Raw genomic sequence first — 72,089 nt, 5'->3', positions numbered from 1 at the left:
ATGTAATAAGCTTCGTCATCTTCACCATCCTTCTTCTCAGCCATCTTCCTTAGCATGCAATCCTTTGCAAAGTGGCTCTTGCCATGACAGTAGTTGCAATCGTACCCAAAGTCTCCCACAAGCTTACTCTCCTTCTTTTCGTCGTCCTTTTGAGTGGTGTTCTTCAGTTCTTCTTTCACCTTTTCAGAACTATAGCTTCCCTTCCAGTTTCGGTTCTTGTTGACCTGGAACTTTCTGCAAGCAAACTTCTTTGGGTTTGTGACCATCTTAGCATATTCTTCGTTGGATAGATCACACTCTGACATATCAAATTCCTCCTCTTTGTCTGCGATATTCTTGCTTTTAGAAACAAGGGCCGGTGAACCTACACCTGAAACTACATTCGCTTCCTTTGTCACTTCGCTTTCATGAGATTTGAGCATACCCATCAGTTTCGCCAGTGAATATGATTTAAATTGCTCATGAGCCTTCACAGTCGAAACCACCGCCATCCATTCGGGACTTAATCCATTCTTGAAGGTAACCTTCTGTTCAATCACCTTCCTTTCAATGCCATGCTTCATCATCTTACTGAGCAGATGGTTGAAGCGATCAAATGTCTGAACAAGCTTCTCTTCAGGTTTTTGTTCGAAAGCACCGAACTCAGAGAGCAAAAGGGTTTGGACCGAGTGCTCTAAATCTTCATCGGTTGAATATAATTCTTTCAACCTATCCCATATTTCTTTAGCTATTGTGCATGAACTCACCAGACGAAAAGTATCGGATTGCAATGCGAATCGGATCATCCTCGTGGCTTTAACGTTGCATAACACCTTGTCTTTTTCGTCTTGAGGGATTTTATCTACGTCCGCAAAGAGTTGGTTATACTCTTTTTGAGTCTTGACCGTTCGGTTTGTTCCAGAGTGAACAAACGGACCCAATGTTATTGCTTCCCAGATTAGATAGCCCTTATCTTTAGATCCTACGACATAGTCTTCAAAGTGATGTGCCCACACTTCATAATCTTGAGTATAAAGAATGGGAATCCTTATAGTTGATCCTTAGAATCTGTAGACCAGACATCCACTCCACCAAACTCATCATCAATAACGTTTTCCTGCACAATCAAAGCATTCATAGAGACGTTAGCAGCTTTCTTCTTCTTTATCTCCTCCAGCTTTCTCATGTAATAAGCTTCGTCATCTTCACCATCCTTCTTCTCAGCCATCTTCCTTAGCATGCAATCCTTTGCAAAGTGGCTCTTGCCATGACAGTAGTTGCAATCGTACCCAAAGTCTCCCACAAGCTTACTCTCCTTCTTTTCGTCGTCCTTTTGAGTGGTGTTCTTCGGTTCTTCTTTCACCTTTTCAGAACTATAGCTTCCCTTCCAGTTTCGGTTCTTGTTGACGTGGAACTTTCTGCAAGCAAACTTCTTTGGGTTTGTGACCATCTTAGCATATTCTTCATTGGATAGATCACACTCTGACATATCAAATTCCTCCTCTTTGTCTGCGATATTCTTGCTTTTAGAAACAAGGGCCGGTGAACCTACACCTGAAACTACATTCGCTTCCTTTGTCACTTCGCTTTCATGAGATTTGAGTATACCCATCAGTTTCGCCAGTGAATATGATTTAAATTGCTCATGAGCCTTCACAGTCGAAACCACCGCCATCCATTCGGGACTTAATCCATTCTTGAAGGTAACCTTCTGTTCAATCACCTTCCTTTCAATGCCATGCTTCATCATCTTACTGAGCAGATGGTTGAAGCGATCAAATGTCTGAACAAGCTTCTCTTCAGGTTTTTGTTCGAAAGCACCGAACTCAGAGAGCAAAAGGGTTTGGACCGAGTGCTCTAAATCTTCATCGGTTGAATATAATTCTTTCAACCTATCCCATATTTCTTTAGCTATTGTGCATGAACTCACCAGACGAAATCGGATTGCAATGCGAATCGGATCATCCTCGTGGCTTTAACGTTGCATAACACCTTGTCTTTTTCGTCTTGAGGGATTTTATCTACGTCCGCAAAGAGTTGGTTATACTCTTTTTGAGTCTTGACCGTTCGGTTTGTTCCAGAGTGAACAAACGGACCCAATGTTATTGCTTCCCAGATTAGATAGCCCTTATCTTTAGATCCTACGACATAGTCTTCAAAGTGATGTGCCCACACTTCATAATCTTGAGTATAAAGAATGGGAATCCTTATAGTTGATCCAATACTGTTGGAGATGTTGATCGGATTGATTTGAGAGTCATCGTGAGACATGATGAACTTGTTAGTTAGAATCAGACTTGTGAAGTTGAACTTAGGGTTTTATCAAACACAAGAGATACCGTCGACAAGAACAGGACAACTTTTATATATTGATAAAAGCGGAAACCCTAAAGGATTCTTCAAACAGAAGAGATGCGTATGAATTACATAGGCTCCTGCTCTGATACGAATTGTTGGTAATAATGCACGACAGATCGATAGATTCTAAACAGAAAAATAAAATAATGAACACAAGAATGGATCAATGGTGTCGAATGATTAATAACTCACACCTCAGAAGAGCTCGATGAAGAACTTCGATTGTAGAGGTGTGCTAGGGTTACAATCCAAAGTAATTAATGAGAACGATGCCCTAAAAGGTATACATACATGCACAATATATATGCCAACCCTAATGATTATCCACGGTTGGACAGGCCCAAACCGGGTAAACAAAATGGACCAACAACCGAGCCCAAAGACGGAACACTTGAACCCAACACAAAGGTTCAGCTTCATACTTACAATAAGCTGAAAATGAGCTCCAAACTCTGGATCTTCTTGTTTCCCCTTGGTCTCACAAGCACCTTTCCTCTTCTCAAGCTTCACAACCCACCAAAAAGCACCAAAATGGCCTTAGAACACACAAAACGGCTAGGTTTTCGATATGATGTCTTTTGGGAGTATAAGGGACGATGGAGGATGAGATAAGTTGTTTAAATAGGGTGCAAACCCTCAATTTAGGGTTTACCGAAACAGCACCTACTCGCCGAGTCAGTCTTCCGACTCGTCGAGTAGGTCACTTAAACTGTCCGTGGATCTCGATTCTACTCGACGAGTTGGGCCTCCAACTCGTCGAGTCCCAGAGAAAAACATAAGAATGCTTGAATAAAATGCGTACCAGGAATCGGGTGTTACAAATCTCCCCCACTTATCTTAGACTACGTCCTCGAAGTCTGCTTCTCGATCCTGGAAAAGCTCGGGGTAATGTTCCCTCATCTCGTCCTCCGGTTCCCAGGTCCATTTCGAGCCCTTTCGGTGCTGCCACTGCACCATTACCAACTCCACTCTCTTGTTCCTTAGATCCTTTGACTTCCTGTCAAGGATTGCCAGTGGCCGCTCAATGTAGCTCAGGCTGTCATCAACCTAAATATCCTCCAAAAGCACCACTGCTGAATCGTCCACCAAACATTTTCGCAACTCGGAGACGTGAAAAGTGCTATGAATCTGATTGAGTTCGGCTGGCAGATCCAGCCTATATGCCACCTTGCCCACCCGGGCTATAACCACATCAAGCCACCGACGCTGCCTCATATTCAGATTTGGCTGGTCCATGAGATACCTCAGGCTCTTGTGGTCCGTGTAAATCGTACAAGAAACCCCATAGAGGTAATGACGCCAAATCTTGAGGGCAAAAACAACAGCCCCCACCTCCAAATCGTGCGTCGCATAATTCGCCTCGTGAGGCTTCAGCTGCCTCGAAGCGTAAGCAATAACATGCCCCCTCTGCATCAATACCGCGCCCAAACCTGAGATGGACGCATCGCAGTATACAACAAAATCCTCCATGCCCTCCGGCAGGGCTAAGATTGGCGCCTCGCACAATCTCTGTCTCAATGTCTCAAACGCAGCCTGCTGTTCAGGCCCCTAGCGAAAGACCACGACTTTCCTTGTCAGCCTGGTCAGGGGCACGACTATCTTGGAGAACTCCTGAATGAATCTCTGATAGTAGGCTGCCAATCCCAGGAAGCTCTGAATCTCTGATGGAGACCTCGGAACCTCCCACCTCATCACTGCCTCCACCTTGGCTGGATTAACCGATATCCCATCCTGGTTGACAAGGTGCCCAAGAAACTGCACCTCGCGCAACCAGAACTCACACTTGGAGAACTAAGAATACAAGTCCTCCCTCCTCAAAGTATCCAAAACCTCTCGCAAGTTCTCTTCATACTGCTCTCGCGTCTTGGAATAAACCAAGATGTCATCGATGAAAACTATCACAGACCGATCCAACATCGGTCTGCACACGCGATTCATGAGATCCATGAATGCGGCAGGAGCATTGGTGAGCCCGAAAGGCATCACCACGAACTCATAATGGACATAACGCGTCCGAAATGCGGTCTTCTGCATATCCTCCTCTCTGACCATCATCTGATGATACCCTGAACGCAAATCAATCTTGGAGAACCAACATGCTCCCTGTAGCTGGTCAAAGAGGTCATCAATCCTCGGGAGTGGGTAACGGTTCTTCACTGTTACCTTATTCAGCTCCCTACAGTCTATGCACATCCCATGCGACCCGTCCTTCTTTTTCACGAACAAAATCAGGGCTCCCCAGGGTGAACTGCTCGGTCTAATGAATCCCTTGTCTAACAGCTCCTGCAGCTGTGTAGACAACTCCTGCATCTCAGGAGGAGCCAACCGATACGGTGCCTTGGCTATCGGAGCCGCACCAGGGACTAGGTCGATCCTGAACTCTACCTGCTTCTCCTAAGGTATCCCAGGAAACCCCTCGGGGAATACATCCGTAAACTATCGTACCACTGGCACGTCACCCACCGTCGCCTTACCTGCCTCCTGGGTATCCATAACATAGGCGACAAATCCTGCACAACCCTGCTGAAGGTAGCGCCTAGCTCTTGCTGCTGAACATAAGGCTGGTCCTCACTGTGGCCTCTCTCCCTGAATCACCAGCTCTCCCCCCACTTGGGGTCTTGATCCTCACCAACTGCTGCGGGCAGTCGATCCCTGTCCCATTGGGGATTAGCCAATCCATACCAATAATAACATTGTTCCCCCGCAAAGGTATGCAAACCAGATCTACTAGGTAACACTCCTCGAACAGCCGCAAAACACAATCTCGGTAGACCTCTGATGCTCGCACTGACCGGTCGTCCGCAATCTCGACCTCTAGAGGGAAATCCAACATGCCCGAAGACTCAGGAAACTTCTTGCTAAGCGCAAGAGAGACAAACGATCGGGTAGCACCCGAATCAAACAATACCTGAACTGGGATACCGTTCACATGAAATGATCCCGTCACCACATTGGGTGCAGTGCGTGCGTCCTCGGCTGTCAACTGAAATGCTCGACTCCGCACCACTGGATCCTCCACCTTGGCCTTCTGGCCATCCGTAATCCGCGCTGTCACTAGCGTCGGCGCCGCTGCTGGCGCTGCTGCTGTTGCTGTTGACAATCTAGGGCAGTTGGCCTTCTTATGGCCCCTCTGATTGCAATGGAAGCAAATCAGGTTTGACATCTGCACTGTGGGGGCGGGGGCAGTACAATCCCTGCCAAAGTGCCCCATCTTGCCGAACTTGTAGCAGTCGGACGATCCCGCTCTACAAGCTCCCTCATGCGGCCTGCCGCATTTCATGCAGCGGTTCTAGCTCGGCTGGCCCTTCGACCAAACGTCGGATCCCTTGGGTTTCTTCCCCGAAACCCCTGTAACCTGCTCAGACTCTGCTTTCCTCTTCCTGACGTTCTCCAAATCGAGTTCCCTCTCCCGCGCCCTGGCAATCATGGACTCCAGGGTCGTGCAGGCTGAATAACCGACATGCTCCCGAATATTTGCCCTCAACATATCATGGTAGCGGGTCTTCCGCATCTCCTCATCCCCCGCATACTGCGGTACCAACAGGGCCTTCTCCCTGAACTTGGCGGTGATATCCGACACTGTCTCAGACGTCTACCTCATATCCAAAAACTCCCTGGCCAGCTGCTAAAGCTCCATAGCCGGCGCAAACTCAGCCCTGAATCTGGTCACGAAATCTGACCAAGTCATAGCCTCGGCGGCTGGGGCTCCCAACGAGTCACCAACCGACTCCCACCCGTCTCTAGCTCTATCCCTCAAACATCTCGTAGCAAAGAGGACCTTCGACCCTTCCGGGAAAAAGCTCGTCAACTGCGCAGACTCAATGTGTGCAATCCATCTCTTGGCAGCAATGGGGTCCTTCACCCCATCAAAATCCCGAGCACCGCTCCCTCGGAAGTCCTTGAAGGACAGTGTGCGCGTACTCGTCTGACTAGACGCCATATCATTCTTGAACGCCCGGAGGTGATCCTCCATTAGCTCAACAATCCCCTCCTTGATCGACCCGAAAATAACCGGGGTCGCATCAAGGATACCTCTCGTGATCTCAGACGCGATGAACTCGCGTAGCCCGTCATCAACCTACTCGGATCCTGCACCCGAGCCAGATCCTGATCCTGATCCTGAACCTCCCGCGCCATATCGTGTGGTTACCATACTCAAAATAAAAACATAAACGTCAGGATCATATATGCCCTCGAGAGGTCTCATCGGCCCTCCTTGACTCGAGTACGTATCCTATGCTTCCAGTAGTACGGGCCCATACTACCTTCTACATCTATCCGTACTTTCCTCAAGGATTGCCTCAACTTCACCAGGTCCCTTGACCAATATCCCTTTCCAACTAATCTCATCCTAGGCTTTCCTAGGGCACTCTCCGATCTACTCTCCGCCATCAGCTGCACTAGGAGTCCCTACCACCCTGCCCTAACTAGCTTGCGGATACTGTTACATATCCGCTCACTAGTTAGTTAAAGTTAGTTAGGACCCCTATAGCACAAAGCAAGCAACATTCGTGTATTGAGTAACCACATCAAGCATAACCTAATCAGGCTATCCTACTGCTGACTAGCCAGTCCTAGCATACAGCTCATACAACAAGCATATAAGGCATCCTTCCAAGATCCTCAGCCCTAATCTAGCATGTAGTTCTCAGAATCATATATCAGGCATAAAAGGCATCCTCCTAGATCCTTAGCCCTAATCTAGCATGCAGTTCTCAGAATCATATATCATATAGCATAACATGTATGAGTATCTTGGGGAAAACTTACTTGAGCTCGGCCGGTCGCACGCATCACACACCTTGTTCTTTCTCGAAACTCTTTAACTTCAATTTTAAAAAACCATTTTCCTTGTAAATATCTTTTAGTCCCTCGGTTTGAGTCCAGACACGCCCGAGGGTGTGTACGAATCCCTCAAACCATGGCTCTGATACCAACATGTAACATCCCAAAATTCGAGGCCAAAAATTTCATTCTTAATTAAGTAATTTATAAAATAGTTAACATTTCCAAAATCATGTCAATACATAAAACCATAATATCATGTCTCAAAAACCAAAACATGTGAAGTACCAAAATATCAGAGTACAATCCCAGAAATCTCTAAGCGGAAATCAAAGGGGTGTGTGTGACGCGCTGCTACACCGCCGGCACTTTCCCCTTAGACGAAGAGGTACCTGAAACCAAAACTAAAACTGTAAGCACAAAGCTTAGTGAGTTCCCCCATCATACCACATACCATACAATCACATAGCATACATACTGCCGGGCAATTCTGGGGCGCCCGTCCTACCCATGTCAAGCCATTCTGGGGTGCTGACCTACCCATGTCGAGCCATTATGCGGTGCTGACCTACCCATGTCAAGCCATTCTAGGGTGCTGACCTACCCATGTCAAGCCATTCTAGGGTGCTGACCTACCCTCCGGTCTATCTCAACCAAACACGGGGACTATTTCACCCCCTACTGCTAACACATAATATCATATCACAATCATGCTGTCAGACATATCTGGGGTGTCCGACCTAGCCATTGGTCCTAACGAACGAATCGGGGACTAGTCCCCTCCTACTGATACTATCTCACATAACAAAGCAACTAGCATACTTCCATACCAAGCAATCTAGCATACTCACATATCCAACAATAACAGACCAGACAATTATCACAAAGATAATCATCCCAACTAAACAATCACTAGTGGGCCGGCCTTTGTGCCTTAGACCCACTCCTACTAGAAGGTAACTCACCTCGATGTCGTGTAGTGTCTGAACTGTCCTCGGCGTGAAGTTCGGCTCTCCTCGACTCCTCAATCCCTACACGACAAACCTGAAGTCATCAAACAGAACAAACAACCCTAACCAGGGTCAATACCAAAACCAAGCAAGGTCAACATTGGTCAAAGTCAACACCTAGTTGACCTGACTCGCTGAGTTGGTCTACCAACACGTCGAGTCCATACTCCACTAACCCGATCCAACCCCGACTCCACTCGTCAAGTCTAGCAAGAAATCGGCGGGTTCTCCTTCATTCAAAACATCGAGACCATCTTCATCCGACTCGTCGAGTTCCTCCTTGAACTCGGCGAGTTCATCTCCCTCATAAGAATGTGTCTGGTCTACGACTCGCCAAGTTGTATGAACAAGTCGTTTAGTTCATCTTCAAATATTGGGAGATTGCCTTGGACTCACTGAGTCTGTTCATACCCTCGTCGAGTTCCATGATTCCCAGGTCCCTTTTCGTGTCTAAACATCCACGAGACTTACTCTCTAACAACTAGTCCTTCCGCAGAAAGGATTTGGTGGTCAATACATCGCGACTCGCCGAGTCCCAAGAACAACTCGTTCAGTCCATCCCTGACCAACACTATACAGTCGATTTAAATGGGTCTTATCACACCAAAATCGTAGATCTGGCCTCCTAATGTCCATTTTAGACATAAAGTTCCAAACTTGGTACACATGCAAGGGGTCTTTGGCCCAAAAAGCCATAAAAGATGGCCTCCAAGGTGCATGGGGTGTTCATGGAAACAAAGTGGGCACCTTTGTGCCATAAAACCCCCCAATAGACCTGGATCTAAAGCATACACTGACTTCCAACACTAAATCCCGAATACCACCTCTCTAGGGCTTAGAAAGATGAAGGAAAAAGGCCCAAAAATCAAGATCTATAGACAAAGGTTTAGCTTCATACCTCCAATAAGCTGAAAATGAGCTCCAAACTCTGGATCTTCTTGTTTCCCCTTGGTCTCACAAGCTCCTTTCCTCTTCTCAAGCTTCACAACCCACCAAAAAGCACCAAAATGGCCTTAGAACACACAAAACGGCTAGTGTTTCGATATGATGTCTTCTGGGAGTATAAGGGACGATGGAGGATGAGATAAGTTGTTTAAATAGGGTGCAAACCCTCAATTTAGGGTTTACCCAAACATCACCTACTCGCCGAGTCAGTCTTCCGACTCGTCGAGTAGGTCACTTAAACTGTCCGCGGATCTCGATTCTACTCGAAGAGTTGGGCCTCCAACGCGTCGAGTCCCAGAGAAAAACACAAGAATGCTTCAATTAACTGCGTACCAGGAATCGGGTGTTACAGAAGAAATTCATGACTCCAACAACGACGGCACTGCAATCGAGATAAGCTCAGCCCCAATGTTCGGATTTAATGAAGTTGATCTAGACGATGCTCAACAGCCCCCCGAAGCTGAAGAATTTCTAACGGTCTTTGAAGATGGAGAGTCAAGTGGATCCCAACAATCCACCTCGAAACCAAAAGCGAAGAAAAAGGAGAATATTGCAGTCTCTAGAAAGGAATTTCTAAGTCTCCAGGCCAAAGTCGATCAGATTCTTGCCGGAATCACCACTAATCAATCACATAACACCGAGCTTGTTGCACCGCAGTCACTCGTTGAACGAGTGGAAAGACTGGAAATAAGAGAACGCCTAGCCGTAGAGCGTATGATCTTAAGGGTTGAAATGGCTATTCGAGCATTGGATAATAGCCGAACCGCAGATCAAAAGGAGATCCTGGAAATCGCGGAAAAAGTTGTCAAGGAGGTAATTGCTTTAAAGGATGAAATCAAGACCACTCTAGAAAAACAACCAGCTCATTCCACATAGCTTGTTGAAGAAACTCACAACGCCTACGAATCCAGTATTGCGGTCCTCCATTCTACCATCAACGGCTTAAGGCATTCACTCACTGCCAACTCCAGTGTTGCTAAGATTCTTCGACTTACCAAGGAGATTTATCAATTACTTTTTAACAAAGAAATCCCCAACAACCAACAGCTCTGTGAAGAAATGAAGTCCCAATTTAATGAAACTTTTTCTAAAATTAATGGACTAAAACAGTGGTTTGAGGAGCAAAAAATTGTCACTTCCTCCAAAGAGGGAAGTGAGACTCCTTCGCATCATGAACAAGGCCCTTCTCATTCAAAAACACCTTCAATTCATCAAACTTCTCCAAGAATTCAACCAACCCCTACTGCAGAACACAACAAACCTCCAACTCTGCAACCATCTCCACAAAAAACTCCACCGCAACAAGATCCTCGTCAATGTCCAAGACAAACTCCTCCGCAATTCAGAAATGTGGAGCCAATAATGTCTGCGGATCATTCAAATGACTCACCGCCCACTCGTCAAAGAAAAAACGACTGTAGGGCTGCAAAGATTGTTGAACAAATATGGAAGGAACATTGATTTGATACAACCATAGATGAGTCTTTAATGAACTCATGGGTAAACCCTACCCGCAGGCTTCTAGATGACGATTATAGACCAATCCTAACTTACACTGAACCTCCATCCAATGGATATTGGGACATTCCAATCTCTCCCAACTCCACATTCTTCCTTATTTTTTTGAGCTTTTTTTATCTCAGTCTTTCGGATGATGAACGACTCCCCGTTCAATTCGAACGCTTAAATTTGTTTCATGCCAAGCATGGTACTGACTTTGAAAAGATTTGGTCCAATGACAGACCAGAAGGAGTTAAAAACTATAAAGTGAGGAAGTTCATGAAGACTGATTTTGTTCAGTTTACCCTCACCAAGAGAGGAGATGATTATATCAGAGCGCATGCTAATTTCCCCTGCATGAACCCTGAAGAGTTTTTTCTGATTGCAAGGGTGTTTCAAGTCAAGGCCAAAAAACATCCGAAAATGAAGATTGCGTGTGAGAAAGATTATGAATTTATGAAGGCATTAGTATGTGATTTTGGGAAAATTGATGCCGAAATTCACCCTGTCCTGGCCAAGAAGTTCAATTTTCCACCCTTCGAGCCCGTACCCAATTTTTCTGAAGGTTATCAAGAAATGTCACTCGGAGCAACAGTTTTTCCAGAGTTAGGAGTTATATACAAGAAAGCCAACAATGATCTCAAGTACTTCATACCTATAACCGCGATACATCAGTTGACCAAGAAGCAACTGGATACAACATTGGCTTGGCTTCAAAGATCAAAATATACAACTAAAGAGGTGATGTTTGAAATCCCCCGAAGAATCCAGTGGCTATGTGAAGTAAGGAAATTCTGGTGGATCATTATCATATTCCTAAAATTCAACAAGTGAAGAAGAAAGTTGAAGAGGTCACTTTGGGGGAAATTGTTGATACAAAAGTGACCCTTTTAAACATAACGATCCCCAGTCTTGTTTGTCTACCGCAATTAGAGTTTTGCTACCGCAACTGAAGTTTGTATACCAAAGTTGAAGAAGTTGTTTTTTGAACCGTAATGAACCGCGACCACTACCGCAATGAAATATGATGAATACATGTAGTTACGTTAACTGAGTTATCCTGTTAGCGTAGCTTTATCCAGTGAACCTTGCATGGTAACTAAAGTCAGTAGTTTATTATTAGTTTATTTCTTATGTAACTTTTTGGACTCTATAAATAGAGTCTTCTTCTTCATGTAAACAATACATCTATCAATCTCCTCCACGATCTTTTCAACTTTGACTGAAATACAAAGATCATTCTCTCATATCTCTATCTTATCTAATATCCAAGATCCTCTTCATCTTAAACTGTTCACACTTACTAACTCGTGTTTGACTGCAAACCGTGTTACAAATCAGTTTGATGTTTACTTGATATAACTTACTATCATTTATATTTCCTTTATGTTTCTACAACTAACTATCTAACATTCTAACTTATTATTGTTGAGCTAACTTGATCCTTTGAAACTAACTTATTCCGAAACTATTATCTTGTACTAACGTTTGTTCAAGTGTTTCTCTGAACAATTTTTATTACTATTTGCTCTCTTCGAATACCATTACCGACTTAAGCATTGGAGGAGTGTTAGGTAAACTAATGCCCACCCCTAGCTAATGTTCGTTGTATGTAGGGACTCAAGGATCCTAACAGTCAAGGATCCTGACATATAAGGTTCCCGACATACAAGGATATTGACATATGAAAATTCAAGGATCCTGATAAACAACGATCGTGACAATTGAAGGCCTTCGCACCTAAGATTTCCATAACTACAAACGCCCTATGATTTGTAACATAAGTATCCTAAGGATAGAGACTGATCGTCTCTCCTACGAATAAGGGTACTTAATCCCCTCTAAGGTTTAAAGAGTTAATTACCTATTTCACATGACTTAAGGTTAATACACCTCGCTTTGACGCACGTTATCTAACAATGGGATGTGAATAATCGGATCATTTCACACTACAACAACTTGGCAACCCTCTTATTTCTGAACATAAGTTAAGATCCTAAAGTTGAAATTTAAGTTTTATAACATTGACATGTTATATTAAGTTTGGATCCTCCCTAGTTAATTGCTATGGATCATAACATTTCATGTTATCTCATGTAGGGATCTTCCCCAGAAAATACACAAGGTTTATAGAATTTTCATGTTATCTCAAGTTCGGATCTTCCCTAGAAGACACACGAGGAACATAACATTTTCATGTTAGAATATTCCCCAGAAAAGAAATAAGATTTATAATATTTTTATGTTATCATATGATGTGGGATCCTCCCAGTAATTTTCCAATATTGGAATTTTCCCTAAGGTTATTCAAAAATTATGATACCAACGTATTGCTTGTGAATGAGATACTCCCCATAAAATATGCAGGATTTGTAGCATTGTAATGTTGCAAAAGTTCCCTCAGTTATTTTCCAAGTTAGAGTCATTTCCAATCAGTTCCTAAGGAGAGATCCTCCTTAAAGTTTACTAAGTTAAAGACAATCAAGGATCCTTCCATGAAAGAACTTTAGGATCCTATAGAGCTAAAAGAATTGTGACTTTATGCTTCTCCTAAAGTGAGTCCTAAAGGTTACGAAGCTGCAGGATTATCAGGTTCTATCTATCCTTATTTATCAAAAGTTGTATTTCTTATATAATGATCAAAGATTTATCCTAAATGGGTCTCAACTGTTTTGGGATCCTCAATGGATTACTAACTGTTTCAGGTTATTCGGATCCTGAGAGTTATTGTTAACCCTGAACCACTAAGGATCCTGATTATAAGGGTCCTTGAAAACTCTACTGCTACAACCAGGTAATTTAATCAAGCATGTAAAGAAATATTAAACAACATAGCATTAAAGGGTTGCCCACTAACCCCAAAAATATAATAGTAATATTGTCTTAAACCCCTTAAAATAAATAAAAAATTTAATCTAATTCTTCGCAGGCCTAGACCTTAGACTGATCATCATCGCGTCGGGTCTTCTCCTGCCCGCCCGCCTTTGGTCGTTCTCCTTCAGGATCCTGACCGGTCTTAGCAGATTCACCAGTAATTTAAGCAAGAGCAGCATGCCACCCTGCCAGGTCCAAGGATCCTCCATTGGCCATATCATCAGCCATTTTGATCATGGCTTCCCAGATGGCTACAACAACACAAGCCTTTGCCTCAGCGATCACGTGCTCCATCTCCATGATGTGGCCCTCTTCCTTTCCGGCCATCTCCTTGCTCAAACGCTCCACCCTTTTCAGGAGGTCTTCGTTGGGATCTTTCCAAATTTTCTCTTGCTCTTTGAGGGCTTGCTCGAATCTTTTAGCACGGATCCTCAACTCAGTAGAGACATGTTCAGAGACCTGAAACAAGAAAGATGTATGAAATAGAGAAGGGTAAAAATGTGGAATTAGGAGATAGGATAGGGACGCCTGAAATTTCAGCTATCACTCTAGGGAATGGAGTGGCCAAAATTTACAGGCCTTAGGGTCTTTTATATATTGGTACAAGGAAGCCTTGGATAACCCTAATTGGAATGTAATAATAATATTTCAAATTGGTAATTATCAAACTCCTTATTTATCCACATAGGATATTCTAGAAACCCTAGAATATCCCACCCAAAACCATCCACCCTTGACGTGGAAGGTTCTGGAGCCTTTTGTTCAACTATTTAACAATTTCACTTTCGACCCTACATTTTTAATTAATTCTTTCAATCGTGAAATTAATTTCAATTGTTATTGTTTATTAATCACATAATAAATTATTATCTCTCTTTAAAAGTCATCCTGTCTAACTGGTAGCTTTAAGGGAAATCCCAAAGGACTGTGCTACTATGAATTTAAGTATATACCAATTATAGTTAAGGGATTAGACACCTAATCCAACAGTCTGTTCCACCATGTTTTCCACACGGACCTCTAAGGATGAGGTGCATCAAGATCGTCCATAAGCCATGAATGGATGATTTCTTGAACTTCTTTTCCTTGAATTCTCCATTGTAACTGATTTGGGATAAGAACGAATTGAACTCTTCAGAAGTTGGTTCCTGCACTTGAACACCTTTGGGGTTTTCTGAAATTCTGATTTCCTTGAGAAACATACTTTTGTGAACCGGTACAATCCTGTAATCAATTATCTTGACTTCAAGAACATATTTATCGATCTTCACTCTTTCAAAGGCTTTGTGAAGAAGTCGGAGAGAAAAATTAGGGTTTGGGATTTTGGTGAGAGGAACATCAATGGGATGGCGGGAGCTAAACTCGATCATCATTCATATAGATTCATCATAATCCATGGGGTCGAGAAAAAACTACTAGGTTGTTTCTCTAAGAATGAACTTAGTGGTGGAAGATGAAGCAGATCCCTTTGATGATTTCATCTTTATTGCTGTTTTAGATGACTTGGATGCCATCTTAGAAGGTGTGGACACCATTGAAGGAGTTTGGAAAAGCTTTGAAGAATAGAGTATGGAAGAAATAGCTCTAAGAAGAAGATAGCCAAAGAGAAAAGTAGGAACAGTTAGGATTCAAAATCCTTATATAGGATATAGTTTCTGGTCGGTTCGAAGAATGAAATGATGACACCCAAAAACCGATACAGGTTGCATTTAATGCCTAGGCCAAAAATCCTTCCTATGTGACATTTAAGAACAAAAAATATGGGACATTTGTTTGTTAAATAAGGGAAACCATCGATTTAGTTCAGAAAACACTCAGTACTTTATTGAGACGTGTGCCTAAGCGTGTTTATTGAGAATTAATAGGATAATCATAAAGAAAATTATCGTTAAGATAATCATGAAAAACTTAGGGAATAAAAGCTTTAATGATAACCTTAAAATTCATTTATTGAAGAGAATTTCAGAATAATTAGATTCCAAGATGGGATGTCATAAGATACTTCGGAAACAATTTGAACACAACATAAGTACATGATATAGAATTGGAGATGGCACTCTCTCTAACTGAATATCAGTGGTAAAAATGTAAGAAGATCTAAGAGGACAAATTTTTGAAGAACATTTGAAGTTCCGAGAGTTGAAGTAACATTGCTCAGAGGGAGATACGTTATGAGATCACATTACCATTTCAGATTCGAATTCCGAGGCGGACTTCAGAGATATCGTTCCGAATGAGAATATTTCGAGAAGAGAGTTTTCTCAAGATATCCAATGTAACTATAGTGGATTGTACTTCAAATGACGAGGAATGCTTAAAACTTAAGACTAGAAGAGGAGGTTAGACAAAAAGACATATAATGATCCTTTATTTTCCCAGAAGAAACAATTCTGAGGACAAAAAGGTTTTAGTTCAAAATTATTTCACTTTCTAATGTTTCCATTAGAGAGTATAAACTTCTTGGAAGAATTGAGGATCAGGCATCATCATTCCCATTTTGTTTAGAAACCCAATAAATTTGGTTTCATCTAATGCCTTAGTAAAGATATCAACAATGTATTCTGCTTTAGATATTAAAAGAACAATACAGTTCTGTTTCATGGATGACCAGCTAACCAATCTTCCACCCAAAATTTGACAACCACCAAACGTTATTTTTCTATCAAGTTGAAGTCCTCCATAGTTTGAGTCGGAATAGGCTTGAAGAAGGAAATTTCATTTGCAAGGTACCAAATTCCGAGGTGCATGGTTCCTTTATGATGTTAGAAGAGTTTCTTGACAGCCAAAAGATGAGACATCTTTGGATTAATCTGCAATATAGCACACATACCAGTAGAGAACATGATGTCTGAATGACTTGTTGTAAGGTAGAGTAGCGATCCAATCATTCCCCTACACTTCTTCTGATCAACAACAACACCTGATGGAGCCGAGAAGATTTGTTGTCTGAAACTCATTGGAATCTTTGCAGAGGCACATGTTTCCAGAAAATATTTCTTTAGAAGTTCAAAAATGTATTTCTCTTGATGAATGAAGACTCCTCTGTTGGTCTGTTTAACTTGCACTCCGAGGAAGAAGCTCAATTCGCGATTCATACTCATCTAGAATCAACTAACCATTAACTTTGCAAAACCAGCAGCCATTGTTAGACCAGTTGATCCAAAGATGATGTCATTGACATATATTCGAACTAACATGATATGGTTTCGTTTGGATCTTCGGAATAATGTAGGATCAAAATTCCTCTTTGAAAACCGAAACACTTCAGAAAATGAATGAGAGTATCGTAAAAGGTGTGTGGAGCTTTCTCGAGGTCATAAACAACATTTTAAGGTTTCTAACAATAGTTCAGATATGAAAGATTTACAAACCCATGAGGTTGTTGAAGATATTCTTCAGTGTCATGTTCACCGTTGAGAAAAGCGTTGGTTGACGTCTATCTGGTAAACATTGAAGTCGTTGTGAGCAGCATGAGCGAGAAATATTCGGATAGCTTGAAGGCGGGCAACTAGAGAAAATGTTTCATTGTAGTCAAGTCCTTTAATCTAAGTGAATCCTTTGGCTACCAATCTTGCTTTGTTTCTAATTATGACTCTGAGGTCGTCGAGTTTGTTTTGGAAGACCCATCTTGTACCTACGATAGGGTGATCCCGAGGAGGAGGGAAAAGTGTCCACACTTGATTTTTGTCAAATTCCGCTAGCTCTTCTTGCATGGTTGTAATCCAGTCAGAATGTTCTAAGGCTTCTTCGATGGATTTAGGTTCAACCATTGATATAAATGCTGGAACGTGACACTCGTTTTTTAATGTTAGCATCAGATGGAGCTTAAACTCAAACGTTAATATTTTCAACAACTTGATTCGGATGATGATGCTTTGTCCATATATGCAATCTCGGAAGTTCTTGTTCAGCGGAAGATATGATATCAACGATGGGGTTATGTTGCTCCCCCTGAACAGTTTGAATTTAAGGATGATGCTCCCCATGAACTTTTTTGTTGGATTTGGTGTCTAAGCCCATAACTATAACTGGTATGTACTTGACCCGATTGTAGCATGGTCCCTTTTTGGGTTGCCTTCACTAGTGCAATTTGATAGGAAGGATTTTGAGAATAAGGTTATTTGTGATTTATTAATATATTACAAGTATAATATATTAATATTATTTAATTAGTATTGATCAAGAATTAATTTGGAATTAATTTTGTGATCAAAAGCGACTAATTAAACATATGGGGATTGATTATGTAAATCAATGATTTTAGTAATGTGGGCTAATGATCCATGACTATACGGTTGGGCTAAACCGATAAGATAATCCATGGATAGTCCATGGAGGTTAACCCATGGAGCATAAGTATATGAAAAGTCATGGAGCATTAGGGTTTACAAAGTGTAACCCTAGTATTTTCCACATTATAAATAGTGCCCCTATAAGCCAAAACCAGCTACACACTCTTTGGAGTCAAGAATCTTATTCCCTTAAATCCTCCTCTTGCATTTTGGTGTTTGTGAACCAATAGAGGCATCACACTTGAGGTGCTCAAGCTTTCAAAGGTCAAGAACTCTACCCTACACAAGAGGTAAGCATCCTAACTAAAGTTTTATGTGATTGCTTTGGAAATCAAAATTCATTTATAGTTAGAGAAAACATAGATCCAACACATTTAGGGTTGCATGTGCACTTAGGAAGTGTTATAGTGCTCAAAACCCAATAATGGTATCAAAGCCTAGGATTGTTTTCTATTATATTTGATGCTAGCTAATTGTTTAAAGTTGGAAAAGTCGAAAAACTGCACTCTGACTGGGGGACTCGACGAGTCCATACATGAAATTGTCGAGTTCATGCTCAAATGTGTTGAACTCGTCGAGTGCAGTATCTGGCTCGATGAGTTGGGCATGCAGTGGGCAGTTTTTCAGGGTTTTTGGCCTGTTTTGGATTGGGAACAATACCACAAACTGTTTTGGAATTTGTTAAGTCTCACTTTTGAAACATTTAAATTCCAAACCTTAGAATTTTAAAAGTTAAAATTCAACCCTTATACTATATAATATTATAAGTTTAATATAAATATATATATATATATATATATATATATATATATATATATGTATGTATGTATAAGACAAAGTCGGTCTAACCGTTAGTAAGTCTCATTTATGAAGCTGGTCTATAAGTGGGTATAAGGTTACTGCCTATAAAATGGCACTTTAATGGGTGTCCTCTCTCACCCACCGCTTCCTTGACTGGTGGAGGGTCGTTAGCTGAACGGGTAAGATAGGACATCAATTCTTCTCATTACAAGTATAATGATGAAATATAAAGTAACAAAACTTTTATTAAATTCCCAATCTTAGTTACTTTAGGAAAAATAAGAAATGGTGCTAATCCATGAAATTACACTTTGCACCTTATTAAGTTGTTAGTGGAGCGTGTGCGGTTAACCGAAAAACTAATCTGGGACTGATAATGTGTGGCAAAGGGCAACTTGGTGTTACTCATAGATCAATGGAGCGTGTGTGGTTAACCGGCACATTGATTAGGTGATTTGTAACATTGGGTGTACCAAGCTAATTTGCATGGTTATTCACACCTTGTTTGTGATCCTCGGCATCCCTGTCACAAACTTGAAGGGCACACTCGAGATTTAAACATGCCTTTGAAAAGTTCAATGAATCTCAAAGATCTAGGAATTTCAAACTAATTAAAACTTAATAATTTATTTCGATTTTCGTGGTGGAAATTGGTAAATCGTCATTTACCTAACTTCAAATATTTTACAATTGGATTACGACATGCATCTTCGCAATTGTAAAATATTGTGCCTTAATATTTCATTTTGGGTGTTATATTAAGGAATTAAATCAACTAACTTGAATTTCTCCCTTGTAGATGTCTAGTTCAGACAACTATGGTCTTCCCGAATCTTTCGAAAAAAACTTTCCAGATGAAGATGATATTCCACAATATCATACTTCACTTCCTCCACCTCCTGCAATATTTCTTCCTAACCCACATGTTCGAAGACTTGAAAAGTTCAAGGTCACTCAAGCCCTACTCACGTTTTGGAGATGAAGTCACATATTTACAGGCTGAGAGTATTGGTGTCGTTGTCTCGAGGAAGTTGGCTGTTGATTGGTTTCTTCACTCACTTCCTGAGTCATATAGTGAGTTCATTAACGATTCCTATGTGAAAGATCACAACATGACCCTTATTGATCTTTCTTATTTGCTAGCTGCTGTTGAATCAGCAATGATTTGGCACAATAGTCAAGCAAATTTGATTGGAAGATCTACCTCCCAAGTTGACATTGGCAATGACATGGACATCTCAGAGATGATTCCTTCTCCTAAAGGAAAGGAATTGGCCATGGATACAAGTTTTGATCATAAGAGAAAGGTCAGTGTTGGGATTGTCTCTTGTGCCAATGCAAAAGAAGCCATTTGTTTCTACTGCCTTTTCAAAGGACATTGGAAGCGAAGCTGCCCTGACTACCTGAAAGATCTGAGAGAAAGTAGAATAAAAAAGTTTGACTCTGCTTCATGTAAGTCCACTATCTAACTCTATTAAGTTCCTATTTGGAGATTCTTAATACATGATGTAATGTAATTAAATTTTGATGTTTTATAGGATCAAAGAAAAGAAAGGAAGCTTAAAAGAAGAGTGAGCTGCTACTTAGGAGTTATGATAGATTGCTTAGAAATTTGTAATAACATAGTTTTTCATATGTAATTGCATTATAAGGAAAAAAATTTCCACACCTTTTATAAATAAATAAAATTTTTGATTTTATCTTATCTTATATCTCCTTATAATGGCATTTGTGAAAATTGATGTTTGTATGTTTCTATTTTAGCAATATGGATTCGATTCTTTTGTTTGTGATAGTGTCTAAATTTACCAAATAATAAAAGATTCTCATCACCCAAGTTTCAGTTGGATAGAAAATTAGAATCATGCAACTTATATTGTATGATGAATGACAACCTTTATCTTTGGGAAATTAAGACTAATTCCTTATTTACATGTATATGTGAGTTAAGTGAAGGACTAGGGGATTAGGTACACTTGGTTGTGCATTGGTCAGGTCCACCACAAAGAAGGATACGACTATTAGTTATAATTTACTAAAGTTTAGTAAATATGGTTATGCTTATAAGTTTAAGTATAATCCTGAATCATTGTAAATGTTTCAATGTACAGCAGGACGAATAAGAAGAATCAAGGCAGAAAGATAAAAGTTTCTCCAATCTTAAAGGATGGGAGAGTACTTGAGTATCGTGCTTTATGATCATCCTAATGATTATGGAAAGCATATCAGAATTGATCCTCTAAGGACATCTTAGTGCATTTGTTTGGCTAAGAAGAGGAATCGAAATTGTTGAAATGGTTAAATCAATTAAGATGAATCATACTTCGTTCCAAAATCAAATCTTAGAGTCATACTCCAAGATTGTATATTGAGTGACATATTCGCAAATGTAGAGTTGAATTTGTTCTACTCTTGTACATTTGAAATTGGTAAGTTGTGATGTTTTGGATAAAACAAAGATAAACTAAGACCGAGTGTGTGAAGTGTTTATCTTGATAAGAAACCGTACTAACTCTTGAATATTTGTTTGTCAAGTAATGTTTCTTGACAAAGAGAATCTTATATGTCAAGAGGTCAGTGGGAGTCTTAAATATCTTGACAAGTTTCAAGAACTAATCAAGAATAAACCTATTGTTAACCAATAGCACACGAATTGAGGTTTGTAACCCATCGTGTTGACATGTTCTTGTTTCTGTGGCTATTTCAGTAGGTTAACTATGCATGTGAGTTCTATGAGTTGTCATTTGTTTGCATAACAACTTGGAAGACATGGTAGGCCCTTGTGCTACCGAGTGGCAAGGAATTAAGATTAGATAGGTTCAGTCCATATGAGTTTGGATTTGTCACTAACCTTGTCTTATGATTATGGTTATGACAAATTCACATGGATAGGAACACATACACCATAAAAAATCTAAGTGCCATAAGGTTTCTTTCCAATTCATGAAAATGATTGTGAGGAAAAGCTTTCACTAAGTAGATTTTAAAGAGATAGGATTTCTGATATTTGCATTCTCAAATTCGATTATCATTACGGCATCCCTCTTCATAGTTCGAATTGTCAGAAATGAAAAATAGTCTGAATATTCAGAACTTATTGTTGTAAGTTCTGAAATAGTTTAGACACACATATGCGGTTTCTAATAAATGGTGTATGAGCTAAGATAAAGGCTTATCGAAGCATCTCATATAAAAAATCTGAACTTTGGTAAGGATGTTAATAAGTATTGATTTCTAAAAGTCAAGCTGATTTTGGAGACATGTCAAAGCTAGTAGGAGCATAAGTGTTATGCTAGTAAGATAATAATTAATATGCTAGTTAGCAGTGTTAATTATAGAAAAACAAAGGTTTCAATTCACAAAGTTGCAGGGTTTGAAAAGTTGTTTTGCTATAATTAAGGGAGAGGAACTTATACTCCATTTTTCAATTCTAAAAGCTTACATTGAGATTTTTAATAAAATTTAGTCAAAGACATATACGAATGCTATGTTGAAAAGATTCGACATAAGGAAATTCTGTATATAGAAATGTTAATTGTGTTCTCAAAATTCGATTATGATTACGACATCCCTCTTCATAGTTTGAATTGTGAGAAAACGACAAATAGAAATATTATAGCAAAAGACTGGTCAAGTATCATGTCTTTATGTAAGACATTATGAACCGTGTCCTATATGCTTCGGGTATACGATCGATTGCATATGCTATAATATTCTCATGTTCTAATTTTCCAAATGCCAAGGGCATTAAGAGGGAAAAAGGACTAGAACTAGATATGACTAAAGTGGTTAAACAACTGTCAAGGACAATCTAAGGTTCGCTAAGGATTGGTTGCTTATGGATAGTTGGAAGTATAGTAATGAATAGACCATATTGATATAATTCTGAATAGATAGGATTCTGTTAAGAATGGATAGTCATATGGAAATTATGGAAAAGTTTCCATAATGGGAGTTGAATATCAAGAATATATGAGTAAGTTAGAAACTGTTACGCAAAGAAGGATGTTCAAAGGAATGTACTTTAAATTTGAGACTTCATCTCCATGGAATTGTCTTGTAACAATCTCCAAAGGAATCCTTGCATAATATTTTAGAACTAACACATTCTAATAGTGGCAAGAATTTGGAATTCTTACATTTGAAATAAGCATTTGGAATTGTGAAATGAGTTTAATTGGAAATATTATCTAATTGATCTATTTCAGAAAGTAAGGACCATATGTAAACATAGTGTGCTTGCTTGAAGCATGGGATAACTATTGTTTTAATTCAAGTATTAAGTTGATTATTCGAAACATTATAGAAAGAGTAATGAGTAATAAATAAGGTGATTATTAAATAAAAAGTGTTTTATATACACTCAAAAGTTTTGGGGCCATATAGGATTAGTATTATTCTTATGTTTCACTTTGCATGTTTTGACTTGCAGAAAAATAAAGTTATAATTATTGTTATTCAAACTATCCACAGTCGATCATACGTTGGAAGTAAGTATGAAATAAGACTGTCATGAGTTGGCTTGTAGGATTGTCTAAGGAGTTAGGCATTGCAACATGTTTGCTGCACCATTCATGAGTACTTCTGAAATAAGATTTGAGTATTGGATCAACCCGTGCTTGCTTGAATCACTTCATGGAATTTATCACGAGTGATCGTGAGACGATAATATCATAGAAGTCTTCAAACCTAGATATATGAGTTATTGACTATGAGTTAGTCGTGCATTGATGGCACGAAAACACATCAGTAACTTGATGTTATAAAACGTGTCGTTGTGCATGATTTAATGATTAGTTAGTACAAGCATATAATGTCGATGTTTATCTGTTCCTTTTATCCTAGGAGGATTAAAAGCGATATATTGGGCCCCTCGATGATTCTGTTTTGACTTATCTGTCGCGCCCGGTCAGAACCTAATTGATGTGTTCACTTAAGTTCTATGTCAGATGAATCGGAAACCGGGAAACAAATTGTTGGACAATAAGTATGACATTGTTCGATGTATTTTTCCAGCTGATATCTTGAGAACAGAGGATTATATGATCACTTATGTAAAGGATGCGTGACTAACTGGGCCAGAGTTGGCAAAGACTTTTGAAAACATTGCTCAGTCGGATTCTGAATTTACATTGGCAGCTATAGTTATCAGACTTATTCAAGTGGGAGACTGTTGGATTTTGTGTCTAAGCCCATAACTATAGTTGGTCTATACTTGACCTGATTGTAGCATGGTCCCTTTTTGGGTTGCCTTCACCAGTGCAATTTGATAGGAAGGATTTTGAGAATAAGATTATTTGTGATTTATTAATATATTAAAAGTATGATATATTAATACTATTTAATTAGTATTGTTCAAGAATTAATTTGGAATTAATTTTTTGATCAAAAGCGACTAATTAAATATATGGGGATTGATTATGTAAATCAATGATTCTTGTAATTTGGGCTAATGGTTAATGACTATATGGTTGGGCTAAACCAATAAGATAATCCATGGATAGTCCATGGAGGTTAACCCATGGAGCATAAGAATATGAAAATTCACGGAGCATTAGGGTTTACAAAGTGTAACCCTAGTATTTGCCACATTATACATAGTGCCCCTATAAGCCAAAATTGGCTACACACTCTTTGGAGTCAAGAATCTTATTCCCTTAAATCCTCCACTTGCATTTTGGTGTTTGTGAACCAATAGAAGCATCACACTCTAGGTGCTCAAGCTTTCAAAGGTCAAGAACTCTACCCTACTCAAGACGTAAGCATCCTAACTAAAGTTTTGTGTTATATAGCTTCATATGTATGCTAGCTAGGGTGAATGATTTTGAAATCAAAATGCATGTATAATTAGATAAAACATAGATCCAAAGCATTTAGGGTTGCATGTGCACTTAGGAAGTGTTATAGTGTTCAAAACCCAACACTTCTGTAATGGATATATCAACGTTGTCATCGTTCGGAAAGTGAAAGAAGTTGCCATCATCTTCATTTTTGTTTGGAATGGGATCAAATTCATCAAATTGATATGATGCATCTTGAAATCCGTGAACATCTGATTTGAGGGTTGGATGACTATTCTCCCATTAACCTTAGAATGCTGAAATGGATTAGAAATAAATTGAGGAAAGGTTGGGGTCGGACTAGAGAAATTTTGAGAAATCGGAGCGTCATTTGAGGAAGGTCTTGATTGCGATTCTGAATCAAGGGCAGTCTCTATTGGTCCGAAAAGACTTTCAAAATCAACTTCATAGATAATTTGATGATTCGGAGACCCATGAAGTGGAGCATCAGACTCCAAGATATGTGTTTTAACATGAGTAGGATCTGAGTTCCGAACAAAATTATCATCAAAAGTGATATAAAAAGTGTCTCCTATTACACGAGTTCTACCATTTAGAACTTTGTAAGCTTTACGCTTGGCTGAGTATCCCAGAAAGATGGCTTCACTGGATTTCGGATGAAACTTGGTGAGTTGATCACGATAATTTTTTATAAAGCGTCTACAACCAAAAATGTGTAAGAGCGATATACTCAGATTTCGACCATTCATTTCTTCATACAGTGTCATGTTGATACGACGATTGATGATGCTTCGATTTTGAGTGAAGCAAGTAGTGGAGACGAATTCGGCCCAAAGATAGAAATGAAGGTTTCCAAAGTTCAACCACACTGTTTTGCTGAGGAGTGTAGGGAGAAGAGAAATTGTGATCAATGACTTTTTCGATGCGAAACTTCTCAATGGTGACATTTGTGAAATCGGATCCATTATCACTTTGGATTCTTCGTACAGGAAGTTTAACAAGAACTTCGATTCCTTTGATGAAAATTTTGAGTTTAGAGTTTGTTTCAAAATTTAGTCTTAGGAAGAAAACCCAGTGAACCTTCTGTAGTCATCAACAATCACAAGAATATACTTTTTGTGATGTAAACTTCCTATAACAATATACTCGAAAAGATGGCTTCCCACATTTACACTTGGCTGAGTATCCCAGAAACATGGCTACATTGGATTTCGGTTGAAACTTGGTGAGTTGATCACGATTATTTTTTATAAAGCGTCTACAACCAAAAATGTGTAAGAATGATATACTCGGATTTCAACCATTCATTGCTTCATACAGTCTCATGTTGATACGACGATTGATGATGCTTCAGTTTTGAGTGAAGCAAGTAGTGGAGACGACTTCGGCCCAAAGATAGAAATGAAGGTTTGCAAAGTTCAACCACACTATTTTGTTGAGGAGTGTAGGGAGAAGAGAAATTGTGATCGATGAATTTTTCGATGATAAACTTCTCAATGGTGAAATTTGTGAAATCGGATCCATTGTAACTTTGGATTGTTCGTACAGGAAGTTTAACAAGAACTTCGATTCCTTTGATGAAAATTTTGAGTTCAGAGTTTGTTTCAGACTTTAGTCTTAGGAAGAAAACCTAGTGAACCTTGTGTAGTCATCAACAATCACAAGAATATACTTTTTGTGATGTAAACTTCCTATAACAAATGGTCCACAGAGATCGATGTGAAGGAATTCCAGTGGTTCTGAAATGGACTTTTCAATAATCATAAGATGACCTTTCTTTGATTGCTTCCTACATTCACATGCAACGCAGAGATGATCGTTATCAAATTTGAGGAGTCGTACACCTCGAACCATTTCACCATAAACCAGATCATTCATGTATCGAAAGTTGAGAGCGAGCCTCCAATGCTATTGCCAACTTACGTCAGGAACGACCTTTGAAAGAAGACAAAGTTGCACCATTCTGATGATCATGTTGACGTCTAAAGGATACATATTTTTGATGCGATCTGATTTGACAAGACATTCTTTCTGGTCTTCTGTCATAACGTAGCTAAGCTTTTTGCATAATTCAACTCTTCGATTTCCATAAATGAGTTGAGCCAGACTGATCAGATTATGTTTAATATCAGCTACATATGAAACATTTGGGACAGAAAACTTTGCATTGGTCAAGACGCCATAAACTCAAATTTGAGAATTTGAATTGTTGAATTACGTAACATAACTAGCATTTGGAGCAAGCTTCAGATCACGCAAAAAGTCTTTCTGTCCACTCATCCGCATGGAACAAGCACTATCAATATACCATATTGTATCTTGTTCCGAAGAACAAAAAGCCTGCAAATTCAATGACTTTTTGAGCTTTTAGGCTCTGAGTTAGATTTAGGGACTTTAGCATCGACTTTGGACTTGGTTTGCGATTTTTGAGCAGCTGGTATCTCGGAAGGATTTTTTCGAGAATCTTTTGGAAAGATGTAGAATGTCAAGGTCTTTTCATTTATCCAAAAGTCATACTCAACCATTCGTTATTTGGGCACTGCTTTCCTCAGACGGACAGTTTTTTGAGATGTTGCTAGAAGAACTGCTTTCACAGGTGTTTCAGTTGTGTTTTTAGACTTTTTGTAATATCGCTATGTTCAAGGCCAAATATATTGTTTTTAATTACGTTACTTGTAAGATAGTTTACTGAAAAACATCATCTATATGATATCAATCCATAAACCATAATCACATGTCTTAAAATCATATCATCAGAATAGTAATAATGTTAGAGTACAATCCTATAGATCTCAAAATGCGGAATCATGTGTGTGCGATGCACTGCTACCGCGTCGGCTCCTTCCCCTTTGACGAAGAGGTACCTGAAACCAAAACTGAAAACCGTAAGCACAAAGCTTACTGAGGTCCCCCATCATACCACATACCATGCAACAAAATACTGTCGGGCAATTCTGGGGTGCCCGACCTACCAATTTCAAGCAGTTCTGGGGTGCTAACCTACCCGTGTCAAGTAGTTCTGGGGTGTTGACCTACCCATGTCAAGTAATTATGGGGTGATGACCTACCCTCCGGTCTATCCCAACTGGCTCCGGGGACTATTTCATCCCTACCACTACCACATAATAACACAACATAAACATACTGCCAGGCAATTTTGGGGTGCCTAACCTACTCGGTCCTTACGACCGTGACACGGAGACTATTCCCCTACTGCTAGTAACACATATCATTATATCAGGCTAGTACATAAAACATATCAGGTAGCAGCAACCCTTGATGAATATCACAAAGACAATTATCTAACATACAACTCCTACTAGTGGGTCGGCATTGTCACCATAGACCCACTGCTACTGGAAGGTAACTCAACTCAATGTCGTAAAGTGTCTGAACTGTCCCAACTGCCGAAATCAATCCTTCATAGATCCTACACATAACGAGCTTCCTTAATTACCATTTCCTGGTCAACTCAGGTCAAGGTCAAAGTCAAGGTCAACACCTTGGTCAAATTCAAGACCCAGTTGACCCAACTCGACGCGTTGGCACCACAACTCGCCGAGTCCCATAACCCTTAGAATGCCAAAACCACGACCGTAATCGCCGAGTCTAGCAAGAGCTTGCCGAGTTCTCCTTTAAACAAAGTCGAGATCTTCTATAACTGACTCGTCGAGTTCATCTTCATCCGAGTTAAAGTGTTTAGTCCTTGACTCGCCGAGTTCATCCTTGAACTCGTCGAGTTCATCTTCATATGGTTGGGATATTGCCTTGAACTCACCGAGTTCATCCTTGAACTCGTCGAGTACGTTGATCTTCAGGTCCATTACAAACACAACTTGCTGAGTTTTCTTTCCACTCAACACCATACTCAATATCAGAAGTGTTTTTGGGCAAATGCGACCTGACTCGCCGAGTCACATAAACGACTCGCCGAGTCCCTCTATATCCAAACTATTCAGCCGATTCCAGATGGTCTTAAAGCATCCAAAACATAGATCTGACCTCCTAGGGTCCATATTACACGCAAAGCTACGAACTTGACGTACATGCATGGGGTTTTTGGCTCAAAAGGATCCAAAATGGGGATTATATGATGCATGGGGCTCCCATGGCCATAAAGTTGGCACCTTTATGCCATGGGAACCTCAGTGGTTCCAGATCTGAAGTTAGCACTCTACATTGTGCTCTAAACCCGAAGGTGCCTTAGATATAGTTAGCACTCGACATTGTGCTCTAAGCCCTAGAAAAGATCTAACAAATGAGAAGTCAAGGTTGAAGCTTTTTACCTTGAATTAGCTGGAAATGAAGCAAAACCTTTGGATCTAATAGCCTTCTCTTGATCTCCGAAGTCTCCTCTTCCTTCTCAAGCTTTTTGGAAGTTTTTTAGGTTTAAAAATCGTGCCATCTGAGGAAGAAATAAACAAAGAAGAAGAAATTGTCCGATGAGAGCTGGTTTACTTAGATATGGTCTCAATAGCAACATTTTTAACACAACTAGTGACATATGTGTTCATAACTTCCAAACTAACAGGATTATATGGCATCTTAAGGATCCAAACATGCATATAGGTATTGTGATTCCTAGTAGCTGGAATAACTGTTTGAGACACTTTATTCTCGGATTTCTCAAGAAACCAAGAACATTGTCTATAATTAGTTTCTTTTTCTAAAGCTTTTCTAGCTTTCGTATTCGGATGAACAATGTCTTTGTTGTTCAACAAGGATTTCTTCTAAGAGTCAGATAATGACTTGGAAGTCTGTCCAATCGATGGATTGTCGAAATGTGGCTTAATTGGAACTAGAGTCGATTTGGAGGCCACCTTAGAATTGGAGATACAGGAGTCAGACGAGATGTCATCAACACTCTTAAGTTCTAAATCACTATCAAGAGATGCCCATAACCAATTGGATTAGTATGAGTCATGTCCGTTTGTATCAAGAATGATTTTCTCAATAACATAATTGTTCAGAGGACCCGAGTTTGGAAAAAGAACTCTAGTACAGCCTGTGTTATGGAAGGATTTCAAAGATTGATTCAGGTGCAAAGATACCAGAGGCAGAATAGACGTGGAATCAGGACATTTAAAAATGATAGGTGTGAACTCAGGAACAATGATTGATATTTTTCCGAAGTCTCATGAAGGGACGACAATTGTGAAATAGGGGTATTCAAATAAGTATGGTCCGGAATGTCTCCTATGAACATCAGGTGTTGAAGTTCCTTCAAAGGACGAGAAATGGTTTTGGAAACTTGCTTCTGAGACCAAGTGCTTTGGAACAAGGGTGACAAAAATTATGTTTCATCCTTTCGTAGCTGCAAGAACATCAATAGAGTTATGCAAATAATCAATTTTTTCATTAAGAGGTTTATTATTAGTAACTAAGGTCTTTCTTTCACTAAAAGTAATTTCATATTTGTATTTCAAAATAATACATTCATCCTTAGACATTACAAGTTCTCTCTCTAATGATTCAATCTTAAGCTTGCGGTTTTCAACACGCAATCTAAGACGAGTCAACTCACTATCCAAGTTTTCACTAACTTCTATGCCAGACTCATAGGCTCTATGAATAACTGTCAAATCTGATTGAATTTAAGTTAGATAAGGCTCACAAATAGACAAATCAAAATTACTAACTGTGGTCATAGATTTTACCTACTAGATGATGCTTCAGCCAGGTGGATCGTTTCTTTCCATGTAATAGTACTTTGGCTCAGCATCTTCATCATCATCTTCCAAACCAGAAGACCAATAACCTTCATCACATTCAATTGACTATCTAGCCACTAGACACAGATTTCTTGCAGATTTTTCTTCACCCTCATCACCAGACGACCAATACCTATCAACATTCCTTGAAACCATGGTAACAAAATCCTTTTAACTTTCAGCTAGTTCTTGTGCTCTACGAGAATAGTAGGTAAAGTCTTTTACCTTTGGCTTTTCAGGATTTTTAGCCAAACAGTCTTGGGTTTGACTGGTTTTGGAACATCCTGAGGTTCCGAGGGGTGATTTGGAATGTTGGGTCTATATTCTGGTGGATTTTCATTGGATTTAAGGTAAGGTTGAGGATTACTTTTTTGAGGAGCTTCAAATTGGTTCTAAGGTAGTTTTTGATTGGGGTTCCAAGGATGTTTGTACTTCACAGATAGAAGTGCAAACTCTTTCTGGAAACGAAGTTCTGAATCACCAGCTTCTAGATTAAGTTCTACATCGTACGATTCGTTCGGAATCGGAGGAATAGGTGTAACAGGTTGAGTGGGTCGAGTAGGTTTTGTTGGGTTTTAGTATACTACAACATCCTATGGTGTACATACAACCCTAAATACCTTGGATCTATGTTTTCTCTATTATACATGCAAATGGTTTCCAAGGCATTAAACCTATAACTAGCATGCATTTGACATAAACCATATAATATACTAGTTAGGGAAACATACCTTTTATGTGGCTTGAAGTCTTGATGTATTTGGCCTTAAGAGCTTAGCACCAATAGTATGAAATGCCTCAAATGGAATCACAACACACCTAGGACAAAGGTGGCTCTTGAGAGAGAATTTCATGCACCAAAACACCTCCATATTTCTCTAAGAAAAGAAGTGGTGATTTTGGCTATGGAGTAACCTATTTATATGTAGGATTCCAAGGGTCACGGGTATAACCCATAATCCATACCCATGGGTTTTATGATCCATGGTTCATGTGGCCCAACTCTTTATGTATCCATACATAAACTTGGTCCAACATGGATCATAAGCCCAACACATATAAATATAACTAATTATCATAATTAGTCCCCATAGATTTAATTAGTCTCTTTTGATCACTAAATTAATTCCAAATTAATTCTTGATCGATACTAATTAAAACATATGATTTCATATTTATATATTATAACTTATAATATATTAATAAACCATAAATAACCTTCTCTCAAAACTCCATCCTAACAAATTGTCCTGATGATATGCAACCCAAATGGACCATGCTACTCTCGGGTCAAGTACATACCAATAATAGTTATGGGCTTAGACATCTAATCCAACAGTCTCCCACTTGGATAAGTCTAAAACTATTATTAAGTACGACTTCATAACCTAACTAGCAATTGTAGCTCTTAAAGCCGCTGTCGAACTCTGAACAAATCAATGACGCGTCCATTAGATAAGGGATCATATATTCCTCCATTCTAGATATCATATGGACTGAGACATGGATTATAATCATTCTCTCTGTCCATTTGTTGTTTCCTGATTTTCGATTTATGATGACTGACTGATTGAACAAATCAAATCAGTCCTGGCTTGGCCAAGCACTCACATGTGTCATCGCTAAATCATCAAGGGGCCCACAGATATCGCTTTTATCCGGAAGGTAAAAGGAATGGAGAAACTTCGACTCATATGGCTTGTTCTACTACTTGTTGAATCATACACAAAGGCACGTTTTATAACATCGAGTTACCAAATGTGTTTTCGTGCAATCAATGTATAGCCAACTCATAGTAACAACTTATATCTCTAGGTTTGAAGAATATAAGATATTATCGTCTCATGATCACTCGTGATAAAATCCATGAAGTGATTCAAATGAGCGCGGGTTGAATCTAATACTCAGAACTTATGAGCACTCATGAGTGTTGTAGCACCACTTTGACCACTAACTTGGACCTCTACAAACCAACCCATGACAGTCTTGATTGATTATTACTTCCAACATATCACCGACTGTGGATGGTTTGAATAACTTAATCATTCAGGAAGAGCGACTTAGTTATTCTGGAAGTCAAAACATGCAAAGTGAAACACAAGAATAAATGAATCAAATATGGTATCAACCCCTATAAATATAAATAAACACTTTTATTTATCACCATATTGATTACTCATTATTCATTGTTTCGGTTTTATCAACTTTATACTTGAATTAAAAACACTAGTTGTCCCATGCTCCAAGCATGTACACTATGTTTTTCTTAAACAATAGCTTTGCCATACACCAAGTATGCACTCTATGTTTGTCTATGATCCTTACTTTGTGAAATAAACCAATTGAACATAATTTCAATGATTCTAATTTCACACTCCCAAATCCTTATCGAAAAATGTGAGAATTTCAAATTCCTATCATTTATCGAAATCTGTTTAGATTTTAAACTTATATGCACTGACCCTCCTGTAATGAATATGTACAAAGTCACAAAGACTTGTCAACAGTCATTATAAGGTATTCCAATGGAGATCAACTCCATGGAAACTAAGTCTCATATTCAAAGTACATTGCTTTGGACATGCTTCTTGCATTAAGTTTTCTAATCTTACACAGATAACTTCCACCTATGGAGACAACTCCATATTCTCATTTTGACTATCACTTTTGAATAAGAGATGCCTCTTTTCAGAATATGTCAATATGGTCCTTCCAAAATTAGCACTATACTTCCAACTGTCCCTGAGCAACCAATCTTTGGTAAACCTCAGATTGTCCTCCACAATTGCTTAATCATTTTAGTCATATCCAATTCTAGACCTTTTCCCTTCTTAATGCCTCTGGGCATTTCGAAAAATTTAGAAATGACAAATATTATAGCACATGCAATCGATCCTATACCCAAAGCAAATGGTACACGATTCATGATGTCTCACATAAAGACATGATTCTAGACCAGTCTTTTGCTACAATATTTTTATTTGCCATGTTTTCAAAATTTGACTATGAAGAGGGATGCCGTAATCATAATCGAATTTTGAGAACGCAATATATAGAATTTCCTTAAGTTGAACCAATCCAACATGAAATTCATATATATATTCTTGACTAAAGATGATTAAGGTCTCAATCTAAGCCTTTAGAACTGAAATGAAGTATATCCTCTCCCTTAATTATAGCAAAACAACTTTTTCAATCCCTGCAGCCTCACGAATTGAAACTTTTGTTTTCTATAATTAACATTGCTAACTTGCAACACTAACAATAATTATCATGCTCCCACTAACATGATGATTATTAGCATAACACTTATGCTCCCACTAGCTTTGACATGTACTCAGAAATCAGCTGGACTTCTAGAAATCAATACTTTATTGACTTTCTTACCAAAGTTCAGATTTCTGATACGAGATGCTTTGATAAAACTTTATCAAAATCATACACCTTTCCTTAGATAGCATTCATGTGTGTCTAAACAATTTCAGAACTATGAAAAGGGATGCCGTAATCATAGTCTCAATTGTCTAGACCTTTTGCCATCTGCTTCAAATCTACTTGGTGGAAGTGTTTCCTCACCATCATTTTCATGAATCGGAGAGAAACCTTATGACCCTTAGATTTTATGGTGTATGTGTTCTTATCCATGTGAATCGTCAAAACCATAGTCACAAGACAAGGATAATGACAAATACAAACTCATATGGACTGAACTTATGCAATCTTAACTTCTTGCCACCTGGCAGTACAGGGTCTGCCATTGCTTCCAAGTTGTTATGCAACCAATTGAGAATTTTCAGAACTCCTATGCAAAGCCAACTTTAACTGGAATGGGCACAGAATATATCAACACGATAGGTTATAAACCTCAAGTCGTGTGCTAGTGAAGAACCTCAGGTTTTATTCTTGATTAGTTCTTAAAATTCTTTTTAGGATATTTAAGACTCCCACTGTCCTCTTGACATATAAGACTATCTTGACAAATATTCAAGAGATAGTGCGGATTCTTTATCAAGACAAACACTTCACACAATTGGCCTTAGTTGGTCTTTGTTTTATCCAAAACATCACAACTTACCAATTTCAAATGTACAAGAGTAGGATACTTTTACTCTTACATTTGACAAGTGTTTTAAACCTTTCTTTAAGATATGTCACTCAAGTTACAATCTTGGAGTATGACTCTAAGAATTGTTTTGGAACGAAGTATGACTCATCTTCCTGATCTAACCATTTCAACAATTCATGACTCCTCTTCTTAGTCATAAGAATGCACTAAGATGACCTTTAGAGGACTAATTGTGATATGATTTCTAAATCATTAAGATGATCACAAACATGATACTAAAGTACTCTCCCATCTTTTCAGATTTGAGAAACTTTTATCTTTCTGCCTAATTTGATTCTTCTCATTCGTTCTGCCATACATCGAGACTTTTCCAATGCTTCAGAATTACACTTAAGCCTGTAAGTATAACCATATTTACTAAACTTTAGTAAATCATGACGAATAGTCTTATCGATCTATGTGGTGGACTTGACCAGTGCACAAGAATGTGTACTCGATCCCTTTAGTCATTTACTTGACTCACATATACATGTGAACAAGGAATTAGTCTTAATTTTCGAAAGCTGAAAGTTCTCATTCATCATACTATACAACTTGCATGATTCCAAGTTTCGGTCCAATTGAAACTTGGGTGATGAGAAACTTTCCTTATTTGGTAAATTTAGACACTACCACAATTGAAAGAATCAAATCCATTTTCCAATATTGCTATCAATGGAAACATGTAAACAACAATTTTTCACAAATGCCATTGTAAGGATACTTAAAATAAATAAATCAAAACTGTTTTTTTTTATTTTAAAACTTCCGGAAAAACTTATCCTTACAATGCAAATGCATATGAAAAACTTGTTGTTATCTATTCCTAAGCAATATATCATAACTCCTAAGCAACAGCTCAAAATTTTGATCACCGAACCATGCGATCGAAAACCATCTTCGCGATCAGAATCAGCATATACTTCCTTTAAGTTTCTTCACTTTTCTTTGATTCTAAAAACATCAACATGTGACCAAGTCACATCATGTAATAAGAATCTCAGAATAGAAACTTAACAGAGTTAGATAGTGAACTTTACCTGAAGCAGAGTCAAACTTCTTGACTTGATCAACCTTATGATCTTTCAGGTAAATAGGTAGCTTCGCAATCAATGCCCCTTCCTTTGGCAAGAGAAACATATGGACTCACTGGGAATGGTACATGGGACTATCGCAGACTTAGCCTTTCTCTTTACCATTTGGTCAACCTAGTTGACTATGGTCAAACCCTTTCTTTGGGATGAGAAGGCTTTTCTAGATATCCAATATTACCATTGTCAATGTCCATTGGGAAGTTGAACTCCTAATCAATTTGCTTTACTAGTCCTCAAATCATTGCTGACCAAGCAAATAGATAAGATCATTAAGGGTCATGTCATAGTCTGTTTCATAGTAGTCCCAAAGGAACTCACTAAGTGCCTTAGAAAGTGATTGAACATGCAGCCTTCTTAAGACTTTGACACCCAACTCTACCGGCTTGTCAATATGTGACTTCATCTCTAAGATGTGATCACACGTAGACCTTGCTTGCCATTAGGGCTTGAGTGACCTTAAACTTGTGGGTTAGGGAGAATAATTGGAGGAGGTGGAGGAAGAGGAGTATGACTTCCATGAGCCAAACTCGGGAAGTCATATTCATTAGGAAAGCTTGGTTTGGGAAGATCATTGTTGTCTAAACCAGACATCAAAAATGTGAGAAATTCACGTAAAGTTGATTTAAGTCCTTAATATAACACCCAGTATGATATATTAAGGCTAGGACCCAACAAACTATTTTATAACTTGGAAGAGGGATGCCGTAATCCAAGCTATAAAATATTTGAAATTAGGTGAATGACGATTCACCAATTTCCACAAAGATAAACGAAATGTATTATTAGGTTTTAACTGGTTTTGAAACTCCTATATTCTTTTGAGATTCATTGAACTTTTCAATGGCATGTTTCAATCTCGAGTGTGCCCTCCATGTTTTGTAACTGGGATGCCGAGGATCACAAAACAAGGTGTGAAGTAACCATGCAAATATACTTGGTACCCTTAATATTTACCCCTCAATCGATGTGTCGGTTAACCACACACGCTCCAACGATACTATGATAAACATTAAGTTACCCTTTGCCTACCTTGTTAAGTCCAGGTTAGTGTGCCGGTTAACCACACACGCTCCACTAACAGCTTAAACAAAGTGCAAAGTGTAATTTCATGGATTAGCACCTTATTCACATTTATCTAAATAACTAAGATTGGGAATTTATAATTGTTTAGTTACTTAGTATTTATCATTATACTTATAATGAAGGGAGAATTATAGTCCTTGTCCAACATGTTCGGCTAACGACCCTCCACCGGTCAAGGAAGCGGTGAATGAGAGTGGACACCCATTAAACTGCCATTTTATAGGCAGTAACCTTATACCCCCCTTATAGACCGGCTTCGTGAATGAGGCCTACTAATGGTAAGACGACTTTATCTTATACATATCTATATAATTAAAATTATAATAATAGTATAAGGGTTGAATTTTAAACTTTTAAAATTCTAAGGTCTAGTTTGGAATTAAAGTATACATGGGGAGTAACTTTACAAATTCCAAAACTTGAGGACAAGTTTTGAAACCTTTCAAAACTCTTGGATTTTTCATAACTTATGAGTTTAATTAAGGTTTAATGAAAAAAAAAATTTCAAGTTCCATAACTTGAGGACAAGTTATGGAAGACATTAAATCATTTAATGATGACATTAAAAATAGTGACTCTTCTATTTTCATAACCTATGAGACTTAATGACACTTTAAAAAGAAAAACTCTTCACTTTCCATAACTTGAGGACAAGTTATAGAGTTCATAAAAACCATTAAGATCAAATATTCCAATTAACACAATAATCAAATAATTTTTCTATGATCTAGATTAAACTCATAAGTAAAGATAATTCACATCAACAATTTTCAAGAAATTAGATAATCATATAAACTAATACAAATCTTGAAACTTTGACAATTATCCTTTGAAGACTCTTGGAATTCATAACCTAAAGAGTTAATAAATGAGACATTTCACATCCATAACTTATGGAAGTTTCAAAACTCTTAAGATCATAACTTTAAAAAAAAAACTTTTGAGTTCCAAAATTTTATGACAAAATTTGTAACTCCTTAAAACTATTTAGATCAAACTTTTAAAACAAATAAAATAATCATATCATTCTATCTTTTAATAAATTGACCTAATTCAACTCTTGTAGTAAAGTGACTCAAATTTTATAAATAATTAGTTTTTCATAAAATCAAGTAATTATCATAAAATTTGACAAACTTCATGTTTTTTTTTCTTTTTTTTTCCTTCAACTTGAAAAAAAAATACATTTGCCTCAAATATAATAGAAAACAACCCATGGCTCTGATACCACTGTTGGGTTTTAGTATGCTACAACATCCTATGGTGCACATACAACCCTAAATACCTTGGATCTATGTTTTCTCTATTATACATGCAAATGGTTTCCAAGGCATTAAACCTATAACTAGCATGCATTTGACATAAACCATATAATATACTAGTTAGGGAAACATACCTTTTATGTGGCTTGAAGTCTTGATGTATTTGGCCTTAAGAGCTTAGCACCAACAGTATGAAATGCCTCAAATAGAATCACAACACACCTAGGACAAAGGTGGCTCTTGAGAGAGAATTCCATGCACCAAAACACCTCCATATTTCTCTAAGAAAAGAAGTGGTGATTTTGGCTATGGAGTAACCTATTTATATGTAGGATTCCAAGGGTCATGGGTATAACCCATAATCCATACCCATGGGTTTTATGATCCATGGTTCATGTGGCCCAACTCTTTATGTATCCATACATAAACTTGGTCCAACATGGATCATAAGCCCAACACATATAAATATAACTAATTATCATAATTAGTCCCCATAGATTTAATTAGTCTCTTTTGATCACTAAATTAATTCCAAATTAATTCTTGATCGAGAGTAATTAAAACATATGATTTCATATTAATATATTATAACTTATAATATATTAATAAACCATAAATAACCTTCTCTCAAAAGTCCATCCTAACAAATTGTCCTGATGATATGCAACCCAAATGGACCATGCTACTCTCGGGTCAAGTACATACCAATAATAGTTATGGGCTTAGACATCTAATCCAACAGGTTGAACATGTGGAACAGGGGGGCGACTCCAAAAAGATATGAAATATATGGGTATGGAATCAGTGGATTGATAGAGCCTACCAAAGCGAGTGGACCTCTTCAGAGTTCTCTAAACTTTTGAGCAACGTTGGATTCATTACCTTGTAGTTCGTCAAACAATTGATAGAGCTTTAGTTTCTTCAGAGATCTACTACTCTGAAGACAAGACTTAACAATTCCTCATACTTTTCCAAGGCTGTTGATTAATTTGAGATTTTACTCGAGTGGAGTTCGTACTACACCATGCCCTGTCATGTTGTTCATAACCATATTGTACTGATCTGATGTAGAGGCTACAGATTCACTAGGAGTTGTAGTGAATGTGTCAAAGTTGTTTACAACTAATGTCAAACATTTATCCTTCGTTTTCTAAAACCTTTCGAATAAGTCTTGAAGTGTATCTCAAATCTCTTTGGCAGATTTACACAACTTTATGTGCTCAAAGAGAGAAGGAGGAACACCAAACACCATTTTTTAGAAAGCAATTTGATCTGCATGAAGATTCACATGGTCAGATGCAGTTAATAGCACATGACAAAGCCCTTCTTAACATATGAGTGTAGCAAAAACATCTCTGACAATTTGTCTTATAAGAACAAGAGGACCTTCTTTTACTGATCTCCATATCTCTTCTCCTTTCTCTTTACCAAGAAAAAATCTCTCCATTCTAACTTTCTAGTGAGCATACTCTTCAACAAATAGTAATGGGGTATGCGTTAGGCAATCCATGTTATTTGCTTTTTTCATTGAATACATTTGTTGAGTTTGATTAGAAGCAGGCATTGAAGTTAAGATATTAGAGATGAAGTGGTATATAGATGAACTTTTATCCTGCACACATAAATGATTAAGATACCCAAGTAATATTTAATCAACTAAAATTTGTTATTATAGATTCAAAGGACATCCAATTAGCCTCTGATACCAATTGTGAAAGAAAAAAGATCTGCTTGTATAAGGTTTGAAAACTCAAACCTTCAATTAACTTAAGATCAATGTCTGCTACTAATGATTATGGTGTAGTCAAGTTTGGTAAACCAGTCTTGTATCAAAAATTAAGAAGTCCACCAAAGTGCTCAAAGAGATTTAAATAATAAATATGAACAATGTAAACAGATTCAAGAATAATAAGAATGATAAAGAGAATGATTGACTGAATGATTCTTGAAATTGATGAGAAAGGTGAATGTTTTCGCTCATATGTACATAGAATGCGGTTTACAGATCCTTAAATAGACAATGAGTGATAAAAGGACAAATCTCATAAAGTGCATGGGCTAGAAGACATTTGCAGATCAACAAACTGACACAACTGTTGGATAAGGTGTCTAAGTCCATAATTATATCTGGGATGTACTTGACCCGACCCGGCATGGTCCATTTGGGTTGCACTTCACCATAACAATTTGGATAGTCTTTTAAGAATAGTATAGTTATGATTTGTTAATATATTATAGTTATAATATATAAATATGAAATCATATTATTTAATTAGTATTGATCTAAAATTAATTTAGAATTAATTTGGTCATCAAAAGGGTGACTAATTAAATATGGGCTCTTGTATATATATAATGTGGGCTAATGCTTATTTGGAATGGGCTAGACTTGCATGGAAGTCCATGGATAGTCCTGTTGGATTAGTATCTAAGTCCATAACTATAATTGGTATATACTTGACCCGACCCGACATGGTTCATTTGGGTTGCACTTCACCAGAACAATTTGTATGGACAGACATATGAGAAAAGGATATTTATGATGTATTAACATATTATAAGTTCTAATATATTAATATGAAATCATATTAAATAATTAGTATTGATCAATAATTAAGTTGGAATTAATTTAGTGATCAAAAGGAGACTAGTTAAATATGGACTCATATAGTATGGGATAATATTATTTAGGATGGGTTAAGCCTACATGGAAGTCCATGGAGCTTTTAACCCATGGATCCTAAGTAATGTGGAAAGTCATGGGTATTAGGGTTTACCCTAATTATGCATACTATATAAAGGAGTCATTGGCTCATAATATTGGCACTAGTGAGTGTTGAAAGAAGGAGAGCCGATTTTGTGAGTCTACATATTCTCTTAAGTCTTCCAAGTTGTTGATGGTGATTTGTGATTCCACTTGAGGCATTCACATTATTGGTTGTAGGATCTTAAAGCTCCAAGTAATCAACAACAAGAAAAGGTATGTATTCCATATAGTTTTATTATGCAAGTAACATATTATTATATGCTAGTTAGGGTAATACCTTGGAAACTTCAAGTTTCCATGTATAATAGAAAAAACATAGATCCAAGGTATTTAGGGTTGCATGTACACCATAGGAGTGTTAGAATGCTCAAAACCCATCAGTGGTATCAGAGCCTAGGCTTGTTTTCATGTTATACTTGCTGAAATAGCTGGAAAAATCGAATTTTTTGTTGTATGGACCGCAGACTCGCCGAGTCCATGAAGAGACTCGACGAGTCCATGTACAAATTCATCCAACTCGTCGAGTTGGTTTATGCACTCGACGAGTTGGACCCCCTGACAACATGTCTTCGAGTTTTTTAGCTGGAATTGGACTAGGAACATTACCCTAAGCTGTTTTCAACTTATAAACCTGTTTTTGATGTGGTAATGTTCATGCTAATCCAATTTCAAAGATAATTGTCAATAGATTCATGTTTTGTATTAGTTTAGGATTAGGCTAATTACATGAAAATGTTTGATTTGAATTATCTTGTTCTTATGAGTTAGCTTAGATTAATAGAAAAGTTATGTGATAATGTGTTTTCAATCCAAATTAATCTAAAAGTTGTTCATAAAATGTGTTTTTGTAACTTGTCCTCAAGTTATATGAAAAGTCACATTTATGAGTTTTAAAACTCATAAGATTTCCATAAGTTATGAAAATGAAGAGTCTTATTTTCTTAAATGATTTTACAGACATCCATAACTTGTCCTCAAGTTATGAAACTTGAAGAGTTTTTCATTAAACTACTTTAAACTCATAGTTTATGAAAATGAAGAGTCTTATTTTCTTAAATGATTTTAAAGTCTTTCATAACTTGTCCTCAACTTCTGGAACTTGAAGAGTTTTTCATTAAACTACTTTAAACTCATAAGTTATGAAATTGAAATGTTTTTGAATAGTTCAAAACTTGCACTCACGTTTTGGAATTTGTAAAGATTTTCCATGAATACTTTAATTCCAAGTTAAGCCCTTAGAATTTTAAAAGTTAAAATTCAACCCTGATACTATAAGGGGGTATAAGGTTATTGTTAGTAGGCCTCATTCACGAAGCCCGTCTATAAGGGGGGTATAAGGTTACTGCCAATAAAATGGCAGTTTAATGGGTGTCCATTCTGACCAACCGCTTCCTTGACTGGTGGAGGGTCGTTAGCCGAACGGGCTTGACAGGACTATAATTCTCCCTTCATTAAAAGTATTAATGATAAATACTAAGTAACTAAACACTTATAAATTCCCAATCTTAGTTACTTTCGGAAAATGTGAATTTGGTGTTAACCGATGAAATTACACTTTGCACTTTGCTTAAGTCAGTAGTGGAGCGCGTGTGGTTAACCGGCACACTAATTGGATTTAAGAAGGTAGGCAAAGGGTAACTTAATGTTTATCATAGTATCGGTGGAGCGCGTGTGGTTAACCGGCACATCGATTGAGTGATAAATATTAAGGGTACCAAGTATATTTGCATGGTTATTCACACCTTGTTTTGTGATCCTCGACATCCCAATCACAAAACTTGAGAGGGCACAATCGAGATTGAAACATTCCATTTAAAAGTTCAATGAATCTCAAAAGACTTAGGAGTTTCAAATCCAAATAAAACCGAATAAATTATTTTGTTTTTCATGGTGGAAATTGGTGAGTCGTCATTCGCCTACCTTCAAATATTTTATAGCTTGGATTACGACATCCCTCTTCCAAGTTATAAGATATTGTGTTGGGTCCTAAGCCTTAATATTTCATATTGGGTGTTATATTAAGGACTTAAAATCAACTAACTTGAATATCTCCCATTGTAGATGTCTGGTTCAGACAACTATGATCTTCCCAAATCACATGGAACAAGCTTTCCTAATGAAGATGATGTTCCATGGTTGGATAATGGAAATCATACTTCTCTTGGATAATGGAAATCATACTTCTCTTCCTCCACCTCCTCCAATTATTCTCCCTAACCAACAAGTTCTTGAATAGTTCAAGGTCACTCAAGCCCTATTGGCAAGCAAGGTCTACATGTGATAACATCTTGGAGATGAAGTCACATATTGATAAGCTGGAGATTTGGGTGTCAAAGTCTTGTGAAAGTTAGATGTTCAATCACTTTCTAACTTACATAGTGAGTTTCCTTTGGGACTACTATGAAACAAACTATGACATGGCCCTTAATGATCTTACCTATTTGCTTGATGTTGCTTAATCAAAAATGATTTGGAGCACTGGTAAAGCAAATTTGGTTGGAAGATTGACTTCCCAAATTTCCAAGGATATTGACAATGGTAACATTGGAAATCCAGAAATGCTTTCTCTTCCCAATGGAAAGGGATCGGCCATAGTCAACTCGGTTGACCAAATGGTAAAGAGAAAGGCTATGTCTGAGATAGTCCCATGTACCATTACCAAAGAGTCCATATGTTTCTATTGCCAAAAGAAGGGGCATTGATTGCGAAGGTGCCAAATTTACCTGAAAGATCTGAGAGAAGGTCAAGTCAAAAAGATTGACTCTACTTTAGGTAAGTCCACTATCTAACTCTCTTAAGTTCCTATTTGAAGGTTCTTAATACATTTTGATGTATGGCAGGATCAAGCAAAAGGAAGGAAGCTTAAAAGAAGAGTACGATGAATCTGATTGCGAAGATGGATTTCAATCGCATGGTTCGAAGATCGGACTCTTGCGCTACTACTTAAGAGTTATGATAGATTGCTAGGAAATATGTAATAGCATAGTTTTCATTTAAAGCTGCATTGTAAGGAAAAAGTTTTTCCGCATTTAATAAATAAATAAAATTTTGATTTTATTTTAGTTTATATCTCCTTTCAATGGCTTTTATTGAAATTGATTTTTGTATGTTTCTAGCAATAATGGAAATATGAATTTGATTCTTTCATTTGTGGTAGTGTCTAAATTTACCTAATAAGGAAGATTCTCATCACCCAAGTTTCAATTGGACCGAAACTTGGAATCATGCAAGTTCCATAGTATGATGAATGAAAATCTTCATCTTTGGAAAATTAAGACTAATTCCTTGGTCACATGTATATGTGAGTTGAGTGAATGACTAAGGAATCGAGTACACATTCTTGTGCACTGGTCAAGTCCACCACAAAAGATCGATAAGCCTATTTGTCATAATTTACTAAAGTTTAGTAAATATGGTTATACTTACAAGTTTAAGTGTAATTCTGAAACATTGGAAAAGTTTCGATGTATTGCAGAACGAATGAGAAGAATCAAATTAGGGAGAAAGATAAAAGTTTCTCAAATCTAAAAAGATGGGAGAGTACTTTAGTATCATGTTTTGTGATCATCTTAATGATTACGAAACCATATCATAATTGGTCTTCTAAGGATATCCTAGTGCATTCCTTTGTCTAAGAATAGGAGTCATGATTTGTTGAAATGGTTAAATCAAGAAGAAGAATCATACTTTGTTCCAAAACAAGTCTTGGAGTCATACTCCAAGATTGTAACTTCAGTGACATATCTAAAAGAAGGTTTATAACACTTGTCAAATGTTAGAGTAAAATTTGTTCTACTCTTGTACATTTGAAATCGGTAAGTTGTGATGTTTTGGATAAAACAGAGACCAACTAAGGCCAATTGTGTGAAGTGTTTGTCTTGATAAGAATCCGAACTGTCTCTTGAATATTTGTTTGTCAAGGAATGGGTCTTGACAAGAGAGTCTTGTATGTAAGGAGGACAGTGGGAGTCTAAAAGATCTTGAAAGGATCTAATCAAGAATAAAACCTATAGTTTATCACTAGCACACGACTTGAGGTGTATAACCTATCGTGTTGACATATTCCTATTTTTGTGCCCATTCTAGTTAAAGTTGGCTTTGCATATGTGTTCTGAGAGTTCTCAATTGGTTGCATAACAACTTGGAAACAATGACAGGCCCTTGTGCTGCCTGGTGGCAAGACGTTAAGACTGCACAAGTTCAATCCATATAAGTCTGGATTTGTCACTAACCTTGTCTTGTGATTATGGTTTTGACAAATTCATATGGATAGGAACACATACACCATAAAATCTAAGTGTCATAAGGTTTCTCTCTGATTCATGAAAATTATGGTGAGGAAACGCTTTCACTGAGTAGATTTTAAGTAGATAGCAATTGTGATATTTGCATTCTCAAAGTCCTTAGTGGAACGTGTGTGGTTAACTGGCACACTAACATGGACTTGTGAGGAATGGAAAAGGTCTAAACAATTGATACTATGATTACGACATCCCTTTTCATAGTTCTGAAATTGTTTAGAAACACATGTGTGCTATCTAAGAAGAGGTGTATGATTTTGATAAAGTTTTATCGAAGCATCTCATATCAGAAATCTGAACTTTGGTAAGAAAGTCAATAAAGTATTGATTTCTAGAAGTCCAACTCATTTCTAAGTACATATCAAAGCTAGTGGGAGCATAAGTTTTATGCTAATAATCATCATGTTAGTGGGAGCATGATAATTATGATAAGTGTTGCAAGTTAGCAATGTTAATTATAGAAAACAAAAAGTTTCAATTGGGAAAAAGTTGTTTTGCTATAATTAAGAGAGAGGAAATTATACTTCATTTCAATTCTAAAAGCTTAGATTGAGGTTTTAATCATCTTTAGTCAAGGATATATATATATATATATATATATATATATATATGAATTTTATGTTGGAATGGCTTCACAAAAGGAAATTTTGTATATGGGTCCATTATTTGCGTTCTAAAATTCGATTATGATTACGGCATCCCTTTTCATAATCTGAATTATGAGAACTTGGAAAATAAAAATCGAAATATTATAGCAAAAGACTGGTTTAGTATCATGTCATTATGTGAGACATCATGAATCGTGTCCCATATGCTTCGAGTATAGGGTCGATTGCAAGTGCTATAATATTCATCCTTTCTAAATTTTCCGAATGCTCAGGGCATTAAGAGGGGAAAAGTATAGAATCGGATATGATGATTAAGCAATTGTCGAGGATAATCTAAGGGTTGCCAAAGATTGGTTGCTCAGGGACAGTTGGAAGTATAGTGTTAATTTTGGAAGGACCATATTGACATATTCTGAAAAGAGGCAACTCTTGTTCAGAAGTGATTGTCAAAATGGGAACATGGAAATGTTTTCCATAGGTGGAAGTTATTCAATCTGTGTAAGATTAGAAAACTCAATGCAAGAAGGATTTTCAAAGCAATGTACTTTGAATTTGAGACTTCATTTCCATAGAGTTGATCTCCATTGGAATACTCTGTAATGACTGTTGACAAGTCTTTGTGACTTTGTGTATAATCATTACAAGAGGATCAGTGCATATAAGTTTAAAATCTAACAAATTTCGGTAAATAGTAGGAATTTGGAATTCTTACATTTACGATAAGGACTTGGGGATTGTGAAATGAGAATCATTGGAATTATGCTCAATCGATCTATTTCACAAAGTAAAAGATCATAGACAAAGTTAGTGTGCATACTTGGTGTATGGCATAACTAGTGTTTGGATAAACATAGTATGCATGCTTGGAGCATGGCATAACTATTGTTTTGATTCAAGTATAAAGTTGATTAGTTGAAACATTATACAATGAATAATGTGTAATCAATATGGTGATAAATAAAAGGTGTTCTATTTATATTCATAAGTTCTGAGACCATATTGGATTCGATTATTCTTGTGTTTCACTTTGCATGTTTTGACTTCCAGAATAACTAGGTCATTCTTCCCGAATGACTAAGTTATTCAAACCATCCACAGTCGATATTATGTTGGAAGTAGGTATTAAGGCAAGACTGTCATGAATTGGGTTTTGGACATAGCAAGAGTTGCTACAACATTCATGAGTGCTCCTGGAATGAGATTCGAGTATTGGATTCAACCCACGCTCATTTGAATCACTTCATGGATTTTATCACGAGTGATCATGAGACGATAATATCTTATATTCTTCAAACCTAGAGATATGAGTTGTTGCCTATGAGTTGGTTGTGCATTGATTGCATGAAAACGCATCAGTAACTTGATGTCATAAAACGTGCTTTTGTGTATGATTCAGCAAGTAGTAGAACAAGCATATGAGTCGAAGTTGATCCATTCCTTTTACCCTTGAAGGGATAAAAGCGATATGTGTGGGCCCCTCGATGATTTAGTGATGACACCCCTAAGTGCTTGGCCAAGCCTGGACTGATTTGATTTGTTCAATTAGTCGGTCGTCATAAATCGGAAATCGGGAAACAAAAAATGGACAGAGAAAATGATTATAATCCATGTCTCAGTCCACATGATATCTTGTAGAATGGAGGAATATATTATCCCTTATCTAATGGACGCGTCGTTGATTTGTTCAGAGTTCGACAACAACTTCAAGAGCTATGATTTCTAGTCAGATTTTGGAGTCATACGCAATAATAGTTTTAGACTTATCCAAGTGGGAGACTGTTGGATTAGTGTCTAAGTCCATAACTATAATTGGTATATACTTCACCCGACCCGACATGGCCCATTTAGGTTGCACTTCACCGGAACAATTTGTATGGACAGACATATAAGAAAAGGATATTTATGATTTATTAACATATTATAAGCTCTAATATATTAATATGAAATCATATTATTTAATTAGTATTGATAAAGAATTAAGTTGGAATTAATTTAGTGATCAAAAGGAGACTAGTTAAATATGGACTCATATAGTATGGACTAATATTATTTAGGATGGGTTAAGCCTACATGGAAGTCCATGGATAGTCCATGGAGCTTTTAACCCATGGATCCGAAGTAATGTGGAAAGTCATGGGTATTAGGGTTTACCCTAATTACGCATACTATATAAAGGAGTCATTGGCTCATAAAATTGGCACAAGTGAGTGTTGAAAGAAGGAGAGCCGATTTTGTGAGCCTATGTAAGTCCCAATTTGCTTGTGTATCAATCGGATCCGTTTGATGGTGCGGAATCCCAATCAAACGGATGATGCCAGATCTAATAGAAGAGAATGAGAAGAAGAATAACTTGAATCTTGAATGTATTGAAGATATGAATGATGCTCCTTACACAAGATTCTCTCACACACACTAGCTCTTCTCTCTAGTTTCTCTCTCTAGAACATGCTCCTCTTCTCTAGCCTCACTCCTTTACACACTCCTCACCCTATATATATGAGATATGGGCCGTACACGGGTGTACGGCCGTACACCCGTGTACGGACGTACACACAAACCGCAAACACATACAACATTACATAAAAATATATTTTCCTAGAAAAGCAAAGTATAAACCAAATTTAGACCCAACAATCTCCCCCTTGGTTTATAGCTTTCTTTTCTAATTGACCCAACAAACTGCCCCTAAAAAGTAGCTGGCTTTTCTTGTTAATCTTCATTGGGAGCTTGACTTCAACGTTTATCTTCGATTTCTTCACAGCTTCAAGATGAACTTGATGAATCTTCAATGAATGACTTCATCTTGAGCAGTTGGGCTTTTCTTCAGAGTTTGACATTGAACGCACGTCGGGTGAGGAGGCTTCTTGAAAAGATTCTTGAAAGATAGCGCTTTTAGCTTGAGAATCTTCAGAGAGAATATCAGAGAGAAATCTAATCTTCTGGATCACTTCAGCAGGTTCATAGATAGCAGCAGACTGATTGAGGAGGCTTCAATGCAATCTGTCACATAATCTTCAAGAACAGTTTGACCTCGCTTCTGGGGTTGAAGGATTGAATGTTGAAAGAATAATCTTCATTTCTTGCTCCTTCGAATGAGAATTGTTCGATGCTCATCTACATCTGAATTCATTTTTCAAGACAAAACAAAACTAAAAGAAAACTTAGCACACAATAGTTTTTGGATTTTTCATATTTTCTGAAAAAAAATAAAACAGAAACAGAAATATTTTTGGATTTTTGATTTTTCTGAACAAGAAATAAAACGGAAACAACACTATTTTTGGATTTTTAATTTTCTAATTTTTGTTTGATTTTTGAATTTTTATGATTTTTTTGTTTAATTTTTGAATTTTTTAACTATGAACAAATTTAACAAAAACAAAATTATTTGGGACAAAGTTGTCAAGCAATCCAATATCGTTTATCATCACACGCCTGCATGTCTAGATCTGGTCAATCACCGGTATTGTGGTCCACTTAAACACAAAGGATGTTGACAATTTGGACAGATTATGAGTGACAAGTCATCGTGATATATATTCCTAAATGGACATTTAGCTGACGACGACTAAGGATATTTTCGTCCACTTAAATTAAGCAGCAAGATCTACAGACAACCTATTAAATGGTTGAATTTTAGATGTACTAGAACGTGTTTCCCACTTCCCGATATACCCCGGTAATCAAGACCTTCCAAAGAACTCCTTACTTTAGGTGAGTATTCAATCATTAAGAAAGAAGTCAGATATAGAAGTGCATATGTTGTTGAATTAATGTCTAAGTCCATAACTATATTTGGTATGTACTTGACCCGACCCGGCATGGTCCATTTGGGTTGCACTTCACCGGCTCAATTTATATGGATAATCTTTTGAGAATAGTATATTTATGATTTATATTAATATATTATAAGGTCTAATATATTAATATGGAATCATATTATTTAATTAGTATTGATCAAGAATTAATTTAGAATTAATTAAGTGATTAAAAAGAACTAATTAAATATGGACTCTTATATATATATATGGAATGGGCCAAGTTCATTTAGCTTGGGCTAAGCTTTCATGGATGGCCCATGGAGCTTTTAACCCATGGATCCTATGTAAATGAAAGGTCATGGGTATTAGGGTTTACATGGATGTAACCCTAATCCTCCATAATATATAAAGGGGTCCTTCGCTCACAAAATTGGCACAAGTGTGTGAAAATAAGAGTGGGCCGATTTTAGTGTGCATACATATTCTCTCAAGTTCTTCCAAGGTGTTTTGGTGATTTGTGATTCCATTTGAGGCTTCCACACTATTGGGGCTAAGCTCTTAAAGCTTGAAGACATCAAGCTACATCAAAAGGTATGTCATCTAACTAGAACTTTGTAGTATAGGTACTGCATAATATGCTAGTTAGGATGAAACCTTGGAATAGTTAATATTTGCATGTATAATAGAGAAAACATAGATCCAAGGTTTATAGGGTTGCATGTACACCATAGGAGTGTAGTATACTGAAACCCAACAGTGGTATCAGAGTCATGGGTTGTTTTCTGTTATATTGATGCAAATGTTTTATTTTCAAGTTGAGAAAAAAGGAAAAAAAAACATGACGTTTGTCAAATTTTAAGATAATTACCTGTTTTGTGAAAAATGAATTATTTGTAAAATTTGAATCATTTGTTATATGAGTTGAATTAGGTCAAATTTAGTAAAAGATAAAATGATATGATTATTTTATTAGTTTTAAAAGTTTGATCTAAATGTTTTAAGGAGTTACATATTTTGTCATAAAATTTTGGAGCTCAAAAGTTTTTTTTAAAGTTATGATCTTAAGGGTTTTTGAAACTTCCATAAGTAATGGATATGAAAGTTTTTTTAAAAAAAAAAATTTGATTCACAGTTTTTATGGAGTTACAAAATTTGGTGTTAATGTTTTAAAGAATTCCATAACTTGTTCTTAAGTTATGGAACATGGAAAGTTTTATCATAAAACACCATTAATTCCATAAGTTATGGAATCCAAAGGTTTTCAAGAATTACAAAACTTGCCCTCAAGTTTTGGAATTTGAGAAAAGTTTTTTATGAAAAAAAGAATTGAATTCTAAACTCTTGGGTTCATAACTTAAACAATTAATTAAATGGTTTTAATTTTGAGTTTAATAATTGGAATTATGATGTTTTGTTGAATAGTTCAAATTAACTCTTATGGACTTTATTAATAGTTAATTAAAGCGTTTAATTAAAAGTGTATTATTAATCCATAAATATATGGTTTGAGTTTAATTAAATTAAAAGTCTAGTTTAATTAATAGATTAAACCACCAAGTATTTTAAATGTCTAAAATACACCCTTATACTATTATAATATCAAAAGTTTAAATATATTATATGTATAAGAGCAAGTCGTCTTACCATTAGTAGGCCTCATTCACGAAGCCGGGCTATACGGGAGGTATAAGGTTACTGCCTATAAAAAGGCAGTTTAATGGGTGTCCACTCTCACTCACCGCTTCCTTGACCATTGGATGGTCGTTAGCCGAACAGGTAGGACAAGGACTATAAGTCTCCCTTCATTATAAGTATAATGATAAATACTAAGTAACGAAACACTTATAAATTCCCAATCTTAGTTACTTAGGAAAATGTGAATAAGGTGCTAATCCATGAAATTACACTTTGCACTTTGTTTAAGCTGTTAGTGGAGCGTGTGTGGTTAACCGGCACACTAACCTGGACTTAACAAGGTAGGCAAAGGGTAACTTAATGTTTATCATAGTATCGTTGGAGCGTGTGTGGTTAACCGGCACATCGATTGAGGGGTAAATATTAAGGGTACCAAGTATATTTGCATGGTTACTTCACACCTTGTTTTGTGATCCTTGGCATCCCAGTAACAAAACCTGAAGGGCACACTCGAGATTGAAACATGCCATTGAAAAGTTCAATGAATCTCAAAAAAATCTAGGAGTTTCAAAACCAATTAAAACCTAATAATACATTTCGTTTATCTTGGTGGAAATTGGTGAATCGTCATTCACCTACCTTCAAATATTTTATAGCTTGGATTACGGCATCTCTCTTCCAAGTTATAAAATAGTTTGTTGGGTCCTAGCCTTAATATATCATATTGGGTGTTATATTAAGGACTTAAATCAACTTTACGTGAATTTCTCCCATTGTTGATGTCTGGTTTAGACAACAATGATCTTCCCAAACCAAGCTTTCCTAATGAATATGACTTCCCGAGTTTGGCTCATGGAAGTGATACTTCTCTTCCTCCACCTCCTCCAATTATTCTCCCTAACCCACAAGTTCAAGGTCACTCAAGCCCTAATGGCAAGCAAGGTCTATGTGTGATCACATCTTAGAGATGAAGTCACATATTGACAAGCCGGGAGAGTTGGGTGTCAAAGTCTTGAGAAAGTTGGATGTTCAATCACTTTCTAAGTCACATAGTGAGTTCCTTTGGGACTACTATGAAACAGACTATGACATGAACCTTAATGATCATATCTATTTGCTTGGTGCTGCTGAATCAGCAATGATTTGGAACGATAGTAAAGCAAATTTGATTAGAAGATCAACTTCCCAAAAACTTTATGGACATTGACAATGGTGACACTGGAAATCCAGAAAAAACATTCTTTTCCCAATGAAAAGGGATTGGCCATAGTCAAACCGGTTGACCAAATGGTAAAGAGAAAGGATAAGTCTGAGATAGTCCCATTACCAAAGGGTCCATATGTTTATTTTGCCAAAGGAAGGGGCGTTGATTGCAAAGCTGCCAAATTTACCTAAGGATGTTAAAGTCAATAAGTTTGACTCTACATCAGGTAGAGCCCATTATCTAACTCTGTTAAGTTCTATTCTGAGATCCTCATTACATGATGTGACTGGGTCACATGTTGATGTTTTAAGAATCAAAGAGTAGAGAGAAATCTTAAAGGAAGTATATGCTCATTCTGATCGCGAAGGTGGATTTCGATCGCATCAGAATTTTGAGCAGTTGCTTAAGAAGTTATGATATATTTCTAAGGAATGGATAACAACAACTTTCCATGTGGATTGTAAGGATAAGTTTTTCTGCAAAGTTTTAAAATAAAAGAAAATTGTTTAATTTTATTTATTTGAAGTATCCTTACAATGGCATTTGTGGAAAATTGTTGCTTATATGATTCCACTGACAACAATATTGGAAAATGGATTTGATTCTTTCATTTGTGGTAGTGTCTAAATTTACCACATCAGGAAAGTTCCTCATCACCCAAGTTTCAATTGGACCGAAACTTGGAATCATGCAACTTGAATAGTATGATGAATGAGAACTTTCAAGCATTGGAAAATCAAGATTAATTACTTGTTCACATGGATGTGTGAGTCAAGTGAAGGACTAAAGGGATCGAGTACACAATCTTGTGCACTGGTCATGTCCACCACAAAGCTCTTTAAGACTATTTGATTTACTAAAGTTTAGTAAATATGGTTATACTTACAAGTTTAAGTATAAGTCTGAAACATTGGAAAAGTCTCAATGTATGGCAGAACGAATGGGAGAGTACTTTAGTATCATGTTTGTGATCATCTTAATGATTTAGAAATCATATCACAATTAGTCCTCTAAAGGTCATCTTAGTGCATTCTTATGACTAAGAAGAGGAGTCATGAATTGTTGAGTGACATATCTTAAAGAAAGGTTTAAAACACTTGTCAAATGTAAGACTAAAAGTGTCCTACTCTTGTACATTTGAAATTGGTAAGTTGTGATGTTTTGGATAAAACAAAGACCAACTAAGGCCAATTGTGTGAAGTGTTTGTCTTGATAAAGAATCCGCACTATCTCTTGAATATTTGGCAAGATAGTCTTATATGTCAAGAGGATAGTGGGAGTCTTAAAGATCCTAAAAAGAATTTCAAGAACTAATCAAGAATAAAACCTGAGGTTCTTCACTAGCACACGACTTGAGGTTTATAACCTATCGTGTTGACATATTCTGTGCCCATTCCAGTTAAAGTTGGCTTTGCATAGGAATCTGAAAGTTCTCAATTGGTTGCATAACAACTTGGAAGCAATGGCAGGCCCTGTACTGCCAGGTGGCAAGAAGTTAAGATTGCATAAGTTCAGTCCATATGAGTTTGGATTTGTCATTATCCTTGTCTTGTGACTATGGTTTTGACGATTCACATGGATAAGAACACATACACCATAAAATCTAAGGGTCATAAGGTTTCTCTCCGATTCATGAAAATGATGGTGAGGAAACACTTCCACCAAGTAGATTTGAAGCAGATGGCAAAAGGTCTAAACAATTGAGACTATGATTACGGCATCCCTTTTCATAGTTTTGAAATTGTTTAGACACACATGCATGCTATCTAAGGAAAGGTGTATGATTTTGATAAAGTTTTATCAAAGCATCTCGTATCAGAAATCTGAACTTTGGTAAGAAAGTCAATAAAGTATTGATTTCTAGAAGTCCAGCTGATTTCTGAGTACATGTTAAAGCTAGTGGGAGCATAAGTGTTATGCTAATAATCATCATGTTAGTGGGAGCATGATAATTATTGTTAGTGTTGCAAGTTAGCAATGTTAATTATAGAAAACAAAAGTTTCAATTCATGATGCTGCAGGGATTGAAAAAGTTGTTTTGCTATAATTAAAGGAGAGGATATACTTCATTTCAGTTCTAAAGGCTTAGATTGAGACCTTAATCATCTTTAGTCAAGAATATATATATGAATTTCTTGTTGGATTGGTTCAACTTAAGGAAATTCTATATATTGCGTTCTCAAAATTCGATTATTATTACGACATCCCTCTTCATAGTCAAATTTTGAAAACATGGCAAATAAAAATATTGTAGCAAAAGACTAGTCTAGAATCATGTCTTTATGTGAGACATCATGAATCGTGTACCATTTGCTTTGGGTATAGGAACGATTGCATGTGCTATAATATTTGTCATTTCTAAATTTTTCCAAATGCCCAGAGGCATTAAGAAGGGAAAAGGTCTAGAATTGGATATGACTAAAATGATAAAGCAATTGTCGAGGACAATCTGAGGTTTACCAAAGATTGGTTGCTCAGGGACAGTTGGAAGTATAGTGCTAATTTTGGAAGGACCATATTGACATATTCTGAAAAGAGGCATCTCTTATTCAAAAGTGATAGTCAAAATGAGAATATGGAGTTGTCTCCATAGGTGGAAGTTATCTATGTAAGATTAGAAAACTTAATGCAAGAAGCATGTCCAAAGCAATGTACTTTGAATATGAGACTTAGTTTCCATGGAGTTGATCTCCATTGGAATACCTTATAATGACTGTTGACAAGTCTTTGTGACTTTGTACATATTCATTACAGGAGGGTCAGTGCATATAAGTTTAAAATCTAAACAGATTTCGATAAATGATAGGAATTTGAAATTCTCACATTGGTGTATGGCAAAGCTATTGTTTAGAAAAACATAGTGTACTTGCCTGGAGCATGGGACAACTAGTGTTTTTAATTCAGGTATAAATTTGATAAAACCGAAACAATTAAATAATGAGTAATCAGTATGGTGATAAATAAAAGTGGTCTATTTATATTCATAGGGTTTGATATCATATTTGATTCATTTATTCTTGTGTTTCATTTTGCATGTTTTGACTTCCAGAATAAACTAGGTCATTCTTCCTGAATGACTAAGTTATTCAAACTATCCACAGTCAGTCATATGTTGGAAGTAGATATGAATCAAGACTGTCATGGGTTGGCTTGTAGAGGTCTAAGATGTTGGACAAAGCGGTGCTACAACACTCATGAGTGCTCATAAGTTCTGAGTATTGGATTCAACCCACGCTCATTTGAATCACTTCATGGATTTTATCACGAGTGATCATGAGATGATAATATCTTATATTCTTAAAACCTAGAGATATGAGTTGTTACTATGAGTTGGTTATACATTGATTGCACGAAAACGCATTGGTAACTCGATGTTATAAAACGTGCCTTTGTGTATGATTCAACAAGTAGTAGAACAAGCCATATGAGTCGAAGTTTATCCATTCCTTTTACCTTTGGGATAAAAGCGGTATCTGTGGGCCCCTCGATGATTTAGCGATGACACATGTGAGTGCTTGGCCAAGCTAGGACTGATTTGATTTGTTCAATCAGTCAGTCATCATAAATCGGAAATCGGGAAACAACGAATGGATAGAGAGAATGATTGATAATCCATGTCTCAGTCCATATGATATCTAGAATGGAGGAATATATGATCCCTTATCTAATGGACAAGTCATTGACAAGGTCAGAGTTCGACAGCGGCTTTAAGAGCTACGATTGCCAGTTAGGTTTTGAAGTCATACTCAATAATAGTTTTAGACTTATCCAAGTGGGAGACTGTTGGATTAATGTCTAAGTCCATAACTATATTTGATATGTACTTGACCCGACCCGGCATGGTCCATTTGGGTTGCACTTCACCGGCACAATTTATATGGATAGTCTTTTGAGAATAGTATATTTATGATTTATATTAATATATTATAAGTTCTAATATATTAATATGGAATCATATTATTTAATTAGTATTGATCAAGAATTAATTTAGAATTAATTAAGTGATCAAAAAGAACTAATTAAATATGGACTCTTATATATATGGAATGGGCCAAGTTCATTTAGGTTGGGCTAAGCTTTCATGGATGGTCCATGGAGCTTTTAACCCATGGATCCTATGTAAATGAAAGGTCATGGGTATTAGGGTTTACATGGATGTAACCCTAATCCTCCATAATATATAAAGGGGTGCTTGGCTCACAAAATTGGCACAAGTGTGTGAAAATAAGAGTGGGCCGATTTTAGTGTGCATACATATTCTCTCAAGTTCTTCCAAGGTGTTTTGGTGATTTGTGATTCCATTTGAGGCTTCCTCACTATTGGGGCTAAGCTCTTAAAGCTTGAAGACATCAAGTTACATCAAAAGGTATGTCATCTAACTAGAACTTTGTAGTATAGGTGCTTCATAATATGCTAGTTAGGATGAAACCTTGGAATAGTTAATATTTGCATGTATAATAGAGAAAAAATAGATCCAAGGTTTATAGGGTTGCATGTACACCATAGGAGTGTAGTATACTAAAACCCAACATATGTTGTATCCCAGGTCGGATGTCTTCCAATCACACAGAGGGAACAACATATGACTAACAGAGATAGAGGGATTGAGATGTAGAATGTTGCATATGATGTGTTCCAGGTCGGATCATTTCAATCACGCAGAGGAGATAGCATAGAACTAACAGATAGAAAGAATTGCATAGATAAAGAAGGTGCGTAGAATTAGAGTTGCATATGTTGCAATCCAGGTCGGATCTCTTCCGATCACGCAGAGGAAGCAACATATGACTGACAGATAGAAAGCAAGAAAATAATTTCCTACGGACCTACTTTATCAGAACCCCCAGTCGCCCTATCAGAACTAGAATTAAGGACATAAGTCCGTACATCAAGGAAGAGTTAAGACACAGTTCTAGATGTGTATTAATTTAGTGTATCTCGCGGGCTCCCGTGTTTATCTCACTGCTCAATCTACCTGAGCGTCGTATGGTCAGTCCAAATGAAACTATCTAAGTTCATATTAGTCATGTCCTTTCATGGTCAATCAATGTCTAGTCCTTTTGAATCCTTTGTGCCTACCAGCACATTGAATACAGATTCTAGAGAATTCGGCTTTAGTGCATTACACGCATTATAAATTGCCCTTTAGCACTATACTTCATATCACTTCCCAAAACAACCTACTAAAGAAAAACTATAAAAAAGAAAATAATTTTCTTCAAAATGAATCAGAGTAAGATAAACTCAGGAGTATTGAGAAGAAAAATCAAACTGTAAGTCACCGATTGAATTTGCATCCAGAAGGTCTGAGAACAACACGTATAAACTCAGAATAGATTCGAAAATTCTTCACATCGTTAAGCACAAACCCATGAGTGATCCCTTCCTTTCTTCCTTTCCTGCAAAGGACACATACTCTCAAACAAAATTCTGAATGTTGTACAGGTGAGAGATGTCCCCTATCATGTGCCAGGAGCAGCCACTATCAACAAACCGAAGTCTGATGATATGCCTCCATAGCTGCTCCGACACAGAGTAGGATTAGTTGGTCTTTGGGACCCAATCCATTTTGAAACTGGTTCGACCTTTGTCATACTTGCAAGGAACTCTCTCCCACGACATGTCCTGCTTATCACAAACAGAAGATGTAGAAATATTAGAAGAATTAGATGGTTTGGGAGATTGAGCCTTTGGAACCTATTTGTAGTTGGGTTTAACCAATTTCTTTTTCGATTTGATGGGTGGCTCAGTACTTGATTTTGAACTTGAAGCCGATCTTCGAGATGACTTTGACCTAACCGGTCTTGGCTTCACAGGAGCATCTCTTGGATTGGACTTCTTGGTCGGCGATCCATTCTTGTTCTTAGGAGTTGGATTCTTGGCCCTTGGAGCTTGATTATTGCCCTTCTGCACGTTACAATCACCATAATCTGAACGTGACCTTGAGTGATTTCTTTTTGAGAATCTCCCAATTGGCGCATTTTGCCAGCCTTGTGCGTAGTAGGGAAAATATGCGCGATTTGGACAGTTTCTGGCAATGTGTCCAGGTGTTCCACAGTGAAAACATGTCTTTTTCTTCACTGGGAAATTGTTTCTTCCTGCCCTTGGTGGCGTATCCATGCATTGTCTCTTGTTGTTCCCACAAGCACAATTACAGCAAGCACTCTGTTTGGCTTGTTTTGGTGGCCTGTATTTCTCAACAGCAGGTTTGTTAGGAGTAACATAATTAGAAGCAACATATTCAGAGTTCAAGGAGTCATTGGTTTGATAATCATCAGAATTTGCAGAACTAGAATTAGTTTTGTTCTCCTTGTCCTCATCCTCTATTACTTTACCTGCACAAGAAGTAGAAGCATTAGAATCGTTCAGCTCAACACCCTCAGTTGCCTGTTCAGCAGCTGGTTTACCATATACCATAAATGGTTCTTGGTTAATCTCCTCCTGAGTCAAAGGAGTAACAGTATAAGTGTGATTGAATGGAGGAGGGACACTCTGATATCCTATTCATACTTGGTTTTGGTCCTTCCATATCATTAGTTTTTCAATCATTGTTGCCACTTTGTCACTTGACACATCAAATTTTTTAAAGTTGAAATCAGCATTTTCAAAACGTATTTTCCAATTTTCAAGTTCCTCAATGACAGTAGCAAGTTCTTTCTGAAGATATCTATAATTGACACACTTATTGCTATAGTCCTCTTGTAGTTTCCTGAAGTCCTTAGTTTTGTCCTCTAGTTGTTCTTTCAATGGTTTCTGGCCTTTTCTAAGTGGGTATCCTTCGTATTTTAGTTCATCCTTGTCTCTTCGTAGTAATTCATAGTGTTCACGTAAATTCTCCAAGGAAAGTTCATTGACTTTGAGGTTAGAAGAACTCATTGTTTATCAAAAATTCCCTTTGACTAAAAAGGCAAATTTAAAAAGTCAAACTTAAAAGTCAAACTTGAAAAGTCAAATCGAAAAGCTAAATTTGAAAATTTGAAAGTCAAACGGGAAAGTCAAAGTTTAAAGTCAAAGGTCAAACTTTAAAGTCAAAGTCAAAATTTGAGGTCAAATGTCAATTTAGAAATTTAAAAATTAAAAGCTAAAATTTTTGGGTTGAAAATGGAATTTAAAAATAAAAGAAATTGATTTTGGGGTTAAAAGTGTTAAATTTGCGAAATTGGGTTCGAATCGGAGTCTTTTTGAATTAAAATGGGTAGGAGAGTAACAACTAGCAAGCTAGATCAGATGGTAAAGGCTCTGGAATTTCAACCACGAGATCAACGTTCGAAACCTGGCACCCCCAAAATCTCTTTTGATTATTTGCTGCTGTTGCAAAGTGGATAAAACCCAAAAACAGAAGATTAGTAACGTCTTCCTTGATAGTTCAACTGGTAAGTCGTTGAAGTGATGGTGCAAGATACCCGGGTTCGATCCCCGGCACCCCTCAAAATCGATTTCCTTTTTTTTAAAGTGTAAAGGACGTACACCGAGGCTGGCCGTACACCGAAGACCGCACACTCTAAGTCGTACACTGAGGACCGCACACTCCTAGCCGTACACCAAGGACCGCACACGCGTGTGCGGCCATACACCTGCAATGACGTTTTTTTACCATTTTTGCTCCAAAACTCGATCCAAAACTCGTTTTTATCAAAAATGCAAAGAACAAACCCCCCTTATTTTGCCCTGATCTATCCAGGCTCTGATACCACTTGTAAGTCCCCAATCTGCTTGTGTATCAATCAGATCCGTTTGATGGTGCCGAATCCCAATCAAACGGAGGATGCCAGATCTAATAGAAGGGAAGGAGAAGAAGAATAACTTCAATCTTGAATGTATTGAAGATATGAATGATGCTCCTTACACCAGATTCTCTCACACACACACTAGCTCTTCTCTCTATTTTCTCTCTCTAGAACATGCTCCTCTTCTCTAGCCTCGCACTCCTTTACACACTCCTCACCCTATATATATGTGATATGGGTCGTACACGCGTGTACGGCCGTACACCCGTGTACGACCGTACACACAAACCGCAAACACATACAACATTACATAAAAATATATTTTCCTTGAAAAGCAAAGTATAAACCAAATTTAGACCCAACAGCCTACATATTCTCTTAAGTATTCCATGTTGTTGATGGTGTGACAATCCGAAATTTCTAGCTTGTATAAACATTCAAATTTATAAGAGTTAGTCTTGTTTGTTAACTTTTAGCCCTATTTGGAGTCTATTCGAGTATTCTAAACTTCGTAGATCAAAGGAATCAGTGTTAGGATGAATTGGTTGATGTTCTAGTCATGAAGAAAACCGAAAACCTTCTCAAAAAGGAGTTTTCGGTTAAGACCTTAGAGTTTTTGGTCAAGGTGACTGAATACCCCATCCTACATATATATTTCATGATCATTTTGATCATTCTTTCTTTTTCAAAGCTAGAAACATCCATTCTCTCTCAAGTATCATCGAGTTCTTCACTTTAATCTTCAAAATTGTAAGAATTCTTTCCATTTGATTTGTTGTTACAAAGCTTTATCTAGTACAACCCTTTGATTTCATCCATGAAATCATCTCTTCCGGGTTAGATCTTCAAGAACACAAAGAACACCAAGAACACACACTAGTGTTTTGGGCCGAAAACACCCTTCTTTGCTTCCATATTGTAAGTATCTATCTCCTATACTTGTTATCTAGTAAGGGTACTTCATTTAGGGCCTTGAAAACATCCATTTCTCAAGAACAATAGGTGTTTTCGGTCAAGTGCATCTCCCTTGACCGAAAACCCTAAAGAAAGTTGCCTTTAAGACCTTAAACTCACATAAGGCTTTGGATGAAACTTAGAACCCCTATACATACCTGAAAGCCCTTGAAAATCACCTTATACACCAAATATCATGAGTTTTCGGTCTTAACCTCATGGACCGAAAACCCTAAAAACCGAGAACCATTTGGACCGAGAACCATTTGGACCGAAAATACCATTAGGACCGAAAGCTTCTCGGAACATACGACTTAGACCAAAAGCTCCATTTGGTAACCATACACTCATTTTATGTAATCATTTATGATATTAACACTTCTATAAGAGTGTTTTCTAGTCTATGAGAGTGTTACACTTCTTAATTAGTTGTATAGGTACTAATTGCATGCATATATGTGTCTTTATATGGTAAATAGGATCCGTGTGTGATCAAGTCTTCACTTGACACTTAGCATCCTATACCATCCGTTCTTCCAAAGCACTCACTACAGGTGAGTTCATACCCCTTAATCAACCTTTTAAATGATTTTAAATGCTTTTATGGGGGGGGGGGGAATACAAGTTGAAACATTATAGTTATTATATCAATCACATGTGATTAATAACTGTCAAACAAAGGATTTGCTATTCAATTAGCTGTTTTATCAAACAAAACTACTTCAAATGGTTATCAAATACTTTTTCATGTTAAATACTTTTTATTCAATCTTTTTAAACTTATACTTGCCCAAATGCATATCTATATAAATATAGTTATATAAGTAGGATTGAAAGGACTTAGGACTGATAGCTCGCCTTTCTTCCTGTTCCTTGTTTGGTTGTGGGCTTAGGGTATCGGTTATTTGTCCGAAGGTCGTTTGAATCTTAGTTATATATTATGTATATGTGTATAGATACAAAAGTTCCTTCATTCAGTTCAATACCTTTGGGCAGCAAAGGTATACAAACATGTTCATTTATACAAACAACATTGCTAGTAAACTATAATAGGTATAGTTTAGGAAGTTACTAATACTATTACTAGAACAGTGAAACATACAATGAGTCAGTTCATACATGAGTCAATAACATACAGATAGAGAATACTATGATGAGAAACAAACATAACATACTATGATGAGAAACAAACAATAACATACAGAGAGAACATACATACATACTAGACAGAGAAAATATACAATACAGCTAGTACATACATTAGACTAGTACACACAATACATATACAAGAACATTACAACAGTTATGTGACCCACGTAACGGGGCATGGCATCACCTGTCATGGCTCGTTTTGTATCCAGAGTCTCCTACAAGGAGAGCGTTGAATTTGTGTATAGATCTATAATGGATTGACTATCCTACACCTTGCTGCTCGCTACAGTGGGACTTGCAAGTCAACGGGTTCCAAATGTCATTTCTTCCGACGTCTTTCATCGTCGTGTTTTTACTCGGTAGTATAGTACAGGCATATCACATGTTACTTTAAATAACAAATTCGTTTAAGGTAATTACTACAACAGTAGTTACTTAATACAACACTACAGTACTTTATTATTTCCCCATTGCATTCACTTTGTGATCTTCACACAATGAACGGTAATGTAAAAACTATATTTTTGGTTAATGATAGTCATACTTGGGAAAATACGCACTTTTACAAGAAACAAACATACATTACATTTGATGCCTTAGTAGAAGGCTACGTTTAGTAGACAATATAGGATTTTCTAGGAGATACAGACATTTACAAACATTTACAAACATTAACAAACGTTTACATCAAGTACATACAAACATTTTCATACAAACAATGACACTAAAATACTTATGAACTCACCAGCTTTAACGCTGATCAACTCTTTCAAAATAACTTGTATTCTCAGGTCATCAGTAGACAGGTACCGATTGTCACACCCCAAAACCGAGAACGGCGGAATATGTTCTGGGGTGGAGGACGTCATGTACAATATCATAACAAGGCATAATAGTAAAGACAAGCAACAACATCCATTGCATTAAGATAATAATTGTAATACAAACGTGTTCAGTACAAATGTTAGACACCAAAAATACAATCAAAATAAAGTGGAGTCTTATGTGTGCTCCGTCTTCTCAAAAGCTGCATCCGTACCTGTCTACTGATGACCTGAGAATACAAGTTATTTTGAAAACGTTTATCAGCATAAAGCTGGTGAGTTCATAAGTATTTAGTGTCATTCCCTGTATAAAAATATTCACAATTATACATTGTAAAAGAAAGTTTCGGTGTTCGAAAATAGTATGAGCCCTAGAAAACCCTATGTTTTCCAGAAAAAGTAGTCTTCACCAAGACCCGATGGTTTGTTTGTTCCTTTGATAATGTACAAGTTTTCCCAGTAGTTATTAGTTTGAAAATATAGTTTTAGACTTTATTCATGTATAGTAATGAGAAAAATGTTTTACCCCAACAGTATCACTGTCGGCCATATGTAATGAAATGCAGGCTCCAGGTAGTATTAAATGTACAATACTCCTCAGGGAGTCTGTTGCCTTTGATTCTTAAAGTATTAATTAAAGGTTTGAATGTGAACTCGTACGTAACCATGCTGATTGACGATCGAATCCCTTTGACCCTCCGGGTCATATGTAGTGATGTGACATTTTGTCACCCCTGGGCCTAGACGGCTCGGACTGTAGCTAGCAGTCGGGATGTGAGAGTGTCTGTCCCGTATAGATCTATACACATAATGCCCGCTCTCCCTCCAGGAGACTCTGGTTATGCGGTGATAGCACAAAGATGTGTCGTATCGAGAAATAGTATGCCACATTCTATTTTAGTAAGTTCTCTAGTATAGTATGTATTGTTCTCTTTGTATAGCATATACTGTTCTCTTTGTATAGTATGTAATGTTCTCCTTGTATAGTATATAGTGTTCTCTTGTATAGTACATAGCATATATTGACTCACAACTGAACTGACTCTGGTAGTTGTCATGGCAATAGCAGCACTGAGTAGTAATCCTTAACTATACCTATTATAGTTAAATAGTAATGTTGGTTGTATGTCCTTGATATTCAAAGGCATTGAACTGATATGAAAACTTTTATATCTGACACAAATATATAAGATATATAATTAAGAATTCAACGAGAGTCGGACTAATAAGAAAATACCCTAAGCCCACAATCAAACAAGAATAGGAAATAAGGTGAGCTATTAGTCCTAAGTCCTTCAAGTCTTACTTATATAAATATATTGGTGTAGATATGGTTTGAGAATAAAAATTTGTTTAAGCGAATTTTGGAAAATAGTTTTATAGTGATTTAACACGAAAATGAATTTGGTAAGTATTTGAAAACAGTTTAATTGGCAATACGGTTGAAAATATAGAAAATCACTTTTTGGTGGTAAAAACAGTTAATAGTGTAGAAAATCCTTTTGGTTGCAAGTTATAATTCACATGCGATTGTTACTATAACTTATTTGGTTCAACTTGTATTCCCCCCCATAAAACAGTTAAAAACATTTAAAAAGGTTCATTTAGGGGTATGAACTCACCTGTAGTGAGTGAAATGGATGGAAACGCCGGGTAGGATGCTAGGTGTCAAGTGAGGACTTGAACACACACACGGATCCTATGTAACATGTAGTGATGTATAAAGTATCTAATTAGTTGTGTAATCACTAATTAAGTGAGTAAACGCACTTTAATGTATGAAAACACTTTGTTTCAACTGTTAGGAGTGCTAAAGGTTGCATCTAAGGAGTGTATGGCCTCACTATGGAGTTTACACTTCACTTGGCCATACTTAAGTGTGTTTACGGTTGGGATACCATTTCCTTCATGAGTTTACGGCCGTAAACTCATGGAAATGGTGAGTTTGTGTGTCTAAAGGTCTCATGCATCACAAGGAAGGTTCCTAGGATCAATTCAAGGGCTTGGGAAGTGATTAGGGTTCAATTGGGTACTCCCTTGGAGTTTACGGTCCTTGGACCACTTCTTGGGAGTTTACGGTCGTAAACTCTAGGGTTTACGGCCGTAAACCCTTGACCACTTCAACCATTTCATGTTTCAAGGTCCTAAGCTCATTTACACTAGTTTCTAGTTCATCAAACAAGCTAAGGAAGGGTTTAGGGGCATCAAAACACCATTTGAGGTGTTTAAGGTTTTGGGTTTACGGTTCTTGAATGTTCAAGAACCGTAAACTCATGTTTATGGCCAAAAAGACATGATCTTGGGGTCCTTAATCCATGCATGCAAGTATCTAAGCCATATCTAAGCATTAAGGGAGGTTTGGAAGTGTTTTTGGGGCTTCTAAACCCCTTTTTGGGAGTTCACGGTTTTGGGAGGCTCCCCAAACCGTAAACACATGCATGTTGAGGCATTTGGATGATTCAAACTTGAGATGGCATGAATACTAAGTTAAACAACAAGTTAGGAAGATTACCTTTGATTTTTGAGCTTGAATGAGGTGATCTTTTGGCCAAACCCGATTTTAGAGAGAGAGAGTAGAGAGAGAAAGCTCCAAGGTGGGGAAAAGACTCTAAAGGTGGACACTCCTCCTTTATATATGGCTGCCTAGTGGAGACCCACCATACACTGTCGTTTAAACGGAGCTAAATGTTTTTACCCGGTAAACTAACCGTAACCCGACTTAGATGCTTTTATTCCGTCATTAAATATATATTATTTTAATAACTCAAAATGAATTATTTTAAATAAATAAAAGTTAACGGAAAATTTTAATTGAACTAACTTTTATTAACGGAAACGGGTTACAGTGACGGAGTAAATTTCGGGTTGCCACATCATCCCCCCGTTAGAGGGAATTTCGTCCCGAAATTCAGAATTCAAGCAGTTACGTTATTACAACACAACTAAGCAAAGAAATGAGGATAGTTAAGTTTCATTTGATCCTCGCGCTCCCAAGTGAACTCTAGTCCTCGTTTGGCGTTCCAACGAACCTTCACAATCGGGATGCGGCTTTGCTTCGTTCGTTTGACCTCTCGGTCCATGATCTCCACAGGTTCTTCCACGAAGTTGAGGCTCTCATTGATCTTGATTTCATCGGGAGGAATTATGAGAGTCTCTTCGGATAGGCACTTTTTCAAGTTCGAGACGTGGAAGGTAGGATGCACATTACTAAGTTCGCGGGGTAAATTGAGTTTGTAAGCTACGGGGCCGATTCTAGCGAGAATCTCAAAAGGCCCTATGTATCTTGGATTCAGCTTTCCGCGCTTTCCGAAGCGTATCAAGCCTTTCTAGGGTGAGACTTTCAAAAGGACTCGGTCTCCCACCTGGAATTCCAAGGGTTTCCTCCGTTTCTCTGCGTAGCTTTTCTGTCGGTCTCTTGAGGCTTTAAGTCGTGCTCGGATTTGTATGATCTTTTCGGTGGTTTCGCGGATGATTTCTGGACCGGTGAGAGTGCTGTCAGGAACTCGTCCCTTAGCTAATTGAGTGTCGCCTACCTCGGCCCAGCACAGAGGGGATCTGCACTTCCGGCCGTATAGGGCTTCGAATGGGGCAGCTTTGATGCTTGTGTGATAACTGTTGTTGTAGGAAAACTCGACTAGGGGTAAGTGGGTATCCCACGCCTTACCAAAGTCGATTACACAGGCTCGCAGCATATCCTCCAAGGTTTGAATAGTTCTCTCACTTTGTCCATCGGTTTGAGGATGGTATGCTGTGCTCATATCCAGCTTAGTTCCAAGAGCCTTCTGTAGTGACTGCCAGAACCTCGAGGTGAACCTGCTATCCCGATCGGAAATAATGGACACAGGTACACCGTGCAGTCGGACTACCTGTTGGATGTAAATTCGCGTAAGTCTCTCCATTTTGAAATTTTCCTTGATAGGAAGGAAGTGGGCGGATTTGGTTAGCCGGTCGACACTTACCCAAATGGTGTCGTACCCACTCGGAGATTTGGGCAATTTGGTAATGAAATCCATAGTAATTCTCTCCCACTTCCATTCAGGTATCTCTGGCTGTTGGAGAAGACCCGCGGGTTTCTGGTATTCGACCTTGACCTTAGCGCAAGTAAGGCACTTATTCACGAAGGTAGCGATTTCCGCTTTCATGTTAGGCCACCAGTACGATTTCTTGAGATCCAGGTACATCTTATCTGAACCTGGGTGAATGGAATATCGAGTGTTGTGCGCTTCTTTCATGACCAAGTCTCTGAAGCCACCGTGTCGCGGTGTCCAGATCCGGTCCATGAGGTAATAAGCTCCGTTATCCTTGACTACCAGATTCTTATCCATTCCTCGTAGGGACTCTCCCGCCACATTTTCCGGTTTCAAAGCTTCAAGCTGTGCTCCCTTAATTTGTGCGGGTAGATGCGAATGGATAGTCATGGTTAGGGACTTGACTCTTCGCCCAGAATATTCCTTCCGACTTAGGGCGTCTGCTACTACATTGGCTTTACCCGGGTGGTAACGAATTTCACATTCGTAGTCATTGAGTAGCTCGACCCACCGTCGTTGTCTCATGTTGAGCTCCTTCTGGTTGAAGATGTGCTGGAGGCTTTTATGGTCGGTATAGATGGTGCTCTTTGTACCATATAGATAGTGTCTCCATATCTTTAGGGCGAACACGACCGCTCCAAGCTCGAGGTCGTGCGTGGTGTAGTTGACTTCGTGTGTCTTCAGCTGTCTTGAGGCGTAGGCGATGACCTTACCTCGTTGCATCAGAACACAGCCGAGCCCCTGATTGGATGCATCGCAATATACTACGAAGTCTTCTGTCCCTTCGGAGAGGGACAGTATCGGCGCGGTGCACAAGGCTCGCTTCAGGGTTCGGAATGCCTTCTCTTGTCTTTCTTCCCAGTCAAAGGCTACACCTTTTTGGGTTAATGCCGTAAGCGGCTTCGCAATCCGAGAGAAATTCTAAATGAATCTTCGGTAGTAGCCAGCGAGGCCTAGAAATTGGCGAATTTCTGTAGGCGTCTTCGGTGCTGACCAGTCCTCAATAGCTTTAATCTTGGATGGGTCCACGTGGATTCCTTCTTTGCTAACCACGTGTCCTAAGAATTCGACTCTTCGGATCCAAAATTCGCACTTTGAGAACTTTGCGTAAAGCTTCTCCGATCGTAGAGTTTCCAGGACCTGTCGCAGATGATCGCTATGCTCTTCCTCACTTCGAGAGTAGATAAGCATGTCATCGATAAAGACGATGACGAACTGATCCAAGTAAGGACGACATACTCTATTCATCAAGTCCATGAATACTGCGGGCGCATTGGTCAGTCCGAACGGCATTACTACGAACTCGTAGTGTCCGTAACGAGTTCGGAAGGCTGTTTTCGGAACATCTTCCTCGAGCACTCGTAACTGATGATACCCGGACCTTAGATCAATCTTGGAAAAATAGCTCGCCCCTTGCAGTTAGTCAAACAAATCGTCTATACGAGGAAGAGGGTAACGATTTTTGACCGTCAGCTTGTTGAGTTCCCTGTAGTAGATGCACATGCGGAACGATCCGTCTTTCTTCTTGACGAACAAGACTGGTGCTCCCCAGGGTGAGAAGCTTGGTCTTACAAAGCCCTTGCTGAGCAGTTCGTTAAGTTGACCGGACAGTTCTTGCATTTCAGCAGGCGCTAGGCGATAAGGCGATTTTGCTACGGGGGTAGCTCATGGAATTAAATCGATTCTGAACTCGACTTGACGTTTGGGAGGTAGGCCTGGCAGTTCCTCTGGAAAGACGTCGGGAAAATCGCGTACTACGGGAAAGTCTTTTAGGTCTTTCGTTTTCTGGCTCGTGTCGACGACGTGTGCAAGGAATGCACGATATTCCTTACGCAGGTATTTTTGGGCTTGAATGCTCGAGATGATGCGAAGGCTCGTACTGGGTTTGTCTCCGTAGATCATCAATGTTTCATTGTTGGGCAAGTTCAAACGGATGGCTTTGTCGAAACACAGGATGTCGGTACGGTGGAGACTCAACCAGTCCATGCCTACGATGACATCAAAGATCTTGATCGCTACTGGTATGAGATCGATAGGAAACGAATGATTATCTAGCGTGAGGGTACAACCTATGTAGATTTCGTTAGAACTTTCCGTCTTGCCGTTAGCCATTTCTACGACGAAGGTTTCTTTCAGTGATTGCGGTGATTGTTTGAGTAAGTGTTTAAAGTTTTGATTTACGAAACTTCTTTCTGCCCCACTATCGAATAGAATACAAGCATAATAGTTATCGAGAAGGAACGTACCCGTGACTACGGTGGGGTCTGCTACAGCCTCATTATGGCCAATAGCAAGTAGTCTACCTGCTCCCCCCGCGTTGCCAGCCTTTGGACAATTTCTTTTGAAATGTCCGACTTCGCCACAGCCATAGCAGGCCTGGCTCGCTCCCGAACTGGGAATTTGGGAAATAGGTTTGGGAGGTGCTCTGCAAAACCGGACAGTATGGCCCTTCCGGTTGCAATTGGTGCACTGCATCTCACGGCAGGGGCCGTTATGATGGAAAGAGCACTTATCGCACTTGGGTAGATTCCCCGCATATGTTTTGGCGGGCACAGGGGCAGTAGGAGTAGTGGCAGCGTGGACAGCCACTGTTTGTTGGTTATTGGAAGAGGATTGGTTTGATTTGCCCTTCCTTCGGTCTCCACGCTTCCTTTTGTTGTCGGATGTGTGGGTTGGTGCAGAGGTGGTTGTAGTGGTTGTTGATGGAGTGTAAGGGACTTCATGATCAATCAACCTCTGGGCCAATTCCTTGGCACTGTCAAAGGTCGCGGGTTGTGATGCTAGAACATTCCCTCGATATGGGGGTACTAATCCCCAGATGTATCGGTCGATTTTCTTGCTTTCGGTGGGCACCATGTTTGGGCACAGAGCCACCAAGTCGCAGAACCTGGCAGTATAGGCTACGATGTCGGAACCCTTCATTTTGAGGTTCCAGAGTTCTTCCTCAAGTTTCTGAATTTCGCCCCTCGGGCAGTACTCCCTCGTCATGAGGTCCTTCAGTGTGTCCCAGCCCATGGCATTGGCTGTGACCAGGGAGAGTGATTTGACATGGCCATTCCACCACGTCAAGGCCCTTTGGGTGAAGGTGCATGCAGCAAATTTTATCTTGCTTCCTTCGGTTCTCTCAATCCATTGGGACAATGCAAGAATCCCTCCGGTTCCATTGAAGTAAGTAGGTTTGCAGCTGATGAAATCCTTATAGGTGCACTCTCGTGCACGTGGGTGGATTTCACCATGGCTGGAGTTTGTGCCAGTTCCCGTTCCACTAACACCACCAGAGTTGATTTGCGCCAGCGCGGCGGTCACAGCTGCAGTCACCGCTGCTTGAAACATCGTCGGGTCGAACTGCGGTGGGGGAGGTGGTGGTGGTGTTTGATCCACAAGCGTGCGTCTGGTCGGACGCTTGCGATGAGGCATCTTTTACTGAAAAATTTAAAAAGATGATGGCAACAGTGAGAATCAATTGCAAGTATGGTGAGAGTGTTTCATGGGTTAAACCGCCATCGTCCAATAATTAGATAGATGCATATCAATAGAGTAAGAAAACACAAGAGCATGAACTTCCAAATAGATTAGACAACTGCCAATATTACTGGTATTACTGATGTAAAATGAGTTCAGGGAACACGATCTAACAATTGGTCTTACATCAAACCATAAGGAGAATGTTAACAATTTAGAGGGCTAGTTATAGTACTTTCAAAGTTAGGAATGTTTACTGGCATGTACTCTATTGACTATAGAAAAGAAGGCTATTCCTTAATCAAAAGGGAAGGATGAGTTGGCATCTCTTACTGGCGACGGGTATCCTTTGGGCAAACCCTAAGGTTAGCCAGTTGGCGCACAATTCCCTGAAGATGTCACTCGTGTGTCCTCTGACGTGCTCGGAGTTCCATGACTTCCGCTCGGGATGCGGTTATGCCATTTACGCGAGAATGGGGAAAGAAAATTGATAGGCGCGCTAATCTATGATACCTATAAGATGATCGTTATTAGTCGACCCAACATTTGCATAGTGCATACCAATTACATGTAATCGAAGCAGAATAGACCTTCGAATAAGTGACCCTAACTCCAAGCCCACAATCAAACAAGAACAGGAAATGAAGCAAAGGTCACAGATTCTAAGTCTATAACGCCTTAGTCACATGTAATCGTGGTGTATCCACTTAGAAACTATTGCCCTACTAGTAACGACCCTTTTAGTTCTCACATATGTTGTAACTAGAATGCAGAATACTCCTATAGTATTCTTGTTCTGATGTTCTTGTAGCAGTATTGGTAAGTTTTAGACTTGTTGCAACACCACAACCATTCTTAGGCACATGCTAGCCACTCCTAGGAAAATGTAGTTGATCAGGCTACATCCGCCTAGTTTTGGCCATATGTCTCTAAGCCTAACTGTGCTGTTCAACAATCTTAATACTTTTGTTCTGTTCTAGTATGATACTGACCCTTTGTATGAATGAATGTATATATATACTTAGTTAAATATTTTATTATTTAAAAGTATATATTCTTGTTCAGAGTGTTTTAGTCCCGATGTATTTATAGTTTGTATATCTTTTATGGGTTGATATACTTGATTCACTATAAACAGTGCTCTGATACCAATCTGTCACACCCCAAAACCGAGAACGGCGGAATACGTTCTGGGGTGGAGGACGTCATGTACAGTATCATAACAAGGCATAATAGTAAAGACAAGCAACAACATCCATTGCATTAAGATAATAATTGTAATACAAACGTGTTCAGTACAAATGTTAGACACCAAAAATACAATCAAAATAAAGTGGAGTCTTATGTGTGCTCCGTCTTCTCAAAAGCTGCATCCGTACCTGTCTACTGATGACATGAGAATACAAGTTATTTTGAAAACGTTTATCAGCATAAAGCTGGTGAGTTCATAAGTATTTAGTGTCATTCCCTGTATAAAAATATTCACAATTATACATTGTAAAAGAAAGTTTCGGTGTTCGAAAATAGTATGAGCCCTAGAAAACCCTATGTTTTCCAGAAAAAGTAGTCTTCACCAAGACCCGATGGTTTGTTTGTTCCTTTGATAATGTACAAGTTTTCCCAGTAGTTATTAGTTTGAAAATATAGTTTTAGACTTTATTCATGTATAGTAATGAGAAAAATGTTTTACCCCAACAGTATCACTGTCGGCCATATGTAATGAAATGCAGGCTCCAGGTAGTATTAAATGTACAATACTCCTCAGGGAGTCTGTTGCCTTTGATTCTTAAAGTATTAATTAAAGGTTTGAATGTGAACTCGTACGTAACCATGCTGATTGACGATCGAATCCCTTTGACCCTCCGGGTCATATGTAGTGATGTGACATTTTGTCACCCCTGGGCCTAGACGGCTCGGACTATAGCTAGCAGTCGGGATGTGGGAGTGTCTGTCCCGTATAGATCTATACACATAATGCCCGCTCTCCCTCCAGGAGACTCTGGTTACGCGGTGATAGCACAAAGATGTGTCGTATCGAGAAATAGTATGCCACATTCTATTTTAGT

The sequence above is a fragment of the Lactuca virosa genome, chromosome 4 (assembly GCF_052849685.1).
Source record: "Lactuca virosa cultivar CGN04683 chromosome 4, Lactuca_virosa_CGN04683_v6, whole genome shotgun sequence".
Lineage (NCBI taxonomy): Eukaryota > Viridiplantae > Streptophyta > Magnoliopsida > Asterales > Asteraceae > Lactuca > Lactuca virosa.
Note: the sequence above shows the minus strand (reverse complement) of the source record.